General features: G+C 32.4%; 2 protein-coding genes across 3 annotated transcripts; one reads left to right on the plus strand and one right to left on the minus strand.

The window, feature by feature from the left end:
- The first annotated feature begins 3,085 nt into the window (after positions 1-3,085).
- On the plus strand, positions 3,086-6,986 carry LOC132730399 (cAMP-regulated phosphoprotein 19-like). Its single transcript, XM_060716313.1, has 3 exons — positions 3,086-3,273; positions 4,476-4,583; positions 6,647-6,986. Exons 1-3 carry the CDS (start codon positions 3,172-3,174, stop codon positions 6,866-6,868), a joined length of 432 nt encoding a protein of 143 aa, XP_060572296.1. The 5' UTR covers positions 3,086-3,171; the 3' UTR covers positions 6,869-6,986.
- A 14,026-nt stretch (positions 6,987-21,012) lies between these two features.
- LOC132730401 (ceramide transfer protein-like) lies at positions 21,013-55,761 on the minus strand. 2 transcript variants are annotated; one of them, XM_060716315.1, is made up of 14 exons: positions 55,379-55,761; positions 54,748-54,972; positions 54,245-54,377; positions 52,771-52,869; positions 47,502-47,656; positions 46,865-46,969; positions 43,914-44,000; positions 41,380-41,454; positions 37,514-37,681; positions 32,723-32,788; positions 25,837-25,900; positions 24,853-25,052; positions 23,119-23,242; positions 21,013-22,719 (listed from the first exon to the last, which is right to left on the minus strand). In XM_060716315.1, exons 1-14 carry the CDS (start codon positions 55,613-55,615, stop codon positions 22,592-22,594), a joined length of 1,866 nt encoding a protein of 621 aa, XP_060572298.1. In that variant the 5' UTR covers positions 55,616-55,761; the 3' UTR covers positions 21,013-22,591. The 2 variants fall into 2 exon arrangements, with proteins under 2 accessions (XP_060572298.1, XP_060572299.1); XM_060716316.1 differs by lacking the exon at positions 32,723-32,788 and having other exon boundaries at positions 55,379-55,760.
- Positions 55,762-63,285: the final 7,524 nt, after the last annotated feature.

Here is a 63,285-nt window from a genome sequence, read left to right on the forward strand (position 1 = left end):
CCAGATAATAAAACCATCTATGTTGATATTTCTGAAGTTGAGCACACAGTAGTAGTACCGTAAGTATGTATCATTTGAGACTGACGATGACCTTGTTGGACTAAAGTGAATATAGCCTACCGTATACACAGGTACATTTCTATATTTCAATCTCGTTTGGACGATGCTGTGACGGAAAAAAAGAAGGTATGGCGAAATTGGAATGATAGTTAAATGACCCACTGTTTAAAATGCATGTATTCGCGCCTAAAATGCGAGTCCGTCGGGCAATCTTGGTTTTCGCACAGTGCAGATAATTATCCGCGTTGGAGTCGCTATAGTTGCTACCGTGATCTATAAAAAACCTTGGGACAAGAAAATGAAAATTATTTTATAAATCCGTGTTTAAACGGACCGTCAGACTTGTTTTGTTTTGTTTTCCCAGCCTGAATACATACACTTTAGTTTTTCATCAGGGTATCTTTTAAACCATACCCTGCAACGAACCATAGAAAAGGCAAATTCAACGAAATCGGTGGTATCACTGTGGAGCTTGACTCAAGAAGCACGACCGTCTCACTGTTTCTTTTTATTTTTCGATTGTTTTGGAAGCTATAACACCCTCGAATTCGTTCCTGGAACCAACCAGTACTAAGCCAAGAATGTAAAACTTAGAACTTGCTAAAGGCTTGTCCCAGATGGGATTTGAACCCATGCGGGCAGCAATCTTTATATTACTAGTCTGGGCAACGCGTTAACCATTTGACACGTGGCCACTCAAGAAATGATTTCAATGGAATATACATGTATATAAAATGCTTAAAGCTTATTTTTAGCTCGACTATACGAAGTATATGGAGAGCTGTCCTACTCGCCCCGGCGTCGGCGTCGGCGTCCGCGTCCAGATTTTAGATTAAAGTTTTGGTGCAGTAAAATTTTTTTCACTATAACTTTGTCATTTCTTAAGGTATCAACTTCAAACTTCAAATATATGTTCCTTATCATCAACCACATCTTATGTGACAAGGTTCATAACTCTAGCACCAATATTTTCAGATTTATCTCCCCTTGAACTTAGAATTTTCCTTAAAAAATACTATTTTTTACTGTTACTTCTTTATTTCTTAAGGGATCAACCTCATACTTCAAATATATGTACCTTATCATCATCCCCATCTTATGTGACAAGGTTCATAACTCTAGGACCAATATTTTCAGATTTATCTCCCCTTGAACTTAGAATTTTCCTAAAAAAATGCTATTTCTTACTGTTTCTTCTTTATTTCTTTAGGGATCAACCTCATACTTCAAATATATTTACGTTATCATCATCCCCATCTTATGTGACAAGGTTCATAACTCTAGCACCAATATTTTCAGATTTATCTCCCTTTGAACTTAGAATTTTCCATAAAAAATATTATTTTTTTTACTGTTACTTATTTATTTCTAAAGGGATCAACTTCATACTTCAAATATATTTACGTTATCATCATCCACATCTTATGTGACAAGGTTCATAACTCTAGCACCAATATTGCAAGAATTATCTCCCCATAAACTTAGATTTTTTTACTAAAAAAATGTTATTTTTTATTATAACTTTTTTATTTTTAAAGGTATCTACCTCAAACTTCAAATACTTATTCCTAATCATCAAATACAGTTTATGTGACAATGTTCATAACTCTTGAAGCAATATTTACAGATTTATCTCTCTTTGAACTTAGGATTTTCTTTAAGAAATATAATAACTTCTTTACTTTTTAAGGTATCTACTTCAAACTTCAAATATATATTTCTTATCATTACACAAATGTTGTGTGACAAGGTCCATAACTCTAGCATGACTATTTCTAGAATTATTCCCCTTGATCTTGGAATTAATGTTAACAAATGTTATTTTTTTACTATAACTTTATACATAATTATACATAATTGATTTTTCTTCATAGTTTTGTCGTCCTTACTGCGTCCAGTATTTTATTAGTCGAGCTTCGCTGTCTCCTGTGACAGCTCTTGTTTAAAAGCTTTTAAATTTTGGTGTCATGTAACATTTACCAAAAATTTACTCACTTGCAATATAGCTGAACCACGGATTTATGTAATATAAATCCGTGGCTGAACCATCTTAGAAATTGCTTCTTAAAACTGCGTTTTGACAGTTTGTGCAGTTAGGCCTATAGAGATTCAAAAGGTCACAAAGTCAAAATACCACTTTGTTTACCTTTGTCACAATTCATTTCGCATTCAGCGTTTTCTTTCTGTAATATATAGATCTACTAAAGATATTTTTACATAGAATACCATGTACGTCCAAATAAGAACTGCGTATTGGATCAAATCAAAATTTGGACGCACATCCAGTCTTACCTAGATCTTCGTCGTATTGGTTGTATAGGCTCTCTAGCTGGGATGTACAACATCACCAGTGTTTACTATCACTATTTACTTTTATTAGTGGTTCATAAATATATATACATGTATATATACTGTATTACATTGAAATACGGTCTGTGAGTATGTGTGCGCGCGCGCGTTTTCTTGTGCATTTATAAGCGCCACCGCGGTTGCCCATATGGGTGAGTCCTACAGAAAAGTATTGGTAAATTTAGTTTAAGTTAAAAAAGATGCCCCAATTACAGAAAGCTTCCCCTGGTTCTGTAGCATGCCAAGTGTTTTTAAAGCACTCATACACGGGATCTCGATTTATAAATAAGGTCTCATCCGAAAGCCTCTTTAGTAATTTTAGTTCGCCAATCTGAGAGTTGAATCCACAATGTCGAGATAACCAATCACCAATGTACAATGATGTAGCTGACATCCTTTTAGAGAGGTATTTAGCTAACCCCATCACTATTTACTTTTATTAGTGGTTCATAAATATATATACATGTATATATACTGTATTACATAGACATTGAAAGTGAAACATACTACTTGTAGCTTCTTCTATTTGTGTATACGGTCTGGTATAATGGTCAGGTGAAAACAATCTTAATTTCGTTTCAATAAAAAAATGATCTTTTAACCACATTTTTGATTTAAATGCGCATTTGTTTATGGCCCTTTTCTGCTAGTTTATATATTTCCGTTTCCGTTTTTACTGTACTGTAGTCGTTAAAGTTTACTCATTTCCTTCAAGGCAGCGCAAAAAAGATTCGCAGCAAGCTTTTATCTATTGCTTTCAGAATGTCGTCTGAAACAGAGCAGCAGGACCCTAATGTTCCCCAAAATGAAGATGACGGGGTGGATAACAAATCACAAGGCACATTTAAAGTCCCAGAACAAAAGGTAAACGATCTTTTCATAAATGTGTACTGGTTGTCGGATGTAAAACAATATTTCGGATATGACATAATTTATCTTCTAAACCTTTATTTTATTTGAATGCTGTAGAATTAGGTTATGTATCAATCATTTTGTGTTTAAAAGGTTATCTTTATCCACTAAATATCCGCTAAAAATTACTTGTTTTTTTTGTAAATGACTTAGTCATTTGCATACATATGACAACTAAAGTGGGCCAAAACAGGATTTTCAACTGGATTTAGTGGCATAAAACTGGATTTTTTTATCGACTTGAATATTAACGTGTGTTTGGCACATTTGGTATGAAGAACCCATATTTTATTATTACCCTCAAAATGAGTGTGTTATGTGTTATAATAATCTGAATTGATAACGATTTGCCTCATTATGACTCGCCCACCTTCACTGATGATTTGCCTCAAATTTGTGCAATTCGCTCCACTTTGTTTTAAACAGTCATTTAAAATGTTCTTTATGTTATCAAAATTAAGAAATGATAAGATTAAATGTTTGTTACGGTATATTAGTGAAATAAAATGTTCTCGTTGATTGCAACTTGAAGAACAGAAATTGATCATTTTAACTGTAATGTTATCAATATTAAAACTGATAAAGATTCGCCCCTGCTCAGTGATGACTCGCCCCACTTCAGTTATCATCACAACACCATGTTCCTAAACAGTTAAGCGTTTTCCTTAAAAAAAAATAGATATACAAAAGTTGCATTGGCTAAAAAATATTGGCGGTAATTGCATCTTTTTTAGTTTTAGGATTTCCGTTAATACTTTATAATCATAAATTTCTAGTTTATGAAAATGACAAAATATGTATGATAGCATATATAGAATACTAGAAAATACTACTTGTCAAAAATGTATAGCAATATGTATGTTTTAAATTACGAATAAATAAAGTTAGTATCAAAATTCAAATTAGAAACATTATCTCGATATGCTACATTAACATGTTTTAGGCCTACAGAACTTACATATAGCCCATTATTCAAACATTTTAAAAGTTATCGACATAAAACTTGGAATTCTTGCTTATCAAGTCAAGATGAAGTTGTTCTGAAAGCAATATTTTTTTAGTAACCCGGTTTTAACTTTGAATTTTTAATAGATGAGCGTTAACTCAGCATGCAGTGCTCTTGTTTTACAGTTTGAAGTTTGTACATATTTCAGAGTCATGTAGATATTGAGAGAGAGCAGGAAGCAAAATTGAAAGCTAAATATGGAATGAGAAAACCAGGTGGGGGATCAGCTCTATTACAGAAGAGGCTCCAAAAAGGGGTATGTCTGTCTTCCTTTTATCATGATATTGTAATAAACATATATATTGTAATACTTTCTAAAGATGCTTTAGAAAAAGAAAAAACAAATACATGTACAAATAAAATCAGAAATGATGCTTTTCTTATACTGGTATTAAACCAAACCCGAAAGTAAAATCATAGTGAGAAAATATTGTAAATGTTTGTAGTTGTTGAAAATTTATATAATATGTAAATAATCTGTACAAAAGTTAGAGTTATAATCACCAAGATGCTACAATTCAACAGAAGTCTCACTTCTCGCTGCCAGGTGCCAACAATGTGCATGGCAGCAGTTGATTGATTTCAGTCACTTAATGGGGACAATTAATATCACCTACCAGTATTGTATATGTTGGTGGAGCAAATGACTTTGTTGCTTTAAAATTTGAAAATTGCCTTTATTGAAGCAACATAACTGTATCAACATTTTAGTGAAGTATAAGTGTGTTTGTCACATACTTGTGCCACTTTTGCAACTCCTTATTATGTCTTCCAAAATTTTTGGGAGACATATTGTTTTTGCCTTCCCCGTCTGTCCGGGCTATTTAAGAGAAGTAGGGGCCATCTAATTGTAAACAGAACAAAAGAGAACAATAGAGTTCATTCCGTAACAATAGAATAAGCGGCCATGGCCCTCTATTAAACAAAAGAAAATAACAAAAGAAATGGCCCCTTAGTCCATTTAAGTGGCACGTCCGTTCGTCCGGTTGTCCGTCTGTCTGCATTCAGCTTGTCCGCCCTTCACAGGTCAAACTACTGGTGGGATTTCAACCAAACTTTACAGGAGTGATCAGTACCATTCCTAGTTGTGCACAATACTGGCACGTTCTGCTTCCCTGCACAAAAAGGCCTCCATAGCTAAAAATAGAAAAATCTTGTCTGGCCTTCACAGGTCAAACTACTGGTGGGATTTCAACAAAACTTTACAGGAGTAATCAGTACCATCCCTAGTTGTGCACGATATGGGCACGTTCAGCTTCGCTGCACAAAATGGCCGTCAGAGCTATAAATAGAAAAATCTTGTCTGGCTTTCACTTCACATGAGTGACCATCCATAGTTTTGGGAGACATATTTTTTTGAGACAAAAACCTTTCTAGTATTATAAATGGTTTTGCCTGGCCATGCATATAATATGACATGACCTCATTTGTGTTATACTAATAGAGTGTATAGACATGCTAAATGTTAGTGTTACACTATATGCACATCAATTAAAAAGTTATTCCTTTTAGCTCACCTTTCACAAGTTACATGTTGAGCTTTTGTGATCGCTTTTTGCCAGGTGTCTGTCCACTTTTTACTTTAGATGACATCTCCTCATAACCCCTAAGCCAATTTCATCCAAACTTCACAGGAATGTTCCTTTGGTGGTCACCTTTAAACATTGTTCAAAGAATTTTGTTCCATGCTGAACTCTGGTTACCTAAAGAAAAACTTATGATATCTTCCTTTAAAAAAAACCCAAAGAGCTAGAGCTTAGATATTTGGCATGAAACATCTTCTAGTGAATGTCTACCAAGTTTGTTCAAATAAAGGCTCTGGGGTCAAAATTGATTTTCCTTATAATCATATAGTACAAAATTAGAGCGTAGATATGTACACATTTTTTGGAAATGTTGTTTTCCCTTAGAAGTTAGAAGTAGCAACCAGTAATGTTTTTACACATGCACAATTTCAGATACAAATATGAACTTTGTGATATCAGTTTTAGATTTAGATTTTATATCTGCTTTTGTTTATTGTTTACAATATTACTTGTTCCTTGTCATGGAGAGTTTTATATTCAGGTGAGCAATTTCAGGACCGTCATGGCCCTCTTGTTCTTATTTTGGATATGTTATAAATAGAAAATTGAATTTGTGATCCTTTATAAATAAATTTATTGAACTATAAATAAATTTATTGAGCTCCTCGGATAAAATAATATTATGCTTGCCAAACGTTTGCACAATATAATTTTATTCAACTCTTCAATAAATTCAATATTGAACCTCATAGTAATGATACAATATGCTCTTATTCATTAATTTTTTTTTCAGGCCAAATATTTTGACTCGGGTGATTACAATATGGCAAAAGCCAAAATGAACAATCCTAAACATCCACTGCAACCTAAGGAGAAACTGTTGCTGCAGGAGTCTATTGGAGGTGCCATTCCAACGCCACTAGAGGTGGAACATATGCGGAGACCCTCACAACAAGCGAGTAACCTCGTGATGGAGGACGAGGGCGGACATCCGATACATTTAGTCGAACATTAGAACATTGTGTAAATGAGTGTTACAAAACATACAGTTTAAACTACCCATCTATGGCTTCTTTCACAGTTAAGATAATATTGTAACAAAGCATTTAAACATGTTATATAGTATAGTTAAGTATTTAAGAAAAAAAAGACTTTGAAACAAATTTTATTTTAACTTGTTATGCTTAGAAACTTTGGAGGATGTTTTTGAAGGTGTATTTTAAGATATTTGCAATTTACAGAGATGTTTGATATACTATGTTGGGATAATATTAAAGATATTTCATTAACTGGTTAATCAGAGTCTTGGAGGAAGAACTGAAGAAGATTTGATGCTTGTCCACATGTTTTGTTTGTTAACGATTGAAGAATCTTTCCTTGTTACTGCCTGTTTTTTTCACGCAGTTTGGTCATCATTTTCATATTTTTATTTGATATTTTGAACATTTACTGGTACAATATTTCTATAACAACTGAAAATATTAAAATCAAAGGCTAAGTATATACTAGTTATAAAAGGAAAAGGATTAAAACTAACCAGAATGCATTAAATGGTGTTTATCAAAATACGTTACCATTCTAGCCATTCAGCCTTAATAATTGACATAAGAAAGTGGATTGAAATAAAAAAGTATATGAATTAAACTTTTCTCTGGCACTTACCAGAATGGACCACCTGTTAGAATTACATCAGATTTTGTACATGTATGCAATATGGTTCTTTTTCAACTGGTATAACACCTGTAAACAAATCTTGTTCAGTGACAAATGTTATCTTTTTATGTCGGTGGGCAATGGTCTCTTGATTAGTAAGATATTATTTAAGCATGCCTTGTTTTGCACTGTATTTACCCCTCCATAAGGTAAAATCCAATTAAAAGACTGAATGAATTCAGGGACAGGTGTTTAGTTATACATTATTTGTATATATTTGCGTGATTTGTTTTGAGAACTAAAATTTTATATTAGGTGTTATGTTGTTGTGTAAAATAGAACTTTTTCATAGAAAGAAAGAAAAGCTAATAGAAAGAATTTTTCAACTGGTCAACAGATTAAGTCACCATTCACTAAGTGCATGTCATAAATACTGAGAAAAAATGTTGGTTTTTTTTTTAACATGAGCACAATTTCTTTAAGCAAAGTTCTGATTTTTAAACTGTTACGTTCCAGTGTATTATGTATGAGTTTTAAAGTTAATGTCAGACTTTTGTTAGCTGGATGTATGAAGAGATATACATATACCATTGACCATTATATAGTAAAAAATCACTTGTAGTTAGTCAGTAACAATATTTATAGTTATATGGATTTTAATCGTGTAGTGGACAAAAATCATTTAAGAAAAACAACACCATGATTTCACTATAGTATATTGCATAAATCAAATACCGAATGTTACTTTGTCTATAACTGTTAATTTCTTCTTGCATATATTTGCTGTAGTGCCGTTTATTTTTGTGACATTTATGATGTGGTGTAGTGATATTGAGTATTGATAATGTTATGTCTGTCTTGGTAACCTGATGACAAATATTTTACTGGTCAGTCAAACTTTTAACTCCACTTTATGAAGAAAAAAGGGGGAGTACATGCAATTGTTGTGACCCACTCAGCGTCACCATTATATTGGTTAACTTTTTTTGATTATGTTTTCTTTTTTTGTTTATGATCATTAACTTCAATACATTTGTACTAGCAAAGCAATAACATTGAAACTTTACATAAAGTTTTCTCTTAATGAGTTCTATGTACTACATCCATGTACAGGTCAAAGGTTGAGGTCACTTGGATCTTTGCAAGGTCACTTGGACCTTTCATAGCAAAATACAAAACTGACAGTTGGTTGTAATTGCATTTACTGTGAAACTTGAAAATTTTGTAGATGTACCTTGATGAGCCGTACTGCCATGCTCATTTTGGGACAAAAGGTGAAGGTCACAATAACCTTTGTGACTTTTCTTTATTAATTTTATGTTTATGGTCAGTAACTTCATTTATGACTTTGAAACTTTTATATATGGATGCATCTTGAGGAGATCTATCTGCCACACCCATTTTGAGTTTAAAAGGTCAAATGTCAGCATGACCTTTAATTCTTATTATCCCTTGTATAGAAAATGTAGAGTTTACTATTCAGCACTGAGCAAGTGGGTAGTGATGTCCCTTGGACAACTCGTGTTATATCATGGTATATGTGAACCATATCTTTTTCCTGCTGGATTTGTGTAATGGAAATATCCTGGTTTAAACTTACTCTGTACTGATGGTAAAGGCAGTTTAATTTTTAACAGTAATCAAACGCTTAACCAACCATGACTGTATTTATGTACATGGTAAATATATTAGAATTCATGGATTATAGATTATTTTGTTTTTAGAGTGTTTCCCCTCCAAAATGGAAATCAGTCAAACATTTTCTCCTTCTTTTTCCATCTTTTTTACCATTTTTATTCTTTTACATATTTAGTTAAGTATTTCGGCAATAATTATTGAAAGAGATCAGTAAAGAAACTTAATTCAGTTTTGGTTTTGATATAAAACCCTAGAATATAAAAGTTAACGAAAAGAACCCTGTTACACAAATTCAGTAGTGTAAGAGTGAATTGAAAGCATTGAGGATAAAAAAAAATATTCTAGCTTATTTATATTTTTGTTTCTATAGAACAAACCAATTGATACACCTCAGTTATGTAATATTTGTGTCAACAAAACTATGTTATATAATTATGTGCAGTAAAGATACTGAAAGGATGTTCTTTATACAGATGTAAGCACTCTGGTGACTATGTACATGATTCTTTCAGTAATAAGATGAAATTTTGTGTCTCTGACCTAAGTTTATCTCTAAAGTGCTTGATTTCATTACAAATCTTTGATGCTATTCATTTTTCAGGTGAATGTGTAATTTCATTATTGTTGTCATTGATCATAAACTTGTTGTCACAAAATCATTGTGTTATGTTATAAATTCCTTTTATAAGCTCACTATTACCCCTGGTGGTCTCCTGGCATTTTTCTGAGATCTGTCTCAAATGTCAAGATTTTCACTGGTCAGTGTACATTTTGTGGCAGTTCTTGACCAATGAAATACCCAAGATACGAGTTTGAGCTTAGAGAATATCTTTATAACCACTAAACCTAGTTTGTGGCCTTAAGGCAGATTTGGATATATGGGAACAGGAACGATAGATAACTGTACATTCATTCTATAAGCTTTTATGTGGGTATTTTCCTTTATGTGGCTAAAAAGAACAATAGAGAGAAAAGTAGAGTAGCCATAGAATTACCATCTTGTTAGGACTCCTGTCCATCCAGGACCATCCATCCGACTCGTTTTATAAATTTAACTTGTAAAACTTCTAAGACTGTAAAATGGCTTGAGCTTAGATACTAGGCATGTCACTTCACCTATGGTCCTGTACAAAATTTATATAAATCATGCCCCTTGGGTCAAAATTGGCCCCACCCTGCAGGTCCCTTAGTTTATATAGACTTGTATAGGAAAATACATCAAAAGTAATATAAACCATACCCCTTGAGTAAACATAAGCCATTGCTCTGACCATCAATTTATATAGACTTGTATAGGAAAACACATACTCATGTCTTCTTGAATGATTCTACAATGTTTATAGCTTATTTCACATGTATTTTTGCCTATTTGACCTCTACGGAAGGTTTTCCAATTGGATCTTTATGGAGGTTTTTTGACAAATGATGCCCCATTAAAATTCCTCACTCAGAATAAACTCCGAGGAGCTTAAAAGTATTAAGCGCAATTACACAATGAACAACTTCAGTGAACAACTTCTCTACATGATATACACTGTGGTGTTGGGGAATGTAATTTATAATCAGGCACCTTGTCTGTCATCAAATAAAATGGTTACAATAAAGTGAACACAAAATTTCAAAGAATTTTTTTAATGTAGTTAAGTTTTGAAAATACACCTGTGTTTACAAAAATACCTTCTGCTGATAACAACTTTGCCTATAATGTTTGTCACAAGTATGAAATCAATTCTAAACTAGAAAAGAAAATAGAATTTTCCAAATAAAACAGTAACATATCTTGCCTTCATCAAACCACTCTAATTGGTATGAGAATGCCGTCTCAGAATGCCGTCTGCTAAAATGACAGTATTAATACAAAGGCTGGCACAAACTAAAGTGACTTTATTTTGGCTACAGCTACAAATGTTTATATTTAAGTCACTTTTATAAGCACTAGATGAATATATCCAAAATAAAGGTCAAATAAATTTAGCTGTAAACAGAATGTAATCTATGGAGGTTACATACCATAATCTCATTGTCTTTTCCCAGCTGAGTTCTAACAGAGAATGTCTCTGTTATTTAACACACATGAATATTTTGTGTCAAAAATAAATGTTCCAGAATAAAATATTATTCTGTTATTTTATATACATTGTAGTTTTATCCGTTTAGCAATAATTTCGGGAATGGGCAATTGGCTTTTTTTAGGCAATTGACAATCATATCTATTTCATACAAGCATTTTGTTAAGTTCAAACAATGAGATTTTTTTAGCAGATATATATGTTTCATCAGTAATATAGCTTTATACACTTTAAAGTTACAAGAACCAGATGTCATATCAGCAAAAAAGTCTTCAGCTTAAGTGCTCCAGTCCTGTAATTATAGGTTTACTCCCTTTAATGACTGCCTTGCTATTTTATCTGTTATATTCATGAAGACAAAGAAATTAAACAGCAGAAATTATATTTCATAAACAAGAATAAAATAAGATTTATAAACAAATGTGAATATATGTATATAAATAACTGTATATACCAACCAGTGCTAAGTCTGGTCATTTTTTTATTAAAAAAATATGCAACAAATTTACACAAAGCTTTAGGATCAATATATACACAACAAACAATTTCAATTTTGTCATAATGTCTTGCAATTTCCTGCAAATGTATAGTGTTATTCACTAAAAGTGGGCAGATTTTTTTTTTATCTTGGCACTGTATATCTAGGCAGAGTAACAGTACCAAAAGACAAAGGATTCTGCCCAGATTTACAGGGCCTGGTACTCCTTTTGGGTAACAAACAAAATACTGTTTTTTTCTGAATGCCAAAAAACAAGAAAAAAATTTTTCACATGCAAGTGCTGAAGAATTGGCAAAAAAAAAACAATCACCAAACTATAATCCTGAGGCCCACATGAAAGATCGGGAAACTGAATGTGTTAGCCTCATTAAATAAAGTCGTTACTTACTATAAGGCTGCATGAATGATATCTCTACATATACAGATATATTAATTAATATACAATTAAATATATACAATGCCTGATTTCACACTGTACAATAAGCATGTATCTAATACATGATATCCAATATAGCATCATCTAAGTGCAGTAACGGGTTAACTCCTATTAAAATTCAATAGAAGTTAATCAGTTACTGCACTAAGGTGACAATATGTGGCTCTTAAACAATACTTGATACATCACATTGTACAAAGAACATGTATCTCATAATTCCACAACATGCACTTGAAAAAATGCCTGATATTTAACTGTAGGCTGCATAATTATATATATATACCTTTTATGGCAAATTTAGCAGCACTGTACCTGGTTAATAAACATTTAGTGGTATCAATGACCAATGAAGCACAAAATTTATTAAATGCATTGAATGACACCCATCTTTGTTAAACATATACCCAATTAATGGTTAACATCAAGTATAAGTCATCACCTGCAGAAAATTACAAAACATTAATGACAACATATAAAGGTGTAGGGAATAATGAGAAATCCGACCATTTTACACATACTGAGAAGCACAATTTCTCTGTTATATAAGTTAGATGACAAAAAGTCATAATACTTCTGAAGCAAGCCTAGTGCTTTACAGAGATTTTTAATTTATCATAATAAAATGCTGTCCAAATTCTATTCTAGAGCCATTAATTACAAGTTGGACCTCAAATCAAAAGATTCATAAACACAGTCAATAATCTAATTTTTTTGTACAAAATCATGTAACAAGACTTTTAGTTGCTTTAGTCAAAATAACTAATAAAAGATTCAAACAGTCCCAGTTAGAATCATAGGATCTCGGAACTGAGACCACAGACTGCAATTCATATTTCCGATTCTTTGAAGGCTTTTAAAAATCTTTTCTAATCTTTTTGTATTATCCCAGTGTACAGTCTCAAAGAATATAAAATCAATTCAACATGATTTGCTAGTTTAAAAAAATGGCCAAATCTGATTGTTCTTTTATCAAAATTACCATAAAGTTGACTGATTTCTAAACTAGCTGGTTATATCAAATTCAGATAAACCGAGACAATCCGCTCAGATCATATGAAAAGATATCCAAAGATCAGACAGACAATATGTAAAGTTGGTACAGAATCGAAAACATGCACGGCAATATGCTGTCCTATTCCAGAGTTACTATGTGTAAGAATAAATTAATTTGAACAGATGGCCTGAATTATAAACAGATAATCTGTAACAAAACATACATTATATAATATCTGTATATGATAACATAGAACTATTATCAAAAGATAAGATAATGAACACAGATCACTACACGACTAGGAATTCAAAGTTTATAAGTATAACCACATCTTTACAAGTCAGCATTCATTCAAATAAGTACTCACAGTTTTCCACTCATATCTACAGAGAATGTTGTTTAATTAAAGATAAGAGCCGCGTCACGACAAAACCAACATAATGGGTTTGCGACCAGCATGGATCCTGATCAAACTGCTGGTCTGGATCCATGCTGGTCGCAAACCCATTATGTTGGTTTTATTGTGACGCGGCTCATATTAAGATGAAAAGATAAAGCAATTAAATGGACGGAAAGGATCCTATTCTATATCCACATTATATAAGCTAGTTTACTTCCTGTTATCGCAAAAACTGTAAGTTAAAATATATAGGCTCACAAGAAAAGTACAGTGATCAAAACTAACAGGTGCTTGTAATCGCAAGACAGGGTACACAGTTAATTGTATAGGTTCGCAAGACAGGGTACAGTGATTTCGTAATATACTTTGATAAACTGCTAAATTCTAGCACTTTGATAATAAATCTCAAATATAAACAAGATATGTTTGTAAAACATGTATGCCCCCTATCAGCAGCCAATTAGTCATGTGATAAGGTTATTATGCATGACTTCTGACCCAGTGATCAAACAATTAATAAGGGTTATAAAGTATCTACTGGTCATGACCTTGACCTTTGACCTCTTGACCCAAAACTCAATAGGGGTCATCTGCTGGTCACGACCAATCATCATACAAAGTTTGAAGTTCCTAGGCCTAGGCGTTTTTAGTAAATTGATCAGAAACCGTTTTTACCTACAAGGTCAATGTGACCTTGACCTTTGACCCCTTGACCCCAAAATCAATAGGGGTCATCTGCTGGTCATGACCAATCACCATGCCTAGGTTGAAGTTCCTAGGCCTAAGGGTTCTCTTATTATTGATCGGAAACCGTTTTAACATACAAGGTCAATGTGACCTTGACCTTTGACCCCAAAATCAATAGGGGTCATCTGCTGGTCATGACCAATCACCATGCCAAGTTTGAAGTTCCTAGGCCGAAGCGTTCTTTAGTTATTGATCAGAAACCGTTTTTACTTACAAGGTCATTGTGACCTTGACCTTTGACCCCTTAATCCCAAAATCAATAGGAGTAATCTGCTGGTCATGACAAATCACCATACCAAGTTTGAAGTTCCTAGGCCTAAGTGTTCTTGAGTTATTGATCAGAAACCGTTTTTACTTAAAAGGTCAATGTGACCTTGACCTTTGACCCCTTCACCTAAAACTCAATAGGGGTCATCTGCTGGTCATGACCAATCATCACACAAAGGTTGAAGTTCCTAGGCCTAGGCGTTTTTAGTAAATTGATCAGAAACCGTTTTTACCTACAAGGTCAATGTGACCTTGACCTTTGACCCCTTGACCCCAAAATCAATAGGGGTCATCTACTGATCATGACCAATCACCATACCAAGTTTGAAGTTCCTAGGCCTTAAGGTTCTTTAGTTATTGATCGGAAACCGTTTTTGCTTTCAAGGTCAATGTGACCTTGACCTTTGACCCCTTGACCCCAAAATCAATAGGGGTCATCTACTGGTCATGACCAATCACCATACCAAGTTTGAAGTTCCTAGGCCTTAAGGTTCTTTAGTTATTGATCGGAAACCGTTTTTGCTTTCAAGGTCAATGTGACCTTGACCTTTGACCCCTTGACCCCAAAATCAATAGGGGTCATCTACTGGTCATGACCAATCACCATACCAAGTTTGAAGTTCCTAGGCCTTAAGGTTCTTTAGTTATTGATCGGAAACCGTTTTTGCTTTCAAGGTCAATGTGACCTTGACCTTTGACCCCTTGACCCCAAAATCAATAGGGGTCATCTACTGGTCATGACCAATCACCATACCAAGTTTGAAGTTCCTAGGCCTAAGGGTTCTTTAGTTTTCACTCGGAAACCATTTGGTCTACGGACCGACGGACCGACAGACCGACGGACCGACAAGTGCAAAGCAATATACCCCCTTTTCTTTGAAATGGGGGCATAACAATAGGCAAAGTCAAACCAAGAAATACCTATTACTTATACAAAAAACGTCTTGTACGGCTTTAATCCAAGAACATAATCATGAAATAATGAGTTTTATAATACTGACATAAAATCTGCATCTATATAGCCTGATGAATTATTTCACTATGAGTTTAATTACTAGTAATACATAATAATTTTTTCTTCTAGATGGAAGTATTTGTAAAGCTATTTACTTTGCGCATCTTTTCGTTCAATCAATGCTATTAGTATCACAACACACTAGAGACAGACAAGGGGAGGTAATAAGTGTAAACTTACTTGTCAAACATTCACTTTATGCAGATCTTGATTAAGTATACATTTGTGGATTTAAAAAAATAAAGATCAAGGAAATTCTCTAAATTGGATGTAGAACTTGTAATATTTTTATACTGAAAATTTGGAGCCACCATTCAAATCAAGCAATGGTAATGACAACCTGATGCCAACAGTATAGAGCCAGGCCAGCCTGCCAGAACATCAATGCAGTATAACCAGGCTCTATACTGGCAGCTCTCCATTTTTACAATTCTTGATATTGCACCATCTTAAAACATCTAACTGATTGTTACAATGTATGGCAAGTCTGTTATATTACATGAGGAGGGTAAGGAATTATGTTATTGTTGATCACAGTATGATGTAAATGACTAGTTAACTTAAATCATAAAAAAAATTCTTATTGGTTTTTTCTTCTTCTTTTTTTCTCTCAATATTTAGGAAATATCCATTTTGTGTTATAATTGCATAGGGAAATATTAAATTACCGTAGAACTGGTTTTTTTTTGGATTTTTTGGATAAGATTTATTTTCACTTCGCTTATAATAAACTACTAAGACAAATATTAATGTGATTCTATCAATATATACTGGTAAATGAACTTCAAAACTTCATAAATGCCACTATACAGTATGTATACACAATCTTATTGATTTAATCAAGCAGAATTTTTATCATACAATTTTAATTATTGACACAAAAAACCAATCTCCAGGTTAAGACCAAACTTTATATTTCATGGAGAAATTGGAATGAACCTTATATGTACTCATGGTTAAGACCTGCAGTCTATTCCACGATATAGCCAAAAAGCCATGAGATGGTTTAAATGAACTTTAATAAACATTTGTAAAAAGAAAAATAATCAAATTTAATACAAAGAAGTAAACAAGTACAAAAATACAAATTGAAACTAGAAAAGAAAATGATTTATGTGTATACTTTTGATACTTCTCACACTGTTTTGACAAAATTGCTATGTAAGGAAATTATCTTCCTTCAATGCCAATAGAATGTTTCTTAAATATATATGTAAGTCAACTCCTTTGTCCTGTAGGTTATTTTAACATATTAGTAATGCCACATTAAGTTTGTATTTTTATTCGTTTTTTATTTCGCCATACATGTGCTATTAAGGGTATAAAGCTGTATCAAATGCAAATATTTTCATGAAATTAAAAAACAGTATAATCACGATTCATTATTCATAAGGCCGATTCTCAAAAAAGTTGTAACAAAGAGGGTTTCTGCAAATTAAAACGGTGTTTAAACAGAATAAAATGTTCCATAACAGTATATTATGCTGCTATTAAAGTAGGTTTTAAACACGGTACAGCAATGATTTCAAGCACGAGTATTTTGCTTATAAAACAATATACCAACATTTCTCATTCATACAGGCATTTTGGATTTTTATTTTTCAAAATTCAATAAAAAATTTTGTAAACTACAAGGCAGTAAGGATATAGCTTTCTACACATTAAAAGAGTTTAAATAACATTCCAATGTTACTACCTTTAGCAGAGATTTAAGCACTGATTAAAGAAAATGAAAAAAAAACCTTAAACAGATACAAATTAACATCGTTAGTTATAAGTTGACCTATTTAAACAGATTGCTCTGTATTATGAAAGTATTCACAACAGGTGTCTCTGTATGAACCATGGCATTTTCAATACACAGATATTGAATGTAGGTAAAAACATAAACACAATTTACAAAGAAACAAAATACATTAACATATACATATATCACTCAAGGAACGGATAAGTTGATCAACCATCTGACTGTTATCAATGAATTTTCATATTACCATCAAACAAGGCTTAATTATTAAGCAAAAATCACCATGCCCATTCAGACTTGCATTTTGTATCAGCCACACTTTATGCTGTTAAGTAGTGGTTCAGCTGACACCAATCTAACTGGGAAGAAGAAATCAACAAATCACACAAATCAATCTGGTAATTGAAAATAAAACACAGAAACACTAATGCCCTTATTATTTTTTTCATGCAATTGTCCTTTTACAGCACTACATAACAAAACAAGAGCTGTCACAGGAGACAGCGAAGCTCGACTAATAAAATACTGGACGCAATAAGGAGGACAAAACTATGAAAGAAAAATCAATTATGTATAATTACGCATTATGATATAGTAAAAAAATAACATTTGTTAACATAAATTCCAAGATCAAGGGGAATAATTCTAGAAATAGTCATGCTAGAGTTATGGATCTTGCCACACAACATTTGTGTAATGATAAGAAATATATATTTGAAGTTTGAAGTAGATACCTTAAAAAGTAAAAAGTTATTATATTTCTTAAAGAAAATCGTAAGTTCAAAGAGAGATAAATCTGTAAATATTGCTTCAAGAGTTATGAACATTGTCACATAAAATGTAATTAATGATAAGGTATAAGTATTTGAAGTTTGAGGTAGATACCTTTAAAAATAAAAAAGTTAAAATAAAAAATAACATTTTTCTAGTAAATAAATCTAAGTTTATGGGGAGATAATTCTTGCAATATTGGTGCTAGAGTTATGAACCTTGTCACATAAGATGTGGATGATGATTACATAAATATATTTGAAGTATGAAGTTGATCCCTTTAGAAATAAATAAGTTACAGTAAAAAATAATATTTTTTATGGAAAATTCTAAGTTCAAAGGGAGATAAATCTGAAAATATTAGTGCTAGAGTTATGAACCTTGTCACATAAGATGGGGATGATGATAACGTAAATATATTTGAAGTATGAGGTTGATCCCTTAAGAAACAAAGAAGAAACAGTAAGAAATAGTATTTTTTGAGGAAAATTCTAAGTTCAAGGGGAGATAAATCTGAAAATATTGGTGCTAGAGTTATGAACCTTGTCACATAAGATGGGGATGATGATAAGGTACATATATTTGAAGTATGAGGTTGATCCCTTAAGAAATAAAGAAGTATCAGTAAAAAAATAGTATTTTTTAAGGAAAATTCTAAGTTCAAGGGGAGATAAATCTGAAAATATTGGTGCTAGAGTTATGAACCTTGTCACATAAGATGTGGTTGATGATAAGGAACATATATTTGAAGTTTGAAGTTGATACCTTAAGAAATGACAAAGTTATAGTGAAAAATATTTTACTGCACCAAAACTTTAATCTAAAATCTGGACGCGGACGCCGACGCCGGGGCGAGTAGGACAGCTCTCCATATACTTCGTATAGTCGAGCTAAAAACCAAAGCACCTATTCAAATACAAAAAAAAAATGTTGCCATATACCTTTATGAAATCACTTTACTATGTATATAAACAACTTTAAGCAGTTACTTACTTTCAACCCTTAGAACAGCATGGTACACATAGATAATTTAATGTACATCTAACAAAGTTTCCAAATATTTCAGACACATTAATAAGTATCACATATCGCATATAGATATTAATTAAATTACAATGGAATTTTGAATCTAACTGAAAGTCCGTTACAGTGAAAAATGGTATGAAAGTCGAGAATAGTCTGCTGAAGAAAAATGTAACATAAAACCCAGAAATAGTTTCAGAAATTACACAGAAATGATACAATATAAGTAACTAGGTAAATATTATTTCTTACATCATGGTTTTTAACCTTAACCTAAATTTGTTAAATGGATTTGCCCTGCTTTAAAGCTGGAACAGTCCATTCAAAGTTTAAGGGATTTCAGAATCGAATTCCAGCAAGGTTAAAGATTGCTGACTTTGACATTCCACCCTGACTAAATTGACGTCTCAGTTTAATTTCATAAAAGAATTCATTTTCTAACTTTATCTCCAAACTAGTAGCGTATCAATTTGAATAACTTCTCCAAAATATATACATTTATTTATATATGACTAAACTACATATATTCAGAGTAATACAAAGACTCATCTAAACAAAAACAAAACAATTATCCCAATTTACATACATTAGACAAATTAGAGTAATAAAAAATAAATACTGTGCAACTCCTCATATTGCATTGTTCCGCTAAAAAATAATACAAGAGTAATATCTACAGTTGCTGAAAGTATTGCAGAATGAAAAGGAAATACATACAATGTAAGCAAAATAAATTTACTGGGAAATAAATATGCAGTGCAGAATTAAATTAACTTATTATTACATTGTCATTCCTGTTGCTTTTTTATGTCTTTTTTTTTCTAAAAAGCATCCGATAATTATTTCACTAAGTGAGAAAAAAAGCAGTAATAACATTTTCTATATAAAAAAAATCTATAAAAAAATAATATTAATATTAAAGGCCAAACCTTGTTCTTGCATATCAGGAGGTACCGAAACAGAAAATAAAAGTTTGCTATAAATAAACAAACTAAACACAAGTAAATAAGGAATCATGTCAGTTTTCAGTTTCAGAAGATTTCAAACTAAACAAGAGGGCCATGATGGCCCTGAGGTCGCTCACCTGTATATAGCCCCCCACCCCCCCAATGTTGCAGGGCCAATTTAACCCAAGGGCTTTTATTTGCACAAACTTGGTAGACACCCATAAGAAGATGTTTCATGCTAAACATCTAAGCTCTAGCTCATTGGGCTTTTTAAAAGAAGATTTTTTTTAAGTTTTTTTCTATACACATATAGTTAAATACAATGACACCCCTGGGGCCGGGCCAGTTTTGACCCCAGGGCTTTTATTAGAACAAACTTTGTAGACACTAACTAGAAGATGTTTCATGCTTAATATCTAAACTCTAGCTATTTGAGTTTTTTCAAAGAAGATTTTAAGTTTTTGCTATACACATATAAAGAAAATCAATGACCCCGGGGTGGGGCCAATTTTGACCCCAGGTCTTTTATTTAAACAAACTTTGTAGACACTCACTAAAAGATGTTTCATGCTTAATATCTTAACTCTAGCTATTTGGGTTTTTTCAAAGAAGATTTTTTAAGTTTTTGCTATACACATATAAGGAAAATCAATGACCCCCGGGGCGGTGCCAATTTTGACCCCAGGGCTTTGATTTGAACAAACTTGGTAGACACCTATTAGAACATGTTTGATGCTAAATATCTTAGCCATATCTCTTTGAGTTCATTTAAAGAAGATTTTTTAAGTTTTTACTATATGCATATAGGAAAAATCAATGACCCCCCGGGGCGGGGCCAATTTTAACCCCAGGGCTTTTATTTGAACAAACTTGGTAGACACTTATTAGAACATGTTTCATGCTAAATATCTTAGCTCTAACTCTTTTGGTTCTTTAAAAGAAGATTTTTAAAGTTTTTACTATATGCATATAGGGAAAATCAATGACCCCCTGGGGCGGTGCCAATTTTGACCCCAGGGCTTTTATTTGAACAAACTTGGTAGACACCTATTAGAACATGTTTGATGCTCAATATCTTAGCCATAGCTCTTTGAGTTCTTTAAAAGAAGATTTTTTAAGTTTTTACTATATGCATATTTGGAAAATCAATGACCCCCCCGGCGCGGGGCCAATTTTGACCCCAGGACTTTTATTTGAACAAACTTGGTAGACACCCATTAGAACATGTTTCATGCTAAATATCTTAGCTCTAGCTCTTTGGGTTCTTTAAAAGAAGATTTTTTAAGTTTTTACTATATGCATATAGGGAAAATCAATGACCCCCCGGGGCAGGGCCAATTTTGACCCCAGGGCTTTTATTTGAACAAACTTGGTAGACACTCACTAGAAGATGTTTCATGCCAAATATCTAAGCTCTAGCTCTTATGGTTTTTTAAAAGAAGATATTTAAAGTTTTTTCTTTCGGTTGCCATGGCAACCAGAGTTCTGCATGGAATTAAATTCTTTGAACAATTTTTAAAGGTGACCACCAAAGGAACATTCCTGTGAAGTTTGGATGAAATTGGCTTAGTGGTTTATGAGGAGATGTCATTTAAAGAAAAAGTTTACGGACGGACGGACGCCGGACGAAAAGCAATCACAAAAGCTCACCCTGTCACTTTGTGACAGTTGAGCTAGAAAGACAAGTGTTTAACTTGTTTTTTTAAACTTAACTTACATTTAATTATCAATAATCTAGCACATTACCAATCTCCTACACAGTGATCTCCCTTTATCAGTACAATCTGTCAAGGGATGTAATCACTGTGAGGAGTTTGACACATTACCTGCTCAGCAGTTTTGAAACCAATTTCAGACTTGTAAATAGATATAGTGGTCCAATTAACAATAATAAGGAGCATGTCTGACATGCAGTAACATTTATACAGAATGTGATATTGAAATAATATACTACAGCAGTTGAGAAGAAGAAAAACAACATATTGACATCTGTGTGAGTTACTTCTAAATGTGACCTTCACACTCTAGAAGTTACTTTTTTATTCAAAACTTTGCATGTTAGATTAACTACTGGTAACGCTTTTCAAGATGATATATCACTGGTCAATTATGGTTAGCATATATGGCATTTATGTTTAAAATCTCAAAGAACTGATATATGAATGGTTAGGTCTAAGACAGTGTGTGACCACTCTTTTTAAATAATTTCCCACATGTAATAAAGCTGCATTGTAGAAAGCTTAGAAGAAAAGCAACATGAAAGAAATCTCCATTCTTTTGCATGTCTAGCTGTTACTGGAAAGTCAATAGCTTGAAGTTCTCCTTTTCCATGTATATAGCAAAGATTAGAAATCATTGATTCTGTTGCAGAAACAGACAGTATTCAGCCTCTTTTTCATTTTCTTTCAACTTCCTGTTCTCACTTTCATTTTTTTTAACTTCCTGTGCTTTTTTGTGTGATCCTTAGGAAACTCTTCATTGGCAACTTGCACTTGTCATAACAGATTAACAAAAAACATTAACTTAAACACTTCAAAACAAGATTTCTTTGTCTTTAGTAGCCTCTCTAACATAAGAGGTAAATCTTTTAAGGAATTTTGGATACTCTCTCTTATAAACAGCGCGCAGAACAGAAGCTGGGGCCCAACCTCCTGGATTTACTGAAATAAAAGATGACATAGCTTTAAGTTACCATTTTCTAATTATTGTTCTGGTAAGGGAAAAGTCATTAAGATACTAGTATGGTAAGATGGCAACATTTAAGTTTTAATTACAGAGTAAATTGCAGAAGAAAGTCGAAGATGTGCTCACCAACTTTCCTTAAAGTGGCTGGATGTTTTCTGATATAAAAGAGCTTAATGAGACTGGTAGCATTTCAACACACAGAAAAAGATCCAAATTTTTTTCAAAATAGTCAAAACACCTCAATTTACTTAATATAGAATTTGTAACCTTAACATGTGTAATAATATCTTGACATGATTCTGGAAACAGAAAACCACTTACCATTTTTAAATCTTATAATTGTATGATAATGAATAGATCAAGATTGCACCTACCTTCAGCAGTATAGGAAATTTTACATTTGATATTGTCCCTGGTTATTTCACCTTCCACTGGTGGTTCTATTATAGTCTGACAAACCATTGCCACATTCATCGTTACACGTACATACTTATTGGACTGAAATTTTCAACAATTGTATCAGATTATCATAAAAGGAATGGTTTTCTCTCCCAAACTTTTCTGTAGAATTTTTTATTTGACACGAAAAACTTTCACACTAACAAACATTTACAATGAAAAAGAAACTCACAGCAAATTAAGCCATAAGCTTATAGACTCACTTTTCAATCACAGGGCTCACACTGGCTCAAATAAAATAATAGCCAATAATTTCAACTTAAAAAAATAATAGCCAAAAGTTCAGCGGACTATTCACGAATTAGTGATTAACAACATAAACAGTTGATTAAATAAACATTAAATATATAAAAAAATTTAGTTTATAAGGATTCTCAAATAAACTGATACATTTGTGTATATTGATAACTACCTTTTTTTTAAATAGAACCACAACTTTGTTATTATAGAACAGAATAAAAACGTTATAATTAGTATAATTACTGTATAACAATTATATTAAAGATTCATTATAACTTTACATAATGCTGTTATCAGACAACTTTTTTTGTTTGTTCTAATCAAATTTTGTCAGCTATAACCACTGTCAATTTCCACATTTCACACAGAACTGGAGTAGATCTAGGTCATATTAGCCTGTAGAAATAACACAAGTTTGCAAACTCATTCACAGAATGCAGCCTTTTTTCTGAATAATTTACTGAAAAATATCATCATCTCCAATGTAATACAAATTTTCTGCCATAGTAGTAAAGATTTTTAAACAGAACATAGCTTATTTCACATTTAAATAAATATCAAAATTATTGGTGTCGCGAAAATATGTGACAATTGGATTTTTCCTGTTTTCTGAAGAAATATTCAGAATTTTGGTTGTTGTGCAAATAGTTGTTTGGAAGTTAATACTTTTTAAATATTTTACCATTGTTTTCCACTGGCGATTTAGTCAAATAGCTTAAAACAAAAAAAAATCAAAATTTGCAATTACTGCATTTCACAGTAAATTTTGGGTAAGTCAATATCCAGTTTATCAATTTTTAAACGATTTTTTGTGGCTAATTGACGGATATTTGATGGCTATTATAAATGCTGGACAATATCTTTAAAGTACTTATACAATTATACATCTAGCATGTATTTTTTCACCTCAGGCAATATAGTTAGCAGCACGTGACCGGTAAAAAGTTGACACTCAATTAAATGCACCCCGCTGGTGTTAATTGGGTCTACTGCATTCATTATAGATTTTTACACCTTATACAAACACTGTTGGAAGTAAAAAATAATCGCCAGATTTTATAGCCAAAATGCAAAAATAATCGCCAATCTTATAAAATAATCACAAATGGCGACCGACAGCGTGAGCCCTGAATCAGTTCCTGATGCCATCTTTTTTCAAAAATACATGCACCTGACAACTTCCAAGTAGAACCACCAATCTTCAGCAGACTAGTTGCATAGCTTCCTCAGAAGGAAAATACTAACCCTCTGGCAAAATATAAACCGCAAATTTGTGAGGCAAAAGTGATTTGAATATGTGTACAACCATTATACCATGAAATTCTCGTTTTTTTAATTTTGCATAACAAAATATAATCAAGTATGTACTAACACCCATAAATAATTGTTAAACCTGTATTTACACTTACTGGTATACTTTCAAGATTAGTGGAATAATTAACAACAATCCATAAATCGGGTTCCTCATCCGTCTCACCCTGCACGTGTCGTATGTGGGTCCAGAAGAGGGCATCGCGCTGTGACGCTGGCCACACACGTTTTATGATGTTATGACAAATAAACGTATCGTCAGACAGCCATTCAACTACATTACTGCTATCCAACGTAGCTGTAAAAATATAAAAAAAAATTCTACAAATATGGACTTTCACTATTCCTTATCAAAAGAGGCAAAAGGTGATGATTCATTGAATGGTTGTATTTTGGTTTAAACATATATATTTAAGCACAATTGCTGAACAAGTTCTTGCAACTTATATTAATTACTTTCGAGTCTGCTTCCTGGAAGCAAACAGTACTGGTGTCATATGGAGAAACATGGTCATGCCCTGAGTAGGGCTGGAACCCATGATCCCTGGGTTGAGAGGCAGACACCTTAACCACAAGGCCACTGCTCCCCTTAATGGTTGTATTTTGATTTCATTTATGAGCACTAGATATGACAGTAATAAGAAAGAGCAAGTTTTTTATTTATAGCAAAAAAAATTATACTTTTTTCCATTAATTGAAATGTTACTTCAAAAACTCTTATCCTTGAAAATTTCCCAGACTATTCTACATTTAATTCTTAAAACATTTTCGTTAATGAATTTTAGAAAAATCTAGATAAATATTTCAAGCCGATCAGAAAACAGTTCAGTTCAGAGCCTTTTCTGTCTGCAAGTTTATGTCATTGAATGACATGTCAAACCTGGCTCTATACTGGTGGTGTAAGTCATCACTGTCACAACTAGCACAAGAAATCTTTATTCTAAAGATGATGGTCGCCCTTCACAACATCTATGTAATACCAGTGTGTAAAAGGGATCAGGCTTACAGTCAAAATATTGAGACTATATCACAACCAGCATGGTAATATATCATAACTCTACTCCTTTATAAATAAACAATACCTTCCCAGTCCATTCTGTATTTTATATCCCAGAAATGATGGCAAACTTCATGACCCGTAATACCCTGAAATATATAACATAATCTACATTGTTTCATAATCTATATTTCAATTTTCATTTAACTATTTACTACAGTAGCTATATTTAAAATGTTTTTCCTTTTCTTAAAAAACTAGAAAATAAATGAACCCAGTAAAAATAACATGACTTCATAATTATGGAAATGATAAGACAAAGGGATTAAAAACAAAATTAAGACATAGGAAATAAAAGAAGATGATGTCATATATCAGGGCTCGAGCTAGTGGGCGATTCGGGCGAAATAGTCGCCGAATTCCGTCTGACTTCGCCGACATCCTACATGAAAGCGAAGATGAAGTCGCCCGATTTTATTGATCCATTATTGAAAATTACCAACAATAACAATAACATGTTGTGTGTGTTTGCCTTGTTTACCCGTGCCGCCAGAAAAAGGGACTGTCATGCATCTCAATCAACGCGAAATGTCATTAATCAGTTTGTTTACCAACATGTCATAAAAGTCTAATTAACAGACGCTCAAGAACAATTAGACTCCGCCCACGGCGAGATTTCCGATACGTGCGAGAAACCAATCGTAATTCACGTTTTAATCGAGGCGACATTATTTAACCAATCATTAAATCGCTAACATACAACTACTTGTAACAATTATTTATGATGGACGGATCAAACGTCAATTAAATTTTCACTATCGAATGATTGTCAGAATTAAGAGGACCGCTCGACATATAACTGTAACGGTAATTTTAAATGAAAGTTATGATAACCTTTTTTGTCGACGAGTTAAATTTGATAAAATTAACGGTGTATTACACTGTATTTATTACAAACGAAGTTAAATCAAAGATCGTTTCTTTCGTAATCTACTTTCATTTTATTTACAACATAAGTGAAATTGAATATAATGTCCGGCGCAAGCTTTTTAATAGTAAATCAGAAGGGAATAACTGTTAATCCACCCATGATATGATCCATGATAGGAATCAACTATGGCTTTTTTATCTTCATTTAATGCAATGGTTGCATTACATGATACTCATTCTTATTACTTGTTTCAAACTACTTTTAAACAGAGACATAGATAACAATAGTTATAATAATAGCTATCTATGTCTCTGTTTTAAATCAAAATTGAATATTCTGTTGTAACACAAATCCAATTCATTTAATAAGATATGTACAGTGAGTCAACATAATTGCGATAACAAACATCGATAAATAAATCTCCTCACTTCTCCCTAAAGTCTCCCCACTTCTCCCTAAATCAGCTGGAGGGAGAAGTGACTTCTCCCTAAATTTTGAACCTAGCTTGAGCCCTGTATATAATGAATGCTACAGCTGACTGAAAACTCATACTACCATCTATTTAATGATCAAACAGTGCTTACAATAAGAGTAACACTAAAGCAAAGTTGAATAGATAATGCACCTTTTACTTGTAATTTCGTAAAAAATAGTGTTGTAAGGAAAACTATTGCTCTTTAAGAAAAATTATTATATTGCAAAACCTGACGACCTGGTAGTCAGTCTCTACACTAAAAATGCTTAACTTGTCCTACAATTTGTACAAAAAAATCAGCTTGTAAGAAAAACTATAAACAAGAGCTGTCAGAAGGACAGCGCGCTCGACTTTTTTAGTGCTTGCCTATAAAACAAAACTTTGACAGTTAAGGGCACACAAGACTTTAACTAGGAATTTCTAAGTACAAATCAAGAAACATTTTCACAGAGTTATCTTCTCTTGCTTACAGATAGGTCTCATGATGGCACATAAGAACTCCAACTTCCAAAGTAATATCTCAAATGGTTAAGTCAACAAGTGGACAAGAATGAAAATTTTAACTGAGTTTCTAAGTCAAAAAGGGCCATAATTCAAATAAAATCCTTAACAGAATTACCTTCTCCTGCCCATGTTTTGGGACCATGATGGTAAACAAGTATTCCAACTTTCAATTTAATATCTCAACCAGTTCAGTCAAAAAGTTGACTGGTACAAAAAAGTTAACCAAGATTCTAAGTCGATAAAAGGCCTTAATTTTTAAAACAAATCCCTGACAGAGTTACCTTCTCTTGCGTACAGATGGGGGTAATGATGTGAAATAGCATTAAAAGTTTCAAAGCAATATCTCAAAGGGTTAAGGCAATAAGTGGATTTTACCCATATTCAATGTATTTTCTAAGTCAAAAAGGGGCATAATTCTGTCAAAAACCTTGACAGAGTTATGTCCTCTTGTCTGTTGATGAAGGTCGTGATGGTAAACAAGTATGGTCAGTTTCAAAGCAATACCTCCAATGGTTTTGAAATAAAGTGAGGTGGTACAAAAAACTTAACCAAGCTCAATACACTTTCTAAGTCAAAAAAGGGCCATAATTCTGTCAAAAACCTTGACAGAGTTATGTACTCCTGTCTGTAGATGGAGGTTATGATGGTGAACAAGTATGGTAAGTTTCAAAGCCATACTTGTAATACTTCTGAAATAAAGTGGGGTGGTACGAAAAACTTAACCAAGGTGTGACGCCAACGCCGACGCTAACGCCGACGCCGACGCCGGGGCGAGTAGGATAGCTCCCCTTTTCATAGAAAAGTCGAGCTAAAAATTGAAGACTTGGTAAACAGTCACTTAAGTAATTTTTTTTTGAGAGAGAGAGAGAGCGGATGGGGTTGGTTTTGTCTCTAAACATTTGATTTTCAATCAATCCTCAGTATTCAAGCAAGTTGAAGCAACACACACAAAATTTACTTCAACTATTCTTTATGCTAGCACATTTTTCCAACATCAAGCTAAATGAGAAGCACAAAAGTGAAGCAAATATTTGATAACATTCATTCTACACAATGCAAAATGCACACATATATCTATATAGCTAATATAATAATAACAACGACCTCTACTAATGTAAGTGAATAGTACAACAACGAGCATGATATATAGGTTTATTCCCTACTACAGTACTACAAACAAATGTTGACAGCACAATCATGTCACACTGCAAACCTGAAATACTCATACAAAAATTAACACAATGAACTTGGAGAATAATCAGAGAAAAATTTATCATGGAGTTAGTATATAACATGATGTACCAAAATTTCTTGTGAGAACTAGCCATTTAAAGATCATTTTTTATATCAATTAAGAAATAAGGTACATAATATATTGCTAACATATTAGTTGTTTAAAAAGTATAAACTATAGTAAAAAAAAAGGAAGATTTTACAGATGTTACAAAAATTAGCTACTTCAAGAGGTTCTTTGCCAAACAATCTTAATCCAAACGTATAAACCTTTATTAAATTGATTATTCTAATAGCATGTGTTTTCCTGGGAAATATTGTCTCATAATTTGGACTATGAATTATTTTAAAAAACAGAAAACAAATTAAAATTAAATTGAAATCATGCTTGTTTTCGAAACGTTGACCAGGAAAGTACAAAATTGTTGGCCAGGAAGTACAATTGCAGACAGACGGTGAGAAAACTGTATATAACCCTTAACAATAATAAAGACCCACAACCCATGCATCAACTATGTATGGAAAAAAATGGTTATAAATATACCAGTCATTCAAAGGTATGAAATATTTATCATTCCATTTTAATACTTTACTTTAATTTACCAAATTACATTATTTCTAATGAAATTCAAGAGTTTGCAGTTAGGCATTTTCACAGACTGATGAATTAATAAATAAAGCAAAGAGTGACAATGTAAGGGTATCTAAACAACACATCTTTATTGCAGAAAGAGAAAAGGCATACAGAGACGTGAAAGAAAAGAATTCATAATATATGTAAAGCTTTGACAATTCATAGTATCTTATCTATACCTATGATATCAATCTATGTGTAATAATTGTGACAATTTTCTAATAAGACTAAAATGTCCAGAAAAAGAAATAGAGGATATTTGTTTAGTTCAGTGTAAGATCGGAATATATTTCACGGAGTGAGCACCAATAGGTATATTTCACGAGTGGCGCAGCACAAGGTGAAATATATTTCGATCTTACACTAAACTAAACAAATTTTCTTTTTATTATATGCAAAGAAACGTTTTAAAAAGACATTAAACCTAATACTGAATGAAAAGCGCGCCAAATAATAATACAACGTGACGTCATTTACGACGTCACAACATTAAGTTGGTACCCAGTACTGTGCACGCTGGTATTTCACTGAAACAACATAAGGGGCTTAAATTCAAAACAGTGAAATTATCAAAGTGGTAATTTCACTGTTTCAAACAGTGAAATTATCAGTTTTAATTCACTGATATATTTCTATAAACCATCGTAAAGCATGCAATAAACAGCAATACAAAATAAGTTATTTCTCAATAAACATTTTGTATTTCACGTCAATATTAAACATTATATTGTGACATTTTCCACACTGTCTCTGAATGAAATAAAAGTAAAACAGAGCAAAAATAGGAATAAATGCGCAAGAGTTACGGTTCATACAATTGTGTCAATTATACTCCCTATAATTGAGAATAACTAGCTTCCAAAATTTTAACAAAATCATTTTCAAGATTCTGGGCTTATGGGTAATAAAATTTTGACCTCCTCACTCTGCCTATGAGCAATTATAGTTTATATGTAAAATGTATCACTACACTATACTTACTTTCTTTTCTATTTCCATGACGATGAATTCTATTTAATTCAATCCTTTTTTCTATTTCAATTTTCTACTCCCGATAAATATGTAGTACAAATCTGATCATTCTAAACATTAGTGCCTGGTGAATATAATACAGCATTGACTTACACATCATTTATAATTTGAGCCTATGTGAGTACAGATCACAACATTCTATAATCTACTGTTCTGACTGGTATATTTATACACCAAGGGTGGCACTTTATGTGCTAAACAGGCTCCAACCTTTAACTGTCACTGACTTCTGTAACATCAATATGAGTGAAACATTTTCATGAAAGTTTTACAGTAGTATATACATGTAATGTATAATAAACAAATATGGGATAAAATAATACACTTTTTTGAGCATCTGCCCTACACAGTTAAATTTCTTTCATCAACATTTTTCCTGCTGAATTTGTATTTTGTGTAAAAGTCTTGCCCTAATTTTCTAACTGTCTAAATTTGTGAGTTGACATTATTAATTTAAGGGATTCCATTATTAAAATAATAAAATTAAGCTGTATAGGTCAAAAGTGTCACAGACTGGACTGATTTGAAAATCTAGCCAGGTCTGTATTGGTGGTCAAAACACCACCACAAGTTTCAGAAAGTATATGCATATGCATATATTTATAGTGATTTCTGGCATTGGTTGACATAAAAGCCAGTCTCTTTTTCACGGCAACATTGCTTTGCATGGCATCAGTAACTATAGTAACAAGGCATTTGGAACCTTAGTAACAAGGTAAACTTTTCTACACAGATAGCTGTTGGACATGGGTCCTGACTTTTGACCTTTCAGCTTTACCTAAAATGTCTTGTAGAATCATCTAGATTCAAACACACATAGGACAATTAATAAGGTTGAGAAAAATTTGATATTCACATGATGCTGACCTTAATTTTAAAAGCTTCATATTCAGCACAAGTTTAGGATATAGCAAAAGACATTAGTGCCTTTAATTAAGGTAATCTTAGTTAAGTTTTCATTATGAAACATGGTAAATGCTACATGTATAAGCAAATCTTGTCAATTTATATTTGAAATAAGTATCTATATGTTTCCAAATTACATATGTCAAATAAATTTTAAATATTGTAACTTAATTTGGTAAACTTTACCTATGATCTTCAATAATTTGTTAACACTTGCAAATAAATAATATAAATGATATGTAATTTATTGATATGAACATAATATATAGGTACTATCTAATGGCAGGAGTTCACCTGAGTACATAAGGCAAAATTCTGGGGTAAAATGTGCAAAATTCCTGAAAATATATCACATAATTTAAACAAATGTGTCATCTACAAATACAATGTACCCAAATCCTATCTTCCCTAACATATCATTTTTGATAGATTTATTTTTCAATCATTTTAAAGCCTTTATTTGATTTGACGCAAAAATCATACTACCACTAAAACAAATATTCTTTTTCATCACTATGATTAAAATCCAAACATGAACCAAACACTTAGATCAATAAATAATTGCTATCGGTAAAGTTGTCGGGGAAGAAAAACTTTAAATCTGTTGACACCACAATGACCTAATCTCCTTTCTGAAGAACAAGGGTAGGCAAAAACATTATCATGTAGAAAATTAGATTACCAGTATACAAGGTTATTATCATTATAAAATAGTATTGATGATATTTGAATGCAGAAACTTTTAGTCATATAGAGAGGCTTTTGTTCCATAATTTATTTAAAACAGTTGGGTTTTTCATTTTACATGTACTAAAATTGTGGGGCTTTTCATGTTACTAAAATTTTGTTTGTTTGTTCATTTTACTAAAAACTGGGGCAGCTTTTGTTTATTTAACATTAAAAAGAGGGACTTATGTCCATTTGCCTAGAAAAATTGTTGGGATTTTGCTCATTTTCCAAAACAAATGGTGAGCTTTTGATCATTTTACAAAAGATTGAAAGTTCTTATTTATTTTAGTAAAAAATTACTGATATGTTTATCATTTTACAAAACTCTGAGGGCTTTGAACAATTTTTCTAAATGGGGAGATCTTGTTCGTTTTACTGACAATAATCTGAGGAGGCAATTAACCTCCCGTGCAATCACGATTCAATTTCCAGTTAAAAATTGTAACATGTTCAGTGCAAGTGCCACCCTTGAAAAATTTTGTTTAATGTATAAGGTTAGTCTGAAATATTTGGGTTTTTTTTGTTACCTTGTATGTACTGGTTGATCGTAATGCAACCGTATCTGACCTAGATAATACTTCCTCTATACTATCCTAGAGATAAACATACAAACACATACATACACAATTATATGTACAGTATAGTCCTTATATTGATTATGGATAGTTCCCAATTTCAACAATGTTTACCTCCCTTGCCAAAAGTGGCAGCCATTTTGGGGATCAACATTCTATATAATATAACTAACAAAATATGAAAAATTAATATAAACAGCTGATTTATGTCAATTGTCAAATTATGTTACATATATGCAGCCAAAATATTTTTAAAGCACAGATATGTAAAAGATTTTTTTTATCAGTTTTCATGAAGATGATAGAATTACTAGAGATTTTTACCTTATCTTAAGCATATTATATATTGGAAATGACCCCCAAAATGATGGCCAGGGGAGGTAATAATTGCTACGTAACAGTGAAAAGTAACTACATCAACCTTAAACTAGCTTGTATGTAACAATGGTAAAAAGTTGTTTTTATGATGTTCTGTAATTCATAAGGTTGTAAATCACTTTGAGATAAAGCTCTTGTAGATGAACTTCAATCATCATAAATGTCATGGTATCACCCTGGTTACACACAAAAATGTAAAGACAGTAATCTCTTTTTGTGAAAAACAACGGGAAAAGATCAAAAACGCAAAATTAGAATATTTAATAGCAACACACAACAAGAACAGCAACTTCTGCTGTCTATCTAACAGCACATCTGACATCTCTAATGAACTGTCTGTAAAATCAACATAATGTTTGTTTAAATCTTGATAACAATCAAAGTAAGATACCTTAATTTAAAAGAAAAATGTACGTAAATTCTGGATAAATAGATTGGCGGGAGAAATCCAAAGAAGAAAAACTCGGCAGTTTAACATAAGTTTGATTATAATTATAGTTAATTACATGTATATTTAGCTTACAACATACAAGTTTCCCAACAACAACCAACAATCACACAGGTCTTTTTTAGCAGTATTAGTACTAATAAACATGCAACACCAATAGGTTAAGGTGTGGCAGGGGTTCAAAACATGGAATTAATAGGCTAAATAGGCTGAAAACTTATTCACAAGAACGTCTACAAATACACTTAATGCAAACACATAGAAAAAATCTAGCGCCTTATATACAAAAATAAAGAAATTAAAAAAAACTTTTAAAATATACTTATAAACTACTTTTCTATTCTTTATATAAAATCATGCTAAAGAAAAAATAAATTCATGAAGTTATATATATATATGCAGATATTATTTAACTTAAATGAAATTGGAAATATGCGTCCATAGGGCAGGAATGCCCACATGTTCCACTGTTTTGTCAGACTATGTATGGAAAGCATGACAGACGGACGGACAGACTGAGATACAGACAGACAAAGACAAATCTATAACTATATGCACCCCATTAAGTTGTTGGGGCATAAAAATTAAATCCAGAATATTAAAATTTAAATCAATTTATTTAAGAATTTACAAAAAACCATAGAGAATAGAAAAACTTTGTTTACACCAGCTTTCAAGAAGAATTTTGGACAATATCAGTCTTAACAAGATATGTTTGTAAAACATGTATGCCCCCTATCAGCAGCCAATTAGTCATGTGATAAGGTTATTATGCATGACGTCTGACCCAGTGATCAAACAATTAATAAGGGTTATAAAGTATCTACTGGTCATGACCTTGACCTTTGACCCCTTGACCAAAAACTCAATAGGGGTCATCTGCTGGTCACGACCAATCATCATACAAAGTTTGAAGTTCCTAGGCCTAGGCGTTTTTAGTAAATTGATCAGAAACCGTTTTTACCCACAAGGTCAATGTGACCTTGACCTTTGACCCCTTGACCCCAAAATCAATAGGAGTCATCTGCTGGTCATGACCAATCACCATGCCAAGTTTGAAGTTCTTAGGCCTAAGGGTTCTCTTATTATTGATCGGAAACTGTTTTAACATACAAGGTCAATGTGACCTTGACCTTTGACCCCAAAATCAATAGGGGTCATCTGCTGGTCATGACCAATCACCATGCCAAGTTTGAAGTTTCTAGGCCGAAGCGTTCTTTAGTTATTGATCAGAAACCGTTTTTACTTACAAGGTCATTGTGACCTTGACCTTTGACCCCTTGATCCCAAAATCAATAGGAGTAATCTGCTGGTCATGACAAATCACCATACCAAGTTTGAAGTTCCTAGGCCTAAGCGTTCTTGAGTTATTGATCAGAAACCGTTTTTACTTAAAAAGTCAATGTGACCTTGACCTTTGACCCCAAAATCAATAGGGTCATCTGCTGGTCATGACCAATCACCATGCCAAGTTTGAAGTTTCTAGGCCGAAGCGTTCTTTAGTTATTGATCAGAAACCGTTTTTACTTACAAGGTCATTGTGACCTTGACCTTTGACCCCTTGATCCCAAAATCAATAGGAGTAATCTGCTGGTCATGACAAATCACCATACCAAGTTTGAAGTTCCTAGGCCTAAGCGTTCTTGAGTTATTGATCAGAAACCGTTTTTACTTAAAAGGTCAATGTGACCTTGACCTTTGACCCCTTCACCTAAAACTCAATAGGGGTCATCTGCTGGTCATGACCAATCATCACACAAAGTTTGAAGTTCCTAGGCCTAAGCGTTTTTAGTTTATTGATCGGAAACCGTTTTTACCTACAAAGTCAATGTGACCTTGACCTTTGACCCCTTGACCCCAAAATCAATAGGTCATCTGCTGGTCATGACCAATCAGCATACCAAGTTTGAAGTTCCTAGGCATAAGGGTTCTTAAGTTATTGATCCGAAAGCATTTTTACCTACAAGGTCAATGTGACCTTGACCTTTGACCCCTAGACCCCAAAATCAATAGGGGTCATCTACTGATCATGACCAATCACCATCTCAAGTTTGAAGTCCCTAGGCCTAAGGGTTCTTTCATTATTGATCGGAAACCGTTTTTACCTACAAGGTCAATGTGACCTTGACCTTTGACCCCTTAACGCCAAAATCAATAGGGGTCATCTGATTGGTCATAACCAATCACCATACCAAGTTTGAAGTTCCTAGGCCTAAGGGTTCTTTTGTTATTGATCAGAAACCGTTTTTAATTAAAAGGTCAATGTGACCTTGACCTTTGACCCCTTGACCCCAAAATCTATACGGGTCATCTACTGATCATGACCAATCACCATACCAAGTTTGAAGTTCCTAGGCCTTAAGGTTCTTTAGTTATTGATCGGAAACCATTTTTACCTACAAGGTCAATGTGACCTTGACCTTTGACCCCTTGACCCCAAAATCAATAGGGGTCATGTACTGATCATGACCAATCACCATACCAAGTTTAATGTTCCTAAGCCTTAAGGTTCTTTAGGTATTGATCGGAAACCGTTTTTACCTACAAGGTCAATGTGACCTTGACCTTTGACCCCTTGACCCCAAAATCAATAGGGGTCATCTACTGATCATGACCAATCACCATACCAAGTTTGAAGTTCCTAGGCCTTAAGGTTCTTTAGTTATTGATCGGAAACTGTTTTTGCTTTTAAGGTCAATGTGACCTTGACCTTTGACCCCTTGACCCCAAAATCAATAGGGGTCATCTACTGGTCATGACTAATCACCATACCAAGTTTGAAGTTCCTAGGCCTTAAGGTTCTTTAGTTATTGATCGGAAACTGTTTTTGCTTTCAAGGTCAATGTGACCTTGACCTTTGACCCCTTGACTCCAAAATCAATAGGGGTCATCTACTGGTCATGACCAATCACCATACCAAGTTTGAAGTTCCTAGGCCTTAAGGTTCTTTAGTTATTGATCGGAAACCGTTTTTGCTTTCAAGGTCAATGTGACCTTGACCTTTGACCCCTTGACCCCAAAATCAATAGGGGTCATCTACTGGTCATGACCAATCACCATACCAAGTTTGAAGTTCCTAGGCCTTAAGGTTCTTTAGTTATTGATCGGAAACCGTTTTTGCTTTCAAGGTCAATGTGACCTTGACCTTTGACCCCTTGACCCCAAAATCAATAGGGGTCATCTACTGGTCATGACCAATCACCATACCAAGTTTGAAGTTCCTAGGCCTTAAGGTTCTTTAGTTATTGATCGGAAACCGTTTTTTGCTTTCAAGGTCAATGTGACCTTGACCTTTGACCCCTTGACCCCAAAATCAATAGGGGTCATCTACTGGTCATGACCAATCACCATACCAAGTTTGAAGTTCCTAGGCCTAAGGGTTCTTTAGTTATCACTCGGAAACCATTTGGTCTACGGACCGACGGACCGACGGACCGACAAGTGCAAAGCAATATACCCCCTTTTTTTCAAAATGGGGGCATAATAAAGATATTCACACTTAAATTTCTTTTTTTTTTTCTGACAAGAAATATTCTTATTTTTTTAGGAATATAAGCGGGTCATTAGTACAGAAGCCAAATTCTCCAGATTATGCAACAATATAAAACTTAAGTTTATTCCAAGTAGATCTATAGTTGATTAAAACTAACAAAAGGTATTTTAAGAAACAACGTCCTACTTTATTTGGGACTAAAAATAAAATGATATTAAATAAATAAAGATAGATATCTTTATTTAGTTTTAAAATGCCATTCTTACAAGAACATTTTTTGAAGAAGTGAAAGTTAACACACAAAAAAATATACAGTTCATTAAGCAATTGTGGATAAATGCATTAAAAAATAAAATAAATTAGATGTGTTGTTAAACACGTCAGCAGTTGGTAGGGTTTTGCGTAAAGTAAAATGTATACATACCGTGACCGTATGTACAGCCTTCAATGGATCGAGGACTACTCCATTAACCTCCATTTCCCGTTTATAAACCTTCAACTCTCCCTCTTCTGCGATACATTCCCATACATCTTTTCCTTCTATTGTTTTCTCATACAATTGGTGTATATGTGTGTTTACTATCCTATTGATCTGTGAAAAAAATAAAGAAAGTTATGCATCTATTGATCTGACAATCTGTAAAGCAATTGACTTTTGATAAAAAAAAAAAATAAAAAAAAAAATAAAAAAACCTGTTTGTTAAACACAAATGCCCCTGGCTCAGATTCTTGTCAGTAACAATATATAAAATAAAGGCTGTATGGGCAAAAGTGTAAAAAATCTATTTTTAGCACTGGTGACCTTGACCCAACTGACCCCTAACTCCATCCAAAGGAAGAATATCATGCAACTTATTTTCCTACCAAATATGAAATAAATCCGTCAATATATAAAGGCTGTATGGGCAAAAGTGTAAAAATCTACCATGTAAGTTATCTTCCTACCAATTATAATACAAATCTGTCAATAAATAAAGGCTGTATGAGCAAAAGTGTAAAAATCTATTTTTAGCACTGGTGACCTTGACCCAACTGACCCCTACCTCCATCCAAATGAGAATACCTCAATTTTATGTTCCTACAAAATATACAACACATCTGTCGATAGAATAAGGTTAATACACCTGTAAAAGTGTAAAAAATCTATTTTTGACATCGTTGACCTTGACCCAAATGACCCCTTACTAAAGGAAAAAAAGAGGACCTCCCTTGGTATGACTATTATAAACATGAAAGACATTAACTTAACAAGAGCTGTCGCTTAGTGCTTGATAGTAAAAAAGAATGCTTGATACAGTTACCTCCTCCTGTTTACAGGTTGGGGTAATGATGGTGAACAAGTGTGCAAAGTTTCAAAGCCATATGTCAATGAACTTTGAAAATATTTGAGGTATTACAAAAACTTTAACATAAATTCTCAGTCGAAAAAGGGGCATAATTCTGTCAAAATGCTTGATACAGTTACCTCCTCCTGTCTACAGGTTGGGGTCATGATGGTGAACAAGTGTGGAAAGTTTCAAAAGCATATGTCAATGGACTTTGAAAATATTTGAACTATTACAAAAACTTTAACGTAAATTCTAAGTCAAAAAAGGGGCATAATTCTGTCAAAATGCTTGATACAGTTACCTCCTCCTGTTTACAGGTTGGGGTAATGATGGTGAACAAGTGTGCAAAGTTTCAAAGCCATATGTCAATGGACTTTGAAAATATTTGAACTATTACAAAAACTTTAACGTAAATTCTAAGTCGAAAAAGGGGCATAATTCTGTCAAAATGCTTGATACAGTTACCTCCTCCTGTTTACAGGTTGGGGTAATGATGGTGAACAAGTGTGCAAAGTTTCAAAGCCATATGTCAATGGACTTTGAAAATATTTGAACTATTACAAAAACTTTAACGTAAATTCTAAGTCGAAAAAGGGGCATAATTCTGTCAAAATGCTTGATACAGTTACCTCCTCCTGTTTACAGGTTGGGGGTAATGATGGTGAACAAGTGTGCAAAGTTTGAAAAGCATATGTCAATGGACTTTGAAAATATTTGAACTATTACAAAAACTTTAACATAAAATTCTAAGTCGAAAAAAGGGCATAATTCTGTCAAAATGCTTGATACAGTTACCTCCTCCTGTTAACAGGTTGGGGTAATGATGGTGAACAAGTGTGCAAAGTTTCAAAGCCATATGTCAATGGACTTTGAAAATATTTGAACTATTACAAAAACTTTAACGTAAATTCTAAGTCGAAAAAGGGGCATAATTCTGTCAAAATGCTTGATACAGTTACCTCCTCCTGTTTACAGGTTGGGGTAATGATGGTGAACAAGTGTGCAAAGTTTCAAAGCCATATGTCAATGGACTTTGAAAATATTTAAACTAATATAAAAACTTTAACATAAGTGGTTACGCCGACGCCGACGCTCGGGTGACTACAATAGCTCTACTTATTCTTATCGAATAGTCGAGCTAAAAATAAAGGCTGTATGAGCAGAAATGTTTAGATTTATTTTTTTACACAAGTGACCTTGACCTTGAGCTAGAGACGCCCAAACTCACACAAAATTAGAGGACCGTTAAAGGTATCCACCTACCAAATATGAAAGATATCATTAAATAAATTAAGTAATTAGGTGAAATTTTTTGATAAATCCAACTTGGCGGAATAGGTTAACCATACAAGGCCCTATTTTCAAAGTGATAAAAAGGGAAATTACTGGGAAAATGGATGGCACATTTATATAACTTGGCAATATCATGTACATTGTATTGATAAGTAAGTGTGAAAATTATTAAGCCATTAGTTCAGATAGAAGTTAGAACATAAGATATTTCCAACTTGCCGGTTTAGGTTAACCATTATTCATTTTCTAAGTGCTGAAAAGGGCCATAACTTGGTGCAAATTGGAGCCATAGTTATGTAACTTGCCCAGATCATATACTTTGTATGGATTAGTAAGTGTGTAAATAATGAAGCCATTGGTACAGGTAGAACTTAAGAAAAATCCAACTTGCCTTTCTAGGTTAACCTTGTACGGACAGACGGACATTCCAACATTTTGGGTTTAGGGGCTATTTTCTTTGTTATTTTCTTTGTTTTCTTAAGGGCTACTTGCCCATAAACCCTTTGATCACGGAATGAACCTATTGTTCTCTTTTGTTCTCTTTACCGTTATATAGCCCCTAAACCCAAAATGTTTGCTCGGACGGATGGAGGGACAGACGGTTCAATTACTATATGCCCGGGGGCATAAAAATGTTACTTTTAATCTAATACATTATGCATCTATCGATCTCACAACAAAAACTGAAGTAACACAAAATTAAGTAACCACTGGTCTAAAGCATAGAACATTACGCATCTATTAATGTAAAACAAAGATTTAGTAATTATTGATATAAAAACAGTCAATTAAGTATCAATCAATCTAAAAACAGAAATTTAAGTAACTTTTGGTCTAAAAAAGAAAGTTAAGAATCTTTTAATCCATAAATTACACGAAGTATTTGACAGATACATGTAGATATACATTTTGTAGCCATACAAAGCTGAGTCTGGTACATTTGAATAACACATTTCGATCAGGATATATCAAAGAAAAGTAAACAAGAGCTGTCACAGAGAGATAAATCTGTAAATATTGCTTCAAGAGTTATGAACATTGTCACATAAAATGTAATTGATGATAAGGAATAAGTACATGTATTTGAAGTTTGAGTTAGATACCTTTAAAACTAAAAAAGTTATAGTAAAAAATAACATTTTTCTAGTATAAAAATCTAAGTTTATGGGGAGATAATTCTTGCAATATTGGTGCTAGAGTTATGAACCTTGTCACATAACATGTGGATGATGATAAGGTACATATATTTGAAGTATGAGGTTGATCCCTTATAAATAAAGAATGAACAGTAAAAAATAGTATATTTAAGGAAAATTCTAAGTTCAAGGGGAGATAAATCTGAAAATATTGGTGCTAGAGTTATGAACCTTGTCACATAAGATGTGGTTGATGATAAGGAACATATATTTGAAGTTTGAAGTTGATACCTTATGAAATGACAAAGTTATAGTGAAAAATATTTTACTGCAACAAAACTTTAATCTGAAATTTGGACGCAGACGCCAATGCCGGGGCGAGTAGGACAGCTCTCCATATACTTTGTAAAGTTGAGCTAAAAACCAACAAAACAAACATTTCATTTCATATGAGATTGGTCTGTCAAAATATTCTGTTGTATGTTTTTAAATAACTCCTACCACAGTTTTGCACAATTTTACGTTTCACTTACCTCTGCATAATAAAAGTTTTCTGGAGAAAGATGAATCTTAGGGGGTGGTCTTGCCTTTGTCTGTACTAATCGTTTCTGCAATACAAATAAAGGTCACTCTATTAAATTCATATTATACTGCTTCAAAATGGATGAAATAATTTCTTTTGACCAAAAGAAAAATGTAAAAATCAAAGATTTTTTGGCATTTTTTGACATTTTATTCATAAAAATAGCACTGATATAAAGAAAAAATACACAAGGTAACATCTTTGAGCAATCTGAAGTATAATGCAAGAAACTTTATAAATCATACTTTGAAAAGTATGATAAATCATTATTCAAAATCAATTATAAACTCCTATATATATAAAATTGAGTTATTCAGAATTTTTTAATCATTTTTTTTATTTATACTTAAAGGTTAATAATTATATTTAACAGGACATTGGCTATCATATATCAGTATTCTCTTCTCCTACTCACATAATTATACACTGGCTTGAAAATCAAGGATTGTATAGAGTTACAAATTAATTTCTTGTAACAAAATCTGTCTAAGTAAAACTTTACCAAAGATCTATAGAATTGTAATTAACTAAATTAGAGAGTGCATGCAGGGCTCTAGCTAGGTTCAAAATTTAGGGAGAAGTCACTTCTCCCTCCAGCTGATTTAGGGAGAAGTGGGGAGACTTTAGGGAGAAGTGAGGAGATTCATTTATCGATGTTTGTTGTATGTTATCGCAATTATGTTGACTCACTGTACATATCTTATTAAATGAATTGGATTTGTGTTACAACAGAATATTCAATTTTAATTTAAAACAGAGACATAGATAGCTATTATTATAACTATTGTTATCTATGTCTCTGTTTAAAAGTAGTTTGAAACAAGTAATGAGAATGAGTATCATGTAATGCAACCATTGCATTAAATGAAGATAAAAAAGCCATAGTTGATTCCTATCATGGATCATATCATGGGTGGATTAACAGTTATTCCCTTCTGATTTACTATTAAAAAGCTTGCGCCGGACATTATATTCATATTCACTTATATGTTGTAAAGAAAATAAAAGTAGATAACGAAAGAAACGATCTTTATTTTCACTTCATTTGTAATAAATACAGTGTAATACGCCGTTAATTTTATCAAATTTAACTCGTCGACAAAAAAGGTTATCATAACTTTCATTTAAAATTACCGTTACAGTTATATGTCGAGCGGTCCTCTTAATTCTGACAATCATTCGATAGTGAAAATTTAATTGACGTTTGATCCGTCCATCATAAATAATTGTTACAGTAGTTCTATGTTAGCGATTTAATGATTGGTTAAATAATGTCGCCTCGATTAAAACGTGAATTACATAGAGGATATTTGTTTGTTTTGCATGTAAGATTGAAATATAATTTCACTGAGTGAACACCAGATGCAATATTTTCACGAGTGGCGTAGCCACGAGTGAAAATATAATAGCTGGTGTTCACGAATGAAATATATTTCAATCTTATACGTAAAATAAATAAATTTTCTTTTTATTTCATGCTTTTTAAGTGATTTTAAGTATTTTTCACTGATTTTGCCGCGTAACGTCGCGCATTCTCCTTTGTGACGTCATCACATCATGACGTCACATCATCAATTTTGAAATATAGTTCTGTTAAATTTCTCTTATTTTGTTACATTTTTAACATGATGTATGGTGAAATCGACTTTCTTGTCCTAAAGAATCACAATTTACGTATGACGGCATTTATTTCTGCCTGTTATTCCATTTAGTTATGATTTTCTTTTCATCCGCATTCGGATATAGTCCGGCTACAGTGAAAATTATATTTTATAAATTTCACTAGTGGTTTATCAGAATATAATCATCTGATATATTACAATAAAACACTGGAAAGCATGAAATAAGATTGGTTTCTCGCACGTATCGGTAATCTCGCCATGGGCGGAGTCTAATTGTTCCTCGAGCGTCTGTTAATTAGACTTTTATGACATGTTGGTAAACAAACGGATTAATGACATTTCGCGTTGATTGAGATGCATGACAGTCCCTTTTTCCGGCGGCGAGGGTAAACAAAGCAAACACACACAACATGTTATTCACAGTTATTGTTGGTAATTTTCAATAATGGATCAATAAAATCGGGCGACTTCATCTTCGCTTTCATGTAGGATGTCGGCGAAGTCAGGCGGAATTCGGCGACTATTTCGCCCGAATCGCCCACTAGCTCGAGCCCTGGTGCATGGTGTTTTTACTCTAATGGCAATTTGTATTGACAGTTTTTTTTCTTTGGTTTGGTTGTTTTGTCACACTTTTAGCAACTAAAAACCATGCTTTAATGCTGGATTAAAACCTCAGGTACAAACCACAGACCACTTGGGAACTAACCAAACTCCTCCCTCAAATCAAAACAGCTTATCATCATTGTTAAGAAAGAGGCATGTCACAGTCAGCAAAAACACTCTCTTAAAGTACCCCACCAAAACAATCTGCTTCTGAAGCACATTACAATTTAACCAGTCTAACCAGTGCATATATACTTACGTCTTCTTCTTCTTTCTCTAGTTTATCTAGCGATGCATCAATGGCATCAAAGAACTCATCTTCCTTTATTACTGAATGCGGACCTTCCTGTAATAATTGAAAAAACAACAATGTAATCAACCTTCATCAAACCAATGTTTAATGCTAATGCTATATTGTTATGACAGTTCTGCCCCATCTTCATTATTGGTATGACACAAAGTTCTAAGAAAAGCATGATATAGTGTTATTAATGAAATTGTGATATTTTGTTTAAAGCTTCAAGGCTGAAATGTATATAAAAGTACAGTTTGTTTGTTTCATTTTACGCCTTTTCCCAACAGTATTTCAGTCATATAGGCGGGTAGTTTCCTAACCATCATTCCTGGAGAGTTACAACAGTACTAGACTACCTTCCTCCGTGCTAAACTACCAAAGCATCTCCCGAGGATCGAACCCACGCCGAAGAGGTAACTGGATTAGAAGTCAATAAAAGTACAGGAGTGACGTTCAATGTACATTGTATACTAATTATAATCTTTAGAAGGATCAAAGTAAATGATTACAATTCTTAACCAGAGTTCTGCAAGGATTTTTACTCCTTTGAGTTCTGAATTGATCACATAGTTGACAAAAAAAACTCTTTTTCCCAAATTGTTTACCTATCTCATTTGTATGTGAGTGTTTTTAACCTTACATTTTTTTAAATTAGATATATTCTTTAAATATTTCATAGATTTCAATAAATTTCTGTGATATAATTATTTTACTCAAGAATTAGCTTAGTTTATCTTTAAGTAAAATGTCACATTCTCATATATTTATAGGACTGTTAAGTTAATTTTTGTTTTATAAAAGCTAAAATTTATCAGCCAACAGAATCAAGTCTGACCAGATTTCTAACAACATTTTATCACACACCCGTGCCGATTTTGCGACTCCGTAAATATGGTATTGCACGGCCGTGCATATATTTTGACGTGACGTCATTAGCGTTATACAAACATAGTGTAAAGACGCGCTAAATGTTAACGTTATACTATAGGCGCGTCAATGTAAAATTACTCTTATTTCACTTTAAACGGTCTTTATTTTTGGTATGTGATAAATAGAATACAGGCTATAATACAGAATATAGAGGCTCGCATAATATAATTTTATTCAACTCGTGCAATAAATTCAGTATTGAACTTACACTCATTCAATATCTTCTATTTCAATTTCCAGCTAAATTTAATTAGTGAAATTTTCGCTTATAAAATAAAGCAAAACAACATTTCTATGAAATGATTTAACATACTAGTAATACTGTATTTAAATCTTTCCCTTAAATCTATGCTATTCTGTATGCTACGTAGATAACCTTTATAAAACATGAGAAGATTTAAATTCAAAATAAACATTTATAATGTAATCATTTACAGAGCACCTATTCACCTTTTAAAAAGTTTAAGCATAATCTAATTTTTAACCCCACAGATAAACATTCAATGCTTTCGTCTTAAGATATCTCCAATAAGTAAGATATTTATGCTATCAATGTGCTACCCACTTATAAATCGATCAATCATGCACGATAAATTCTGACCAAAAATAGAAAAGCTAGACTTAAACTATCTATTTCAAGGTTTTTGCATTACATATACATGTATATTCATTCAATGACACAAAAATGTTGAAATTGTATTTGTACAACGAAATTGAACAGTCAGCTGCAACCTATATATGAAAATTTGATTTATATTAAATAGATACTGAACATTTGTAAATGTTTAACTTTCACAAATTAATTGGAGTTTTGCTTGCATGAATAAAGTTAGAACTTTAACATTTTAAATAAATGATTTGTACATAAGTATTTTGTAGGGTTAACAAATATGCACCTATACAATCATGTCATAATTTTCATTGTAGGCCTACCTATATATACATGTAATAATTTTCAATACACCTTTATTATCATGTTGTTGCAAATCATTTTATAATTTTTGCTGCAAATCATTCTATTGAAAATTATGCTATTATTTTCATTGCAAATCATATTTTAATATCCTTGTAAACCATGTCATATTTTTCATTACAAATCAGATTTTTTTTAATGAAATTCATGTCATAACTCTCATTACATCTATATAATCATGTCATATTTTTCATTGCAGTTCAAATATTTTTTAAAAATGAAATTCATGATAACTTTCATTGCACCTATACAATCATGTATAAATCTCATTGCACCTATATAATGTTATAATTTTAACTGCACCTATACAATCATGTATAATTTTCAATGCACTTATATAAAAGATGTTATAATTTTCATTGCACCTATACAATCATGTATAATTTTCAATGCACCTATATAATAGATGTTATAATTTTCATTGCACCTATACAATCATGTATAATTTTCAATGCACCTATATAATAGATGTTATAATTTTCATTGCACTTATACAATCATGTATAATTTTCAATGCACCTATATAATAGATGTTATAATTTTCATTGCACCTATACAATCATGTATACTTCTCAATGCACCTATATTATAGATGTTATAATTTTCATTGCACCTATACAATCATGTATACTTCTCAATGCACCTATATAATAGATGTTATTATTTTCATTGCACCTATACAATCACGATAATTTTCAGTGCAGGTCAAGTTTTTTTTTTAAATGAAATTCATGATAACTTTCATTGCACCTATACAATCATGTATAAATCTCATTGCACCTATATAATCATGTCATAATTTTCATTGCAGATCAAGTATTTTTTAATGAAATCCATGATAAATTTCAGTGTACCTATATATTATAACATTCATTGCACTTTCAGACTTAGTTTTTAGCCAAAACATGGGCTACAACTTACACCGGTAAAACCAAGGTCAACGGACCTTATATTTTCCCTACATCACTGAAGGAATATGGGTGATATGGTCTTTTATAATAAAATAACTCACCTCAAAGTCCGGTCCAGCTAATCTTGAGGCATTTTGTTGTTGCTTGTTATGCTGTTCTAACAAGTTCTTGTAGGCATCTTCATACTTCTTTCTTCTTTCTACCTCCTGTAATTATATATAGCATAAACTATAATTGTGGCCAGATATTATAACTATACAAAAAAACAAAATTTTCTTTTGTAGATGAATATCTTCTTCACATGCAACTTTCACTATCTATTGTGGTATTTAACCACAATTCTCCACCCCCCCCCAACCTTTCCTCTCCAATTAACAAGCAAAATTCCTCTTACAAATGAAAATCAGAGACATGGATAATAGTAAATTGATTTGTCCATATGCTGAATGATAATAAAAATTTAACCTGCATTCAATAAAACTGTAAGGCACTAAGAGAGGAACTATTTTGCAATTTTTGTTCCGATAAAAGTTCATGCATTGTATGTAAGTGCAGGAGAATTTGCCTGAAATTGCACATACATGGGAAAGTGACAAGAAAATTCCTCCACGGACAGGTACTGTTCTCCTCCCAAACTAGTCTAAATCAACAACTAAGAAGACAAGTAATTTAAAATCAGCCACCATAACCAATTCTCCAATCCAGGCCATTACAATTTCCATTATTTTGCTCACTTACTTTCTCTAGTTTCTTTCTCCAGGCATCTTCCCTCTGTGACATGAGCTCTATACAATGAGACAATGTAGCTATAATACCAGCAGTTGTTGCCTTGAATGTGAATGATTCACCTTTAAAATCCACAGAATGTGCTCCATGCTGCTGTAATATTGAGGCTGAAAATATATATTGAAAAACAAATGAAAACATTACTATGCAAAAAATAAGTTTTAACATATCTTGTATCTAGTGTAAATATACATATTTTGTACTTTATTCAACTCAATTGTTAAAACTTACATATGTATCAATAATCCAAGAGCCCTCATCCATTATTTGAGCCGTGTCATGACAAAACCAAGCGAACAGCATGGATCCTGATCAGACTGCGCGTATGCGCAGGCTGGTCTGGATCCATGCTGGTCGCAAACCCATTATGTCGGTTTTGTCGTGACGCGGCTCATTTTTTGTTTGTTTCACTTTTGCCAAAAAATACAGTTAATGTCAAATGGTGACATTTCCAGCTTTACTGAACAAGGAAGATGTCAGGGGTTTTTCCATGCATTATTTCAGGGACAAGTCTGTAGGAAACTGACCTCCTATAACTTTGCTGGATCATTGTCAAAACCATGGACAAGAATGTCAGTATCTGGATACCTGACACACATTTTACTTATAAATGCATAAAATATTATTGCACTTTGTTACTATTGTAAAATTATTTTCCATATCAAAAAAGGGCCAATCTATAATGCCACATTCATAAAGGTTATATAATGACATAAGAAATAACAAAACAAAAAAACCAATCATCATGAAAAAAAAAATATAGTCATATTTTTCTGTTGTTATTTGTTACAATAGATGTTAATCTTGTGTGTTTATCAAATATATTTTTAGATAGAAAGAGAACATTATTCAACTTGAAACAATTCCATATTCTAATAGTGTGTATGTTCTTCCTGTAAAAGGATTTTCATGCAACACAATCTTTATTCAAAGGCAGCTTTACCAGTTTTATGCCTTCCACACAAGCAATATATTTCTCATACAATAAACTTTCTGATGAAAGTTTACTCTCACACCCTGCTTTGATCTTTAAGCTTTTACAGCCACTACAACCCTGATTACTGCTTTAATACCTGCTTTAAACATCATTCTCTGCCACCATGCACAATGAAAACTGTCCCCTAGTTTACCATAAAACAACACAGTAATTACAATAAGTATAGATTTCTTATAATAAACCAACCCTAGTGTTGTTACACTCAATTATTTAGAAACACATGTCAGTCACTAAATTGTACCAATAAACTATTATACAATTCATCTCAGATTCTGAAAGATAACAATTCATTTCCATTTCCTTATCTTAGCATTCATATCTTATTCTTTTCTGTAGCTAATCTTTCATCATCATCATTATCATCATCAATAACAGCATCATCAATAACAGCATCATCAACAACAGTAACATGACAGCAACGAACAGCAAATTACCACCCTTTCAAAGTTGAGAACAATTGTAAGACTGTATAAATGATCATTCACTAGTTTCTTCTTCTTTTTACATGCTGACATTTGGCCAGTATCTCCATTTACGAAGGAAATCCCAGCCAAATGTAAGAGAAGCGAAAATTCTTATTTTTTTATCCTTTTATATTGATCATATGAAATTTTTGTATGTTTGTATTTCTTTTTTCAGAAATAAAACATTTAACAACAAACAAATATAATTTGAATTCTACAAGAACATGTATGTCTTTTACTCAAAAATACACCTTTAGGTACATGAACTTTTAAAACATTTCTACTCACCATCATAAAAAAACTTACAAATTGGTTTTAAAAATTTCATTTTTGTTTTACAATTTGGTACGAGTTATCCCAATTCCATAATAATAATACAAAGGTATTCCCAAAACTTTGAGGAAAGAATTAACTAAAAATAATTCAATCAACGGAATATGACAAAACTCTAGCCTGAAGAATACAGCAGGCTTTCCTGAGACAATCAGTGCACATCAAACCTAACTCCATACTGTTGGCAGCTTGATCTAAGCATACATTGATAAGCAAACTCCTTTAAAATTATCAAAAAATAACTGTCTAAAATCCAAATAAAATAATTTTCCCCTAGAATGAATAATGTATGTTTAAGATAATATTAACTTACAAATCCATTGTATATGTATCACAGAAATCAACTAAAAGTTCACTATTCCTCATACACTATTGAACATTTGCTTCCATTAGCACCATGCTATGATACTATATATCCTTACTTACATTAGTGTCGTACCATATTCACATGTGACTTGAGTAACTAGTAGTTAATCAGTTGCTTACTTTGAGGAAAATAGAGTTAATCCAAGAAACATTGGCTAATTATGTCTTATGAATAATTTACCATAAACTGGCTAGCTGCCATTATGGACACTAATGGTGCCATTATAAATATTACCATCTAAACAATATCAAATGATAATGGCATATTTTTTTTTCTTATATTTACCAATTACATGTATATACTCAGGTTTTGCTCAAAAATAGCTACATGTACTCTCAATAAAATATATCTTTAGACTTTACATCAATAATGATACATTCAACACAATTGATTACATTTCTTATACCTTCAAGAACATAAAAATATGATGTATTATATTTTAAACAATCTCAACAGCGGTCAAAATGCTTTAACACATAATTTTAAATAAAAAATTCTTACATTGATCATCTTGATCATCTGGGGCTGATTTAGTTAAAAGCACTTTAATGCTCCTCAATTTTGGGTCATTTAGCACAATAGAAATTAATTCATTTTGGAAATACGGAGTGAGCAAATGATCTGCAATTTTGCACACAAGCACACAAGTTGCATATATTTGCACAGACCTTCATAAAATGGTATACAATTTTAGAAAAAGATTTCCAAACCCTTTATTAAAAAAAAAAACAACCTTAAGTGGAGTGCCTTTAATTTCCTTATTAAGGGCCTATGGTCATTAGTTTGTTTACTTCCTAAGTTTTGCTTTATAATACTTATAATGGATATTTCTTTACTTGTAAAAGAACAAATTTCTTTTGCATGAAAAAATATCATCTAGATCCATGTACAAATGTTTCTTTTTGTATCTTTTTAAACAACATTGTTTATAAATGTGTAAATAACCCAAATAATTCCATTACTTTTCATCAAGACATCATACATAGTATTAAGTGACAACTAGATTCACATTATCTATTATATCAGTGGCAATAATAAACACTTTACTGTCACTTACCTATTTACCTTTGACAATTATTACAATTATTTGACAGTTTATGAATTTTTAGAAAGATATTGCCTGAAGCATTTTTTTCGCCTCTGCCAATCATTTTCAGAAGACTGATCAGGCTCTCATCAGAAAAAAATCTTTGACATATTAATATAGAAAACTTGCACCAAAAACTTGGGACATAGAACTAAATTTAAGTATTTAACTAGGAGTAATCAGTATGTTCCTTAAGATAGCTGGATAGCTTCCTCACATGAAAAAGTCCAAAGTCCCTAGCGAGATTCCAACACACAGCTCTGAGGGGCAAGTGATTTGAAGTTAAGGACATTTACCTCTAAGCCTTCTTACATGGACAAGTTATCATAACCAAGAAAAACTTTTTACAATTTAAAACTGTACCTAATATTTTTCCATACAAGACCTATTTGCTAACAGCACATTCCACTATACCTCATGCTGCAGCATTGTAATAAAAGGGGGCATAATTCTGCAAACATGATTATCAGACTTACCGGCCCTTGAATGTAAACAAATAATTTCGAGTTTGAAGTGAATATCTTTGACAGTCTTTAAAAAAAAGGAAACTATTATGCATTAAATAAAGGAAATAACTAAGCAAAAATGACTTTAATGACCTTAACAAAAAGTTAATCTTATAAATAAACATTAACAAACAGGTAAAACAAACATTGCAAGACAATATCTTCACTTTTTTTAAAAAGAATGAAATTCAATCAAAAGGAAATATGTTTACAAATTAGAATCATGTATATAGACAAAGCAAGCAATTATTATTATTGTTGTTTTGCTTTATTTATGCTTCAGGACCCACAATTTTAATCTGATACACCTGATATAGCCTTAATGGTAAATGACGATATATATCTAGAGTAACAACATTAACGCAATGAGTAAAACATTAGAAAATTTGTTACGGTGGTTTCTGGTTCATTACTTATAAATTAAATCATTCCAAAAATATTACACAATTTTTTTTGTCTATGATACCCCCAGCTTGATAACCTACATTGTTATAGAAAACAAAAAGCCAGGGATGATTATTTGTATAGATAACATTTTAAAAGATTCCTAGTTATGTTTTATTATTACCCAGTATTGATATCAAGGTCACTTTTTATGAATAAAAATACTATTTTCATTTTGCACAACAACAAAAACAAAAAATATGTAAAAATACTTATAATAATGATAACAGTTTGATGTTGATTCAATACCTAAAGGAATAGGTAAAGGCAAATTACTTAATGACCTGGGATGTCACAAAATGTTACAGACAAGACATTTTGATGCAAAGATAAAGGCCATTTATTAATCCATTTACACACTACAAAGTATATTAAGAAATTGAAAAACAAAGCTTAATGGGCGCTTATTTTCATTATTACCACTATAAAATGCAAACATCCACAGAATTAAACAAAACATCTTTGCTCTCAATTAATTGATGCATTCTGTACATTTGACATTGCTTTTAACATATAAAACTTATTTTAAAACTACATACAAGACACATATCAATTCTAAATATCCAATTTTAGGAACAAACATGTACATTTGTATTAAAGACTGTACCATTCCCATAGTTTTTTCACATAAAATTGCATTAGGTTGTTTAAAACAGCAACAACAACAACAATAGCAAAGGACAGACAACAGACATTTACTTGTGACTTACAAAAGGTATGTAAGGGGTTGACTCAAAAAGATTTGTATAAAGGTATTCTTCCCCCTTCAAAACATCCAGAAAATAAACTTATTGAAGTTTGACACAAAGAAGTTCTACTGAACATGTATACCTATTTTTCATTAAAAGGTATGGAAAAGGTTGACACAAAAATGACTCTTTTATATTTGTAGGGAAAAAATCAGGACTTTACTTGGACACATCCAGAAAATAAACTTATTGAAGTATGTAACATAGAAGATCTATTGTACATGTAAACCTATAACTCATTAAAATATATTGAACAATTATAAAATCATATTACCTAAATCTTTGGCAGAATGACCTGGGTAGTTGACCCCTGAATGTTGATGATCATCTCCATGGTCAAGGTCATCAGGATCTCCAATGTCATCCTCTGTTACTATAAATAGAAAACAAAACATTTATATGTTTTATGTAACTATAAAAAGAGAACAAAATCTCAATATGCCTGATACTGAGGTTAAAAATTTCAAACAAAAGCTACTTAAGGTAGACAACATGCTCAAAGCTATTAATAACTCAGGGCCATGCAGGATTTTTTCAAAGTTCACAAAATGTGAAAAGTCAGAAACAATGCATGCCAGAATATAGGGATTTAGTCAGTGACCTACAATTATGACCAAAAGACATGTGAGATCTTCAATAGCCCACTTGACTATTCTCGGTGCCTGATAGTAAAACAAGAGCCTGGATATTGTAGTCATTCATAAAAGGAAAATTTTTATTTAAAATCCATGACTTACATGTAGTTTTAATCTCCTATGCTAAAAGAACTATAATTTAAACAAAATCAATGACAGGGTTATTGTTCTTGGCTATATGTCTTCACTGTATAATTAAGAAGACATGTAAGAATTTTCAAGTGAATGAAATCAGTACTTTTGGATATTAATGTTGCCCTTAAAACTTTACCCAGGATCATTTTCTAAGATTACTAAAGGGCAATACATGAACATAAAACTTTAAGCTAGAGTTATGGGTCTTTAAAAGTGAACCACAACTATGAATGGTTATTCATCTTGCATCCTAAAACTTCAACCATCAACCAGAAATTGTCCCTGACACATAAAATTCAGACAAAAGTTCATGCCAGAGTTTTTGTCCTCAGACATGACCTTCATGTATGTTCCGAATATGTAACTGTTAAGTATCAACTGAATATGTCTGCTGTTTTGCATGCATAACTAAAACCAGAAATTAATTTTAAAGGTCACAAAAGGTAATAATTCAATCAAAATCCATACTAGACTTATGGGACTTGGACAGATGGAGTTTCAACTAATACCTTCAGTGACTGATGAGATACCCATTATGATATTGTATCATCTATTAAAACATTACACTAACACAGTCACACAGATAAATAGCATTTCTAAAACAGTCAAGCTAAAAATTATAAACTAGAATACAGATAACATACAAGAAGTATGATGTTTTTTTATTTTATATTGGTTGGGTTTTACATCACACAAACGCAGTATAGTCCATTTGGCGCCTTTCAAGCTTTACTGATAAGGAAGATATCATGTGACCTTCCATGCATTAATTCAGGCACCTGTGTAGAACAACCAGAACAACCAATGTTCTGTAAGCTAGCTGGATAGCTTCCTGACATGAAAGAATCCAAAGCCATTGTTGGGATTGGAACCCACAGCGGTATAAAGGGGCACGGTGGTTAGAAAAGTCAACTACCATAACCTCTCAGCCACGGACATAATATTTTTTTTCTTAAAACAAGGTTTATTATAACTTACAATCACTGATTGTTCCATGGGTAACTGCGGAAGCACAACTGTCAAAATAACTCTGGAGAGTTTCTATCTGCCTACAGAGGATATCTCGGAATGTCTCCATCTCCATCAATTTCTCTCTTAGACCTCGACCTCTCTGTCAACATAAAATACATTTTTTTCAATATTAAAACAAAAACAAAATACAACAACAATTCTGTCTATCTAATAACACATACAATGATACATAATAACAGTAACATATACAATGTATATACAAGAGATAATGCATTTTAAAGCAACTTTAAAGTGAATTGGATCATATGGAAAGTATGCAATTAACTTGAATGTATTAAGGTTCATTTTATACATGATAGTAATCACACTGTACAGTGACAATAAATATTATAAAGTCAAAAGGACCAGTGGCCTAGTGGTTATAGCAAAATATCACTTTATGGTTCCTCTTTTCTTAAAATTTGTTGAGTTGACAAGTTGGTTTTTATCTTGATACTCTAATAAATTACCTTAAATGATGATGTTGATGCTGTTGACATACTAGTTCCTGATGTAAGCGAGATAAGAGATCCGTGTCTACGAAGGTTACTTTCACTACCATATCCTGACTCTGTCTGTCTGTGGTTATCTATAACATCAATCCACACTTGTCGCTCATCCTCACTTTCAGCTCTAAGATACCATACTGAGTCATTTACAGCAACATCAAAACGGCACTCATCAAACTGATGTGGCTGCAAGAGATTCAAATATGTTCTAGTCAAAATCTACTAGTAAGTATGTAAGGTGGTACAACAGAATAAACAGATTTGAAACATTTCTAATTAATGATAAAGTGGATGTTTACAAAGAAAGACTTAAACATTACAAACTGCGTTTGAATATCATTCAATATGTGAATATCACAAATTAGTGTGTCGTGATAAAACCAAACTCTTGTGATACTATAATATTGATACGTTTTTCACTTTTTCAACAGCGATAGCCAACTGTGCAAACAGTTTAATCTATTGTTTTCAAGCCAGAGAATTTGTATGGATAGTGCAATAGAATAGAATTTCCCTTAACCTGTTTACCATAATTTCCCTTAACCTGTTTACCAACAAGTTAGATAAAATATCCAAATTATTAATAATTTACCGTAACAGATGCACGTGTAAGACTAACTGCTCCTCTGCATCCAAAAGCAAGATCGTTTTCTGACTTATAGTAACTAAGCGTTCCATCTTTTAAGACAATGTATCTATCTTGCCAACCATGTAAATAGTTTGTCCATTTGCTAAGCACCCCTTTCTTCTCGATATTCCTAAGTTCGTCCTCGGAATCATCGCCTTCATCGTCAGTGATAGACAAAGCGTCAATCTTGTCTTCTGACATGTCTATAATTGGATGCAAATATTTTAAAACAAAATTAAAACGATTTAATCCATGGTTTCATATAAATATGAAAATAAACTAGAAGAAGGTGTTTCCCTGTCAAATCTTGCGTCGGTGATTCACTTCACAACCGGAAATCAGATGTAAGCGACACCTATGAGCTTGAACATGCCCCGTAATGTGCCGGTCCAAACCGACCTGTCCTATCTAAATGACAGTCACTTATTTTTTGCGGGAATAGTTGATTTATATTAATATAAATCCTATATTTTCTGTGGTACAGAAAAGCAAATAATAATAATAATAATATAATAATAATAATAATAATAATAATAATAATAATAATAATAATAATAATAATAAAATAATAATAATAATAATAATGAATAGATAAATAAAAAAATGTTTTAACCAGTCCCACATGTGAACTTCAGTAATTGTAAAAAATTCAGCTTATTACATGATATTTTGTCATTCATGAGCAAGCTCACTTGCCTATTTATTTATGACTAGAAGTACATGTAGATAAAAGCTAATTGTACATGCATAGTGTTGTGAGAATGTGGTACACTTCAACTTTATACTTAAACTATACAACTTGCATTCGATGTTTTGTCGTAAGAAGCTTTAGTTATGTCACCGTATCTTTTAACAATTATACCATTAATTTCAATGTTGAATACACTTGATACGGGTAATGTTTCCAGAATTTAAATGGCAACCAAAAGTTGAATACATGTACCTGATCAGTTGTGTATTTTCTGTACCTGTATTTCTTAAGAAACAGAGGATATCAATATTTTTATAAACACTTTCAGAAAACGCTATAAAAGAGATTGAGCACTACTCTAAAAATTATTAAATATAAAATATATGGTTGTATCTCAATATTGTTTATAATATACCTGCAAACGTGTAGATATCACCACTGTAGGCACTTTATCAAATGTAGATCTATAATCAGCTGCTGGTATCTTTCTATTTAAAAGATCCTGGTAAAATGTTACCTAATAGAAATGCCTTTTTAAAAGAAAAAACATAAAATACAGATGTAAATTTCCTGTGAAATTTTGAGCAATTTAAATATACGAGATCTACCATTTTAAGAACGCTTTTGGAACTGACACTTAGATGTCGATCTACTGAGATTTATTTCGAATTACCCTATTTTACATTATTCTGCTTTATCACATACCCGTGCCGATTTTGCTACTCCGTAAAAATGATATTGCACGTCGTGCATATATTTTGACGTGACGTCATTAGCGTTATACAAACATAGTGTAAAGACGCGCTAAATGTTAGCGTTATATTATAGGCGCGTCAATGAAAAATGACTCTTATTTCACTTTAAACGGTCATTATTTTGGGTATATGATAAATAGAATATTAAATTCGTGTAAGTTCATTACTGAATTTATTGCACTCGTTGAATAAAATAATATTATGCTCGCCAGAGGCTCGCATAATATAATTTTATTCAACTCGTGCAATAAATTCAGTATTGAACTTACACTCATTCAATATCCTCTATTTATCACATACCCGTGCCGATTTTGCTACTCCGTAAAAATGATATTGCACGTCGTGAATATATTTTGACGTGACGTCATTTACGAGTAAAGACACGCAAAATAGCGTTGCACTGTACTGGAACATATAGTAGATCCCACTATATATAGGAGCGTCAATAAAAAATGATTCGTTTGCACGTTAAACAGTCTTGTTGAACTCGTTGAATAAAAATATATTTTGCTCGCCAGAAGCTGCATAGATCTAATATATAATTTTATATCAACTCGTTCAATAAATTCAGTATTGAATTCAATATCCCATATCTATTTGATATATTGATTTAATTAATGAGAGAATACAATAAAAAGAGATATTGATTATTTAAATACAATTAACCTAAAATAGCGTATCTCAGAACCATCACGTGATACGTATGATATAACGTGCAAAAGATCGCACACGTGCGTTAAATTAATTTAAAAATATGTCACGCGAGTAATATACTGTAATGTTCAAATCTGAAAGGTGTTCAATTAACTATCTATAGACACATACAATGTCGTCAACAACTAATATTATCAAAATTGCGTGTATGGCCTATAGATTGATCAGAAAAATCTGCAAGCCCAATAATAGTTTTGGCTGGCCTGATTTTTAACGCAACGCTGTGTTATGCTAAAAAGTTCGCGAATGCATACATTATAAATAGTAGCGCACTAAAGACAAATGTATGTTAATCTAATAAACATAAAAACACGTTTATTAGCAACATTCGTTGTCAGACTTGCCAGGTATTTATAAAGATATTTTAAAAATATTTTTTAAGCGGCCTAATTTCGGATATGTTATATATTCGGACAAACACGTACATATGAAAAAAGTGTCACTGTGACACTCACCTTAAATACAATGGGGAGTTTTATAATTGTCTTTTTATATTCAAACTATATAAGTCATGAAACTTGTTTATTTCTTTTTTGAAATAGGCAAAAAGGGACTTAATTTTGGTTAAAATTTGTCCGGGATATGAGTGTAGTTATTGCCCTTATTTGTGCAGTAACTTCACTTTCATGTTGTTTTTTTGCATGCATTTGATAATTCTTATTGCATTTGCTACCACTCTGAGGAGTTCAATAAATAATAAGATAAACATCCATTATAAAAAGATTATTATAAAGGCTAGGCTTATATTTTCTTTAAAATTTTTTTTATTTTAATATTGACATTATAAACTCTTAGGCCTACTAAATTATTATACTTTTTTTTATTTATTTACATATTAATTTATACTGCCTGGGATTTTTCTGCATATTCATCACTCATGACACACATACAGTCTAATGTACTGAATTCTAGCTCCAGTGTTCAGAGGTGTGAAATACATGTAGGTCACTTCTAAATAAATAGTGCAACATTTCTCCTATTCCTAATGTGCAATTTATGTAAACCTATAGAAAGTTGGATTGCAAATGCCAAGTTAATAATATTTTTCTTTTTTTTATAAATATAACTCCTTTTTTTCAGATACTGTAACTTCCACAAACTTTAATTTACATGGCTTAAATGACTTAATCCTATTTGGTATTTATGATAAGCTGTTAGTACTTGTTACGAAGTGCTATTGATAAACCATATGTTAAGTAAATGATTACCTACTCATTGAAAGTAATGAGGGCTTAAGTAATGATTTGTTAGTAAGAATTGTAAGGTAATCATAAATGAGAGCATTTATTTAGGTTTTTTTTTTCTTGTTTTCTTTTGGATTTTATTTAATATAATGGTCATTTTCACAAGGTTGGTTGACATTGACATTGGCCTCATCAAACTCACTGCACAACTTCACCATATTCAGTTATTTTGATCATCAAATATTGCACCATTAATCACTGACTTAAAGGGAGATGTTCAAGACTGTTTGGTCTGCATATTCAGGGCATAGTGTTTGCTTGTCAGTCATACTTTTATGAATAAATGTCTGTTTAACCCTTTACCACATATATACGCGAAACAACGCACTTTCGACCCCCCCCCCCTTTTTGGGGCCTCAAATAGTGAAAAAAATGTCCTATTTGGGCCCTAAACATAAGTTTTCGTTTGAGAAATGTTGCTAAAAAAATTGAGCACTTTTTCGGCGCCGCCCCCCCATCCAAAAGATACATCAGGGGGTTGCCAGAAGGGGGATGTGCCCCCTTCTGTTAGGGGGGGTTTGAAGGGGGGCGGAGTCCCCCTCATCGCCAAGAAAATTTTGGACTTGTGAGAGGCTAAAAATGACCCCAGGTCGACCATAATGTAACGTTTAACCAAAGCTGAAAAGCCTTTGACTCTATCTCAATCCCTTGAGAAGTTGCAGCACTTTGAAATAAATTTTGATGGAAAAAATCGAGGCAAAATAGTGATTTTTGGCAATTTTGAGATGTCCCCTCGTTGCCATGGTAACAGGAAATTTAAGACTGAGCATGTCGTTACAAAGGCAATGGTCCAGTCAACATTTGTGCCAAGTTTGATTAGTATTGAAGCATTTTTGTGTCGCCTCTACGGAGTAGTGACGACATATAGGGATCACTTCTCCGTCGTCTGTCTGTCCGTCTGTCCGTCTGTCTGTCTGTCTGTCCGTCCGTCCGTCACAAAACTTGTCCGGACTACTCCTTATAAACTACTGGTGCAATTTCATCCAAACTTTACAGGAATGATCAGTACCAAGTCTAGTTGTGCATATTGTCAGGATTTTCCGGTTCAATGATTTTTGTCAGAGTTATGGCCCTTTAATAATTTTTAATTTTAAAGTTTGTCCGGACTACTTCTCTTATATCACTAATACAATTTCAATGAAACTTTACAGGATTGATCTGTAGCTCAAGTCTTTGCGCATATTGCACGGGTTTTCCGGTTGAATGATTTTTGGCCGAGTTATGGCCCTTTGATAAAAAGGTTTCTTTTTCTGTGTGTTGCCAGATACACAAAAGCTTGTCCGGACTACTCCTCATAAACTACTGGTGCAATTTCATCCAAACTTTACAGGAATGATCATAACCAAGTCTAGTTGTGCATATTGTCAGCATTTTTCGGTTCAATGATTTTTGTTTGAGTTATGGCCCTTTAATAATTTTTATTTTTAAAGTTTGTCCAGACTACTTCTCTTATACCACTAATGCAATTTCAATGAAACTTTACAGGATTGATCTGTAGCTCAAGTCCTTGCACATATTGCACGGGTTTTTCGGTTGAATGATTTTTGGCCGAGTTATGGCCCTTTGATAAAAAGGTGTTTTTTTCTGTGTGTTGCCAGATACGCAAAAGCTTGTCCGGACTATTCCTCATAAACTACTGGTGCAATTTTATCCAAACTTTACAGGAATGATCAGTACAAAGTCTAGTTGTGCACTGTCTGTCTGTCTGTCCGTCTGTCACAAACTTTGTCCCAACATGAAATTGGCCATCATGAGGCGACACATGTGATTACTGATCGCTCTTGTTCATAGTTTCATAGCAGTTTGAACTTGTAACAGGAGGCTTTTCAGTGAAAACGGCCATTTTTCACAATATGCTCATGGGGGAAAGGGTTAAATGTTTGTATGAGTAGACTATATGGTTATTTAATATATAGTGATTTCCTCTAAAATGATGCTGATTTGAATAGTGTTAGGATTCTCTTGTATTTATCTATTAATTGAATTAAAGAAAATATGATAATTTTGATATTTGTAAGTACCCTAAATATTCTTATGAACAATTTAGTTCATCACAGAAATATGCAAATGCACCAGGACAATTGTTAAAGGAGATTGTCTTGTCGGGCATATTAGATGACCCCTGTCTACCTTGAGGTCAGTCCATCAGTCAGACAAAGGTCAAGGTCACTACAGCCATGACCATTAAAAAGTTGTCTGAGAAAGTTTTACCTTCAGTTCAAAGATTTGGTATAAAGGTTGGTCATGAATATAACTGACCCCTACTGATTTTAAGGCCAGTCAGTCAAAGATCAAGGCCACTATGATCTTTATCATCTAAAACTTATCTGACCAATAAATAACGAATGCTTAAGCCAGCACTAGGGAAAACTGTGAAGAAATATAGCTCTTCTTTGCTGTTGGATTTGTGATATCTGTCATTGCAGCTAAGGATACAAGTAGAAACTTTGAAAGCCTATAAGAACGTTGAAGTTGTAGTTGAAAGTAATTTACAGCAATACCATTCAGTCTTCTGATGAGAACTTTGGGAGTAGGGAAATGTGTATGTGGGAAATTTGTAGAGGGAAGGAATAGTTCATAGAAAAATTCAGAAAGCAAACTAGACAAAATTATCATCTTCCTTGCACACAGCAAGTTCTTTCAATGTAAACCATCATTTTGAAAATATCTTGCATGTTTACAGTTAATTTTTCATACAAAGGATGAGAAATTTAAGGCATCGAAGGGAGTAACTCTGTAAACAAACTTGTATGAAAACTATGACATGGTAACAATTGTAATGATTAAACAAATAATATTTTTAACCTGCTAGGTTGTTAAGGGAGATCACCTGGTTTGAATATTAGCCATTGTCAGACATGTGTTCTCTCCCTTGTATTTCTGTCTTTTACAGTTCTAGCATCTTATCATGCTATTGATTTTAAATTTATTATAATTTTATTATAGTTATAGTTTTGAACTCAATAATAGCCCTGAGTCAAAATTGGTTTTCCTTATATGTTCATGGTAAAAAAAGACTGGTTCTGCTTTGAAATTGCAATAGCTAGACTCTAAGAGCTTTGATATTTAGCATGAAACATTGTCTAGCAGACTTCTACAAAGAATGTTCAAATTTTGGCCTCTCCAAGGGGCTGTGACTGTCATGTGTTTTCTTTATAAATGTGCATTTATTATAATCAGTAAACTTGTATATAACTGTAAACACTGGAAAGTTTCATTTACAATATGAATATGGAATCAATGGAAGCCAAAAGGTGCCACCTCCATGATTAAATTTTATTGTGCCAGGACCATTGAAAGGAAATAATCATTTTAACCATCATTCATTTGTCATAACAAAAAAATCTTTAACAAATCTCTCCAAAATTTCACTTTTGTTTAGAATGATACATGTACAGTAAACTTCACTTACAGCGAACATGGTTATAGCTAACTTCCTGTTATAAGGAACAAATTTTTTCGGCCCGAATTTTGCCTTTCTTTATTAATTTATTTTAATATAAAAATATACGGTTACAGCGAACACGGTTATAAGGAATTATTGCTTATAAGGAACTCATTTCTTTCCCAATTTAGTTAAAAGTCCAGAAAATAACACTTTTATAACGAACTCTCAATATCGGCTAACCGTAAAAAGATCCCGCATTTTTAACTTTCGTTTTCATAATGGCACGGATAAAAACTCGGCCAGATGTACCGTGTTTTGTTGTTTGTACTTCTATGTAGATGTGAAAATGAATTTTTATAGCAGTACGTAATAGTTTTCTATTTAGGATATTTAAGCACGAGTTCTTGTTACCAGGAAAAAACGGTTATTCCTTTTATTCTATTGTTTCTTTTCATAAATAGGTTCGCTCAAGTAAAATAATTATTATCATTTATAATCACACAAAGTACGATTGATTGAAATGGAAAGAAATCTATATCTTTTATAGTAAAAGTCACGCTTAAAATAAAATAGAAGATATTCAATATAAAAGGAAGAAAAATAGTAAATTTTGTTTATTCTTAATCATGGAACGAAAACGAAAAGCACTGAGTTTAGAAACAAAATGATGTATTTTATGAGAAATTGTGAAAGGGAGTAAAACTAAAACTGAAATAACAAAGGATTTTAAAATTAAAAAAAAGGACGCTCTCGGGTATTGTGTCTAAAAAAGATATAAGTGACTATTTTTTCTAAAACAAATGCTTTTCAAAATGGAGGACGATGGTAAACAATCAGTTCGTTACATGCAAATCTGTTCGCTATAAAAACTCCTTATACAAGGAACAAATTCGCTATATGCTTACAAGGAACTCCGGATATAAGGAACAGATTTCAAATGTCCCAATGAGTTCATTATAAGCGGAGTTTACTGTAATTCAAAGAGTTATTTAAGTGGTGTTTTTTTGTTGTTGTTTTTTTTTTCAGAAAAAATTGGCAAATAGTTAAGCTTTTGAATTGAAATCCTTGGCAGCTGTTTT

The sequence above is a fragment of the Ruditapes philippinarum genome, unplaced genomic scaffold (genome assembly GCF_026571515.1).
Source record: "Ruditapes philippinarum isolate M1 unplaced genomic scaffold, ASM2657151v2 ctg1213_1_1_1_1, whole genome shotgun sequence".
Classification (NCBI taxonomy): Eukaryota; Metazoa; Mollusca; class Bivalvia; order Venerida; family Veneridae; genus Ruditapes; species Ruditapes philippinarum.

Bases quoted from the DNA above. Each gene is read 5' to 3' on its own strand.
- LOC132730399 (XM_060716313.1), top strand. From the start codon at position 3,172: ATGTCGTCTGAAACAGAGCAGCAGGACCCTAATGTTCCCCAAAATGAA. The intron at 3,274-4,475 runs GTAAACGATCTT...TACATATTTCAG, and splicing joins TTAAAGTCCCAGAACAAAAG to AGTCATGTAGATATTGAGAG. The intron at 4,584-6,646 runs GTATGTCTGTCT...TTTTTTTTTCAG, and splicing joins AGAAGAGGCTCCAAAAAGGG to GCCAAATATTTTGACTCGGG.
- LOC132730401 (XM_060716315.1), bottom strand. From the start codon at position 55,615: ATGTCAGAAGACAAGATTGACGCTTTGTCTATCACTGACGATGAAGGC. The intron at 54,973-55,378 runs GTAAATTATTAA...AATCTCTTGCAG, and splicing joins TTACACGTGCATCTGTTACG to CCACATCAGTTTGATGAGTG. The intron at 41,455-43,913 runs GTAAGTATATAT...TTTGTATTGCAG, and splicing joins TAGAGAAAGAAGAAGAAGAC to AAACGATTAGTACAGACAAA.